Here is a 72,089-nt window from a genome sequence, read left to right as displayed (position 1 = left end):
GCTGCGGCGTTCTGGATGAGTTGTAGGGGTTTGATGGCACAGGCAGGGAGCCCAGCCAACAGCGAGTTGCAGTAATCCAGACGGGAGATGACAAGTGCCTGGATTAGGACCTGCGCCGCTTCCTGTGTGAGGCAGGGTCGTACTCTGCGAATGTTGTAGAGCATGAACCTACAGGATCGGGTCACCGCCTTGATGTTAGTGGAGAACGACAGGGTGTTGTCCAGGATCACGCCAAGGTTCTTAGCACTCTGGGAGGAGGACACAAGGGAGTTGTCAACCGTGATGGCGAGATCATGGAACGGGCAGTCCTTCCCCGGGAGGAAGAGCAGCTCTGTCTTGCCGAGGTTCAGCTTGAGGTGGTGATCCGTCATCCACACTGATATGTCTGCCAGACATGCAGAGATGCGATTCGCCACCTGGTTGTCAGAAGGGGGAAAGGAGAAGATTAATTGTGTGTCGTCTGCATAGCAATGATAGGAGAGACCGTGTGAGGATATGACAGAGCCAAGTGACTTGGTGTATAGCGAGAATAGGAGAGGGCCTAGAACAGAGCCCTGGGGGACACCAGTGGTGAGAGCACGGGGTGCGGAGACAGATTCTCGCCACGCCACCTGGTAGGAGCGACCTGTCAGGTAGGACGCAATCCAAGCGTGGGCCGCGCCGGAGATGCCCAGCTCGGAGAGGGTGGAGAGGAGGATCTGATGGTTCACAGTATCAAAGGCAGCAGATAGGTCTAGAAGGATGAGAGCAGAGGAGAGAGAGTTAGCTTTAGCAGTGCGGAGAGCCTCCGTGACACAGAGAAGAGCAGTCTCAGTTGAATGCCCAGTCTTGAAACCTGACTGATTAGGATCAAGAAGGTCGTTCTGAGAGAGATGGCAGGAGAGCTGGCCAAGGACGGCACGTTCAAGAGTTTTGGAGAGAAAAGAAAGAAGGGATACTGGTCTGTAGTTGTTGACATCGGAGGGATCGAGTGTAGGTTTTTTCAGAAGGGGTGCAACTCTCGCTCTCTTGAAGACGGAAGGGACGTAGCCAGCGGTCAAGGATGAGTTGATGAGCGAGGTGAGGTAGGGGAGAAGGTCTCCGGAAATGGTCTGGAGAAGAGAGGAGGGGATAGGGTCAAGTGGGCAGGTTGTTGGGCGGCCGGCCGTCACAAGACGCGAGATTTCATCTGGAGAGAGAGGGGAGAAAGAGGTCAAAGCACAGGGTAGGGCAGTGTGAGCAGGACCAGTGGTGTCGCTTGACTTAGCAAACGAGGATCGGATGTCGTCAACCTTCTTTTCAAAATGGTTGACGAAGTCATCCGCAGTGAGGGAGGAGGGGGGGGAGGGGGAGGAGGATTCAGGAGGGAGGAGAAGGTAGCAAAAAGCTTCCTAGGGTTAGAGGCAGATGCTTGGAATTTAGAGTGGTAGAAAGTGGCTTTAGCAGCAGATACAGAAGAGGAGAATGTAGAGAGGAGGGAGTGAAAGGATGCCAGGTCCGCAGGGAGGCGAGTTTTCCTCCATTTCCGCTCGGCTGCCCGGAGCCCTGTTCTGTGAGCTCGCAATGAGTCGTCGAGCCACGGAGCAGGAGGGGAGGACCGAGCCGGCCTGGAGGATAGGGGACAGAGAAAATCAAAGGATGCAGAGAGGGAGGAGAGGAGGGTTGAGGAGGCAAAATCAGGAGATAGGTTGGAGAAGGTTTGAGCAGAGGGAAGAGATGATAGGATGGAAGAGGAGAGAGTAGCAGGAGAGAGAGAGCGAAGGTTGGGACGGCGCAATACCATCCGAGTAGGGGCAGAGTGAGAGGTTTTGATGAGAGCGAGAGGGAAAAGGATACAAGGTAGTGGTCGGAGACTTGGAGAGGAGTTGCAATGAGATTAGTGGAAGAACAGCGTCTAGTAAAGATGAGGTCAAGCGTATTGCGAGTAGGGGGGGAAGGTGAGAGGGTGAGGTCAAAAGAGGAGAGGAGTGGAAAGAAGGAGGCAGAGAGGAATGAGTCGAAGGTAGACGTGGGGAGGTTAAAGTCACCCAGAACTGTGAGAGGTGAGCCATCCTCAGGGAAGGAACTTATCAAGGCGTCAAGCTCATTGATGAACTCTCCAAGGGAACCTGGAGGGCGATAAATGATGAGGATGTTAAGCTTGAAAGGGCTGGTAACTGTGACAGCATGGAATTCAAATGAGGAGATAGACAGATGGGTCAGGGGAGAAAGAGAGAATGTCCACTTGGGAGAGATGAGGATTCCAGTGCCACCACCCCGCTGGCTCGATGCTCTAGGGGTATGCGAGAACACGTGGTCAGACGAGGAGAGAGCAGTAGGAGTAGCAGTGTTATCTGTGGTGATCCATGTTTCCGTCAGCGCCAGGAAGTCTAGGGACTGGAGGGTAGCATAGGCTGAGATGAACTCAGCCTTGTTGGCCGCAGACCGGCAGTTCCAGAGGCTGCCGGAGACCTGGAACTCCACGTGGGTCGTGCGCGCTGGGACCACCAGGTTAGAGTGGCAGCGGCCACGCGGTGTGGAGCGTTTGTATGGCCTGTGCAGAGGGGAGAGAACAGGGATAGACAGACACATAGTTGACAAGCTACAGAAGACGCTACGCTAATGCAAAGGAGATTGGAATGACAAGTGGACTACACGTCTCGAATGTTCAGAAAGTTAAGCTTACTTTGCAAAAAATCTTATTGACTAAAATGACGAAAATGATACAGTACTGCTGGCTGGTGGAGTAGGCTAGCTAGCAGTGGCTGCGTTGTTGACTTTGTTTGACCGTGTAGCTGGCTAGGTGTAGCTGGCTAGGTGACCTCGATAGTTTCAGTACTACACCTTGTCATGATACAAAACCAACTTTGTAGCTAACATAACACTAATCAAGACGTTCCTTTGTAATGTATTTAGTTTCTACAGTGTTACTAGTTGGCTGGGTTTGGAAAAAATGGCGTCGCGGGGGACGGCAATAGCTGGCTAGCTAACCTCGGTAATTACTAAACTACACAATTATCAAGCTATGACAAAGACAACTATGTAGCTAGCTAGCCAACACTGCACTAGTCAAATCGTACCGTTGTAAAGTATTGGTATCTACAGCGCTGCTAGTCGGTAACGGTTGGCTAGCTGTTGGCTAGCTAGCTAGCAGTGGGTTAATGATGACTAGGTGTGTTGACTACGTCTGGCGTCGCGGCTGGCTAGTTACTAATAATTACTCTGAACTACACAATTATCTTAGATGCAAAGACAGCAAAGACAACTATGTAGCTGGCTCACTAACACTACACTAATCAAGTCGTTCCGTTGTAAAGTATTAGTGTCTAGAGCGCTGCTAGTCGGTAACGGTTGGCTAGCTAGCTAGCAGTGGGTTAATGAAGACTAGGTGTGTTGACTAAGTCTGGCGTCGCGGCTGGCTAGTTACTAATAATTACTCTAAACTACACAATTATCTTAGATGCAGAGACAACTATGTAGCTGGCTCACTAACACTACGCTAGTCAAGTCGTTCCGTTGTAATGTAATAGATTCTACAGTGCTGCTAGTCGGTGGAAGTTGGCTGGTTGGCTAGCTAGCAGTGTTGACTAGCTAGCTAGCAGTGATGACTACGTTAGGAGGACGAAGATAGCTTACTTCGATAATTACTCTAAGCTACACGATTATCTTTGATACAAAGACGGCTATGTAGCTAGCTAAGAAAATAATTGCTCGGATCAAACAAATCAAACTGTTGTAATGTAGTGAAGTGTAATATTACCTGTGGAGTGAAGCGTAGTGCGACTGCTCGCTCCATATAATATGAAAAAAAAATATATATCCACAGGGAAAAGCACAGGCAGGATTTGTAAGTTTATATGCTTAGTATTTTTAAAAATGTACTGGCACTAAATTAATGAAAATACTAAGCATAAAACTTTCATATCTTGCATGTGCTTTTCCCTGTGGATATATATTTACACTGACTCTTTTCAGAATTAGCACTGCAAACATCTAGGAACACTTTATTATAATCTATTATAATCTTGGCTGAAATACTTTTGTTTGAATCTATCATACTTGGAAATGTAACTTTTAAGGAAGAGTGCTTATGGAGTGGACACAACTACTACTACTGGTGCTACAACTACTACTACTGGTGCTACTACTACTACTACTGGTGCTACTACTACTACTACTACTGGTGCTACTACTACTACTACTACTACTACTACTACTACTACTACTACTACTACTGGTGCTACTACTACTACTACTGGTGCTACTACTACTACTACTACTACTGGTGCTACTACTACTACTACTGGTGCTACTACTACTACTACTGGTACTACTACTACTACTACTGGTGCTACTGCTACTACTACTGGTGCTGCTACTACTACTACTACTGGTACTACTACTACTACTACTACTACTACTACTACTACTGCTGTTGCTACTACTACTACTACTACTACTACTACTACTACTACTACTACTACTACTACTACTGGTACTGCTACTGGTACTGCTACTACTGGTGCTACTACTGGTGCTACTGCTACTACTGCTGCTACTGCTACTACTGCTGCTACTGCTGCTACTACTACTGGTGCTACTGCTACTACTGGTACTACTACTACTACTACTACTGCTGCTACTACTACTGGTACTACTACTACTACTGGTACTACTACAACTACTACTACTGGTACTACTACTACTACTACTGCTGGTACTACTGGTACTACTGGTACTGCTACTACTACTACTGCTGGTACTGCTGCTACTACTGCTACTACTACTACTACTACTGCTGCTACTACTACTACTACGACTACTACTGTTGATCTGGTGCTATGTATTCGGCTGTTAAGAGGATTGCTCTTTTGGCAGTCAGCCATCTGGTGAACAGACTGGGGGCTCCCTGTGGTGAGATGCTTCCTGCACTCATTCACACCTGGCGTCAGTGCTTCATTTGAGCCGGATCCTGCCGGAACAGGATCCGGCACCTCTCTGTTGTTCTCTTTCGTTCAAGGAGCCCATTTGCCAGGATCAGATAGCCTACCTCTTGTGGCATGAACAATTATTTTCACTGTTTGCAATGTAAAAATCATAATAAAAGCAATCAGAGTAGTTACATTTTGGCTTCCTCTGTAATTGTCATGCCCCATTTAAAAAGAAAAAATAAGAAAAACGAAACGTGAAAATGTGCCTAATTATTGTAAGAACTGATTCATGTTGGGCTGGCCCGGGTTTATGGCAATATTATAACCTATATAGACCATGTCTGTGGTGCGAGAGAAGCACGCCTGTATCTCTCAAATAACTAAAATGAGATTCTGTTTCTATGATCTATCTGCGCTCTGATAGACATGAGCCGGCAACTCTCATATCTTCAGCATTGCACATCATTTATTTCCTAATAGAATAATAGCTGCTGGAAGTGTGCTGAAGGTGTTGCAGCACTTTGCAGTCTGTTAAGAAAGAAATTAAGTAATTCCCAATACTACATCAAGAGTACACCTATAATTTAGCCACAGAGGATCCATAGCTAATTTGAAATTAATTGCCTAGGCATGCCTACTGTCGGTAAAGCGTGTCGGTAAAGCGTGTCAGATCTGTCAGTGAATAGCATGCAGCCAAAACAGATCTTTCGCAATATTTCAAATACAATCGTTGGAAAACAGTTGGAAAGCAAATGAATCCGCCTGAAAGTAAAATACTAATCTGTTTATGTTACCAAGTTATTAACTTCCAAATAGGCCTATTGAGTGAACAGCATAGTTTTACAAAGTAAAGCAAGAGAGAGATGAGCTTTTGGCTGCTGAGTGAGCTGCACATCATTGGGTGAGTCAGTGAAACTGGGAAGATGTTTTGGACTAATTTACTCCTCGTATTGTAGCCTACAGTGATGTGTTTCTACGCACACCTAGGCTATTGATGGATTCAAGATAAGGTCGTTTTTATTGATCAGTTTGTCAGTGTCAAAGTAGCCTGTCATTTCGATTAATTTGTGAGGTATTCAAGATTCTGTCTTCAGTCATGTAGAATTGCATGAAATATATTTATAAAAGCCCACATTTTTCCAGGACTCCAGGCTACAAAAAATGTACTCCATGTGTGCAACTTCTGCAAGCGGCTCCACACCGTTGCTCATTTTTTGTTCCAGCACGTCCCATATTACAAATGAAGCACTGCCTGGCGTGTATTCAATAGTGCACACTGTAGCAAAATGTTTCGCAGTATAAATATGTTTTTATTGGATAAATTCAGGTTCCTCCCCATTTTGTCATGTTAGCTTCCGTTTGGGTACTAGTGACTAGACCCATCCACTAAACTGGTTCATCACCTACGGTGGTAGGGTTACGTCATCCCTCTAAAAAAAAACTAAAAAAACATGGAGAAAAGACAAAGGACCCAATTCAATGAGTTGTACACTCATGTCAAACCCTATTGTCAAGTCCAGGGTTCATCAACTAGATTCAGCCACTGGCCAATTTTCTTTTCATGAGTGGATGGTCGGGTGGGCTGCGAATTCACCAGATGAAGCCCAAACCGATATTCTTGGCTAAAACATAATTATTTCAAACCTTGCTTACATTTGTATGCGATCACGTCTCTCTATTATGCGGGGAATACTTGGGAACAGATTTCAGGGGTGTCAAACAAATTTTGGCCCGGGTGCCGCATTCGGTCTTCAATGAGGTCCAGACGGCCAGATTGAAAATTGGTTGTATTTCCTCGCAGTCAAAATGTGCAATAAGTAGTCAGTCCTCTATCTATGTTGTTGTTGTTATTATTATTAATAATTTTAACCTCCCTGACTCTCTAGCCTTTTATTTAGAAGATTATTAGAAGCTGGACACAGTCAAGAAACGGAATGATTCTAGGTCTATTATCATTTAACCACAGTTTAGATTAGACTTTAGTCATTTTAAAGTATATTGTGCTTGACGCCTCTCCAGGAATGTATTTATGTGATTATTATTTATTTTCTACTCAAACCACCTGCATCCCGGATGTTTGACACGCGTCATTGATAAATTGTGTGGATCACAAATGTAAATTGATGATTAGCTAATGAAAATCATGTTTATTTCCAGATGCTTAATGTGTGAAACCACTTTTGTACGCTGACCCATGACTTTGTCTCCTTCCTGTGTGTTTCAGGGGTGTACGGTGCGGACCCGGACCAGGGCGGGGGCTTTCTCGACATCCTGAAGGGAGGAACCGAACGCTTTCTGACCAACATCAAAGACACCTCCTCTAAAGTCATCCAGTCTGTTGCCAGGTGAGAGACAATTGGCTCAGAAACACCTGCAATACTTTAGAACTGAGAATACATTATACTGAGAAATATCACAATACATTATACTGAGAAATATCACAATACATTATACTGAGAAATATCACAATACATTATACTGAGAAATATCACTACATTATACTGAGAAGCATCACAATACATTATACTGAGAAGCATCACAATACATTATACTGAGAAACATCACAATACATTATGCATTTGGAAATTATTCAGACACCTTGAGTTTTGCCACAATTTGATACGTTGCAGCCTTACTGTAAAATGGATTAAATTGTTTTATTTCCTCATTAATCTACAAACAATATCCCATAATGACAAAGCAAAACAAAACAAAAATTCAGTAATGTTTGCTAATTAAAAAAAATAATATATATATATATATATATATATACACATCTCTATCTATATTACATTTACACAAGTATTCAGACCCTTTACTCAGGTACTTTGTTGAAGCACCTTTGGCAGCGATTTACAGCATTGATTCTTCTTGGGTATGACGCTACAAGCTTCTCACACCTGTATTTGTGGAGTTTGTCCCATTCTTCTCTGCAAATCCTCTAAAGCTCTTTCAGGTTGGATGGGGAGCGTCGATGCATTGCTATTTTCAAGTCTTTCCAGAGATGTTCGACCGGGCTCTGGCTGGGCCACTCAAGGACATTCAGACACTTGTTGCAAAGCCACTCCTCCGTTGTCTTGACTGTGTGCTTGGGGTCGTTGTCCTGTTGGAAGGTGAACCTTCGCCCCCAGTCTTTGCCTCGATCCTGACTAGTCTCCCAGTCCCTGCCGCTGAAAAACATCCCCACAGCATAATGCTGCCACCACCATGCTTCACCGTAGGGATGGTGCCAGGTTTCCTCCAGATGTGGCGCTTGGCATTCAGGCAAAAGAGTTCAATCTTGGTTTCATCAGACCAGAGAATCTTGTTTCTCATGGTCTGAGAGTCTTTAGGTGCCTTTTGGCAAACTCCAAGCGGGCTGTCATGTGCCTTTTACTGAGGAGTGGCTTCTGTCTAGCCACTCTACCATAAAGGCCTGATTGGTGGAGTGCTGCAGAGATGGTTCTCCTGTCTCCACAGAGGAACTCTGGAGCTCTGTCAGTGACCATTGGGTTCTTGGTCACCTCCCTGACCAAGGCCATTCTCCCTCGATTGCTCAGTTTGGCCGGGCGGCCAGCTCCAGGAAGGGTCTTGTTGATTCCAAACTTCTTCCATTTAAGGATGATGGAGGTCACTGTGTTCTTGGGGACCTTCAATCCTGCAGAAATTTCTTGGTACCCGTCCCCAGATGTGCCTCGACAAAATCCTGTCTTGGAGCTCTACGGACAATTCCTTTGACCTCATGGCTTGGTTTTTGCTCTGACATGCACTGTGGGATCTTATATAGACAGGTGTGTGCCTTTCCAAATCATGTCCAATCAATTAAATTTACCACAGACTCTAATCAACTTGTAAAAACATCTCAAGGATGATCAATGGAAACAGGATGCACCTGAGCTCAATTTTGAGTCTCATAGAAAAGGGTCTGAATTCTTACAGTACCAGTCAAACATTTGGACACACCTACTCATTCCAGGTTTTTTTCTTTATTTTACTATGTTCTACATTATATAATAATAAGAAGAAGAAGACAACACTATTAAATAACACATGGGGAATCATGTAATAACCAAAAAAGTGTTAAAAAAATCTAAATATATTTTTTATTTTAGATTCTTCAAAGTATCCACCCTTTGCCTTGATGTCAGTTTTGCACACTCTTGGCATTCTCTCAACCAGCTTCATGAGGTAGTCACCTGGAATACATTTCAATTAACACGTGTGCCTTGTTAAAAGTAAATTTGTTACATTTCTCTCATTAATGTTTCCATTAGCCGGTAATAGCCAGCTTTTGGCCGATAATTTTTTTTAATTAAAATTGAAATGGCACTGGCCAATTGTCCAGAAGAAGAAAAAATCCCATTGTGAAATAATGCTTTTTAGCCTCTAAATACCAGTCGATGGAAATACATTTTGACTGGTCATGCTTATCAGTCTATAGGTTAATTCGCATAATTTTGTGAAATTACAGTTGCGCCTGTGTACAGTATTCCTTATGTATCTTATTTATCATAAAGATATAAAGCTTTTGAGTGGAAAATCTATCAGACAGCGCGAGAGCTGCTGCTACAGCATCTCAAACAGTAAATGCATAGGCAATGGAAGGCAGGGTTAATCAGCGTCATACCACTTTGCAATGAGCTGGAGGCAGTGTCCATTTTGAAAACGTATAGCTACTTTTTTATTTATTTATTTTTGCACCTTTTTTAACCAGGTAGGCAAGGTACTTAATTGTATGAAACCTGAATGTTTTACTACATGAGGCATGTCTTACCTTGCTTCAAAGTAGCCTAGCCAAAATCAGACCACAGCTGTGGAGGCAATTCTTTTATATCAACTTTTTTTTCTTCTCATTGTCTGGTAGCCAAAGACACAATCCTAGGTCATATTAGCAACCCATGCTAGCTGTTGCATTTTAAGATCTCCCCTCATTTCGGTCACATGAAACCTCTCACCAGTTAATTGTATTATTGAACAAACATTTGCGTGTAGCCTACTACCTTGTGGGCATTGCTCGGCTTATATTGTGAAGAAATAATAGTTTATCAACATTTTAAGCGAACTGTTCTGATCTGTTGCATCAGACTCATTTGCTTTTTAAAGTTGGGGGGGGGACAGTGATTCAGCTGTTTGTTACTCGTCTTGTTGTCTGAGGAAAAGTAAATGTGGAGCGTTATTCTAACATCTTCAAAGTGCACATTGTAATTAGGTGAGAAGGGGACTGCACATTGTAATTAGGTGAGAAGGGGACTGCACATTGTAATTAGGTGAGAAGGGGACTGCACATTGTAATTAGGTGAGAAGGGGACTGCACATTGTAATTAGGTGAGAAGGGGACTGCACATTGTAATTAGGTGAGAAGGGGACTGCACATTGTAATTAGGTGAGAAGGACTGCACATTGTAATTAGGTGAGAAGGGGGACTGCACATTGTAATTAGGTGAGAAGGGGACTGCACATTGTAATTAGGTGAGAAGGGGACTGCACATTGTAATTAGGTGAGAAGGGGACTGCACATTGTAATTAGGTGAGAAGGGGACTGCACATTGTAATTAGGTGAGAAGGGGACTGCACATTGTAATTAGGTGAGAAGGGGACTGCACATTGTAATTAGGTGAGAAGGGGGACTGCACATTGTAATTAGGTGAGAAGGGGACTGCACATTGTAATTAGGTGAGAAGGGGACTGCACATTGTAATTAGGTGAGAAGGGGACTGCACATTGTAATTAGGTGAGAAGGGGACTGCACATTGTAATTAGGTGAGAAGGGGGACTGCACATTGCAATTAGGTGAGAAGGGGACTGCACATTGTAATTAGGTGAGAAGGGGACTGCACATTGTAATTAGGTGAGAAGGACTGCACATTGTAATTAGGTGAGAAGGACTGCACATTGTAATTAGGTGAGAAGGACTGCACATTGTAATTAGGTGAGAAGGACTGCACATTGTAATTAGGTGAGAAGGACTGCACATTGTAATTAGGTGAGAAGGACTGCACATTGTAATTAGGTGAGAAGGACTGCAGGGGGACTGCACGTTGTCGACTTGCATGTTCTGTTAATATGAATTACCATAATGAAAATGTGATTTCTGTCATTCTGAGCACCGTGGGTGGACACCCTAATCAGGTTACGCACCCAATGCATATGGGTCTGTTAAATTTCTCAAATATCTGGTAAATTAAAATGCTGCCGGTCAAATGTCCGGCGTCACATTTCCGAAACTGAAAACCTGACACACACACACACACACACACACACACACACACACACACACATACACACATACACACACACACACACACACACACACACACACACACACACACACACACACACTGCTCAGAAAGACTGTCTCCCTTTCTGCATTATTGCAAATATCTCTGCCCATGCAAGCTCCACACACCCACACACACCATTCTCTCTAGGATCTGATAACTCACTCCACCCTTGTCCACTCATCCTGTTTTGATTCATTGGTTTGCCCATTTTAGTTCTGTTTTGTGTTTTTCTGATTTTGTTTTATGAACTCTGCCTCTACCACAACTCATGGTCCTATAAAGTCCTTCCTGTAGCCCCAGGTAAATATGGGATACTACACGCCCTCTTTGTACCCGCCTCATTTCCTGTGTGTTGTGTGCGTGTGGCCGTAGTCTGCAAAATGATTCACACTGCTGTGTCCATAATCCCATGTTATCAGCACAAAGTGAATATGGGGTTTGAGTTGAAACATGGTTTGAATTCTAATCCTCCACCGCCTACTAAAAACCAACATCTCACCAACGTTCATTTTCCTAACTCGCCTACATCTGTGGCTGTTCTTTTTAATCCCATAGATCCAACTAGTTTTCTTCAGTTTAGACTGTAGTGGTGGAAAAACTACAGTATTTAAATCTAGTTTTTTTTTTTAAGTCTCTATCATTGACAATGTGCGATGATAGTGAGATAAAATGTGTCATTGCTGTGAAATGCTTCTACACACAACTGAATATAGTTGGTGGGTGTCCCAATAGTCTCTCCTCTTTCTTGAAGTGTGCACTTGTTCACAGGTAAATGACTGATGTATGCAAACTCCCTATGCCAATCCAACACTTTAAATTTATGGGAAGTAGTCATCGAGTGCACACTACAGGAGGAAGGAGGAGATATTGGGATACAACCAGAATGCCCTTTTGAAATTTGGCAACTAGATTGTCAATTCTTTTGTTCCTGGCCTTTGTTCAGTATTGTCCGGGAAACAAGTGTCCTCTTCGTTTGTAACAACAGATCTGAATTGTACCCATTGTTTGTTTCTTCTCACAGTTATACAAAGGGAGACCTGGATATCTCCTACATCACCTCTAGAATAGCAGGTATGTACCCTCATTCTAGCCTTGTCCTAGATCAGTTTTGTGTTGTCTTGTTTGGTATGACAAGGAGTTGACATGATGGTCCAAACAGATCTGGGACCACGCTACTCATTGGACACTTATGGATTTTTTTTGTTGTCTTTGACCACCTTCTAAACTGTGTTGCTTTGTGGCTTGTCCTTGAATATGACAAAATAAAAATATGACATAAAAAATAATGCTGAAATGGTTCTATGTCTCTGAGCAGAATTGAAGCTCATCCATCTGTAGAGTGTTTTCAAAAAGGCTAAGTGAAATAATGTGATGGTTTACTCGGTTCTCGTGTGTGTGTGTGTGTGTGTGTGTGTGTGTGTGTGTGTGTGTGTGTGCTCAGTCATGTCCTTCCCGGCGGAGGGAGTGGAGTCTGCCATTAAGAACAACATGGAGGATGTGCGTCTCTTCCTGGATGGCCGTCATGCAGGACACTACGCCGTCTACAACCTGACCAAGCGCTCTTACAGACCCACCCGCTTCCACAACAGGGTAAGGCAGCCCACCACCAGACAGAATATGACCAATATTTACTATTAGGTAAAGAAAGGAGGGTTTTGAGGAACAATTCTACTGGTGCGCTGGTTTGTGCGTCCATGATTATTTGAGCGAATTTTGCAATCTGTGTCAAAGTTAAAGTTCAGTATTAGGTATAGTCATTAGGCAGACACCTATTTGAAAATAGACTTCCTAAAAGCTCTTCCTGACCTGCCGTAGGTGTCGGAGTGTGGCTGGCAGGCCCGGCGGGCACCCAACCTGAGGAGCCTCTACAGCCTCTGTAAGAACATGCACCTGTGGCTGAAACAGGACCAGAGGAACATCGCCGTAGTCCACTGCCTGGTGAGCACAGCCACCCCTACACTCACTCACACTGCACTGGGGGACACAAAGTACTCACCATAAGTTGGTGGCATTATATATCTTTTTAATCACCTTTTCCTTCCATAATTGGTAGTCTGTCTGAAATGCAGACCAACCTGAGAACTTGTACTCTTAGTCCCCCATGTTGACCCATGATCCCCCTTGTCTTGTGCGCTTGTAGGACGGCCGGGCGGCCTCGGCTGTGGCGGTGTGCTCCTTCCTGTGTTTCTGCCGCCTCTTCACCACGGCCGAGGCGGCCGTATACATGTTCAGTATGAAGCGCTGTCCCCCGGGGATCTCCCCTTCCCACAAGAGGTAGGTGCCCCTGGTCAAGTCATCCAGCCTTAAGTAAAGTTTCTCCTGGGTACAGATCTAGGATCAGATTTCTCTCCCCAATCCTAACCTTATCCGGCAGGTAGGTATCCTAGTGTTTGACGTGGACGTCGATTTAAGGGAGCCCCCCGCACCTCTCTGATTCAGAGGGGATGAGGTTAAATGAGGAAGACACATTTCAGTTGACTGCATTCAGTTGTTCAACTGACCCGGTGTCCCCCTTTCCCTTCCCCAACTGACCAGGTGTCCCCCTTTCCCTTCCCCAACTGACCCGGTGTCCCCCTTTCCCTTCCCTTCCCCAACTGACCAGGTATCCCCCTTTCCCTTCCCTTATCCAACTGACCCGGTGTCCCCCTTTCCCTTCCCTTATCCAACTGACCAGGTGTCCCCCTTTCCCTTCCCTTATCCAACTGACCAGGTGTCCCCCTTTCCCTTCCCTTATCCAACTGACCAGGTGTCCCCCTTTCCCTTCCCTTATCCAACTGACCCGGTGTCCCCCTTTCCCTTCCCTTATCCACTGACCCGGTGTCCCCCTTTCCCTTCCCCAACTGACCCGGTGTCCCCCTTTCCCTTCCCTTATCCAACTGACCCGGTATCCCCCTTTCCCTTCCCTTATCCAACTGACCCGGTGTCCCCCTTTCCCTTCCCTTATCCAACTGACCCGGTGTCCCCCTTTCCCTTCCCTTATCCAACTGACCCGGTGTCCCCCTTTCCCTTCCCTTATCCAACTGACCCGGTGTCCCCCTTTCCCTTCCCTTATCCAACTGACCCGGTGTCCCCCTTTCCCTTCCCTTATCCAACTGACCCGGTGTCCCCCTTTCCCTTCCCTTATCCAACTGACCCGGTGTCCCCCTTTCCCTTCCCTTATCCAACTGACCCGGTGTCCCCCTTTCCCTTCCTTATCCAACTGACCCGGTGTCCCCCTTTCCCTTCCCTTATCCAACTGACCCGGTGTCCCCCTTTCCCTTATCCAACTGACCCGGTGTCCCCCTTTCCCTTCCCTTATCCAACTGACCCGGTGTCCCCCTTTCCCTTCCCTTATCCAACTGACCCGGTGTCCCCCTTTCCCTTCCCTTATCCAACTGACCAGGTATCCCCCTTTCCCTTCCCTTCCCCAACTGACCAGGTATCCCCCTTTCCCTTCCCTTATCCAACTGACCAGGTGTCCCCCTTTCCCTTCCCTTATCCAACTGACCAGGTGTCCCCCTTTCCCTTCCCTTATCCAACTGACCAGGTATCCCCCTTTCCCTTCCCTTATCCAACTGACCAGGTGTCCCCCTTTCCCTTCCCTTATCCAACTGACCAGGTATCCCCCTTTCCCTTCCCTTATCCAACTGACCAGGTGTCCCCCTTTCCCTTCCCTTATCTAACTGACCAGGTGTCCCCCTTTCCCTTCCCTTATCCAACTGACCAGGTATCCCCCTTTCCCTTCCCTTCCCCAACTGACCAGGTGTCCCCCTTTCCCTTCCCTTATCCAACTGACCCGGTGTCCCCCTTTCCCTTCCCTTATCCATTAGTGAGGAAACTTCACCCTACACCTCTGCTAGCGTTCATGTCTGGCTTCCATGTTCAGAGGCTCCTGTAGTGACTGTAGTGGACAGGGTTGGGGGTCTCCTGTAGTGGACAGGGTTGGGGGTCTCCTGTAGTGGACAGGGTTGGGGGTCTCCTGTAGTGGACAGGACAGGTTTGGGGGTCTCCTATAGGTTGAAAGATCAAATCCCCGAGCTGACATGGTAAAAATCTGTCGTTCTGCCCTTGAACAAGGCAGTTAACCCACTGTTCCTAGGCTGTCATTGAAAATATGTTTTACTTTTTCTTAACTTCTTAAAGCATTGTTGTTTAAGGGCTTGTAAGTAAGCATTTCACTGTAAGGTGTTGTATTTGGCGCATGTGACAAATTAGAATTTTGATTTGATGAATTCAGACTATTTTAAGGAAGTGCTTCTGGCTATGTTGCTATGGTGGCTCAAGAGAGACAAACAACAGTAATATTACCGCTTTCTTGTTTTCGAAGCAAAGCTCTTTAGGCGGTATGAGAGACAAATCAAATGTTATTAGTCACATGCTCCGAATATAACAGGTGTAGGTAGACCTTAGTGAAATGCTGAATATAACAGGTGTAGACCTTAGTGAAATGCTGAATATAACAGGTGTAGACCTTAGTGAAATGCTTCCTTACAAGCCCTTAACCAACAATGCAGTTTAAAAAATAAGAATAAGAAATAAAAGGAACAAGTCATTAAAGAGCAGCAATAAAATAACAATAGCGAGACTAAATACAGGGGGTACCGATGCGGGGGCACCAGTTAGTCGAGGTAATTGAGGTAATATATACATGTAGGTAGAGTTATTAAAGTGACTATGCATTGATAATAACAGAGAGTAGCAGCGGCGTAAACACAGACTTTCACTTTGCCTAGCCCAGTTCTGCTAGGAGAAAACTGAACCTAGGTATGCGGATGCTTTACAGAATATTGTCTCCTGCCCTTCTGACTCAAACAAGGCTGCTTCTTATTTTATTTACTATGAACTTGAGTCGGGCAGAGATTCTGTGACGCCCAGTTCAGGGTTCAAATGTGTTGAGATGTTCAGTGCAGACGAGTGCACGCTTTTGATTGGTCGTCGGGCTGGTGAAGGATTGTTTGATTGGCTCCTGTTGACACGCTGGTGCTGACTGTTGATTGGCCCTCGCTGCAGGTACATGGAGTACATGTGTGACATGATGGCTGACGAGCCCATCACCCCACACAGCAGACCCATCCTCATCCGCTCCATCACCATGACGCCCGTGCCTCTCTTCAACAAGCAGAAGAGTGGCTGCCGGCCCTTCTGCGAGGTGTACGTGGGAGAGGAGCGCGTGGCCACCACCTCCGGGGAGTACGACAAGATGAAGTAGGTCACATGATGCAGGACTTAATTTGATTGGTTCCAAATGACACCCTATTCCCTATTTGGTGCACTACTTTTGACCAGGGTCGGTAGTGTGTTATAGACATCTCTCTCTCTCTCTCTCTCGCCCCTTCTCTCGCCCCTTCTCTCTCTCTCGCCCCTTCTCTCTGCAGGGACTTTAAGCTGGAGGACGGACGGGCTGAGATCCCCTTAAACGTGACGGTGCAGGGGGATGTGCTGGTGGTCATCTACCATGCCCGCTCAACCCTGGGGGGCCGCCTTCAGGCCAAGGTAGGGGCCACAGCAGTCAGGGACGGACCCAGAGTTAGTTTACATTCAGTCAAGTTTGTTCGTGCAATTCGGTTAAATTCAGTGACAGTCCTAAAGACATGCATCCATACATCATAGTTAAATGAATGCCCTAATCAGACTTTTTGTAATGTATTGAAACGAGCTTATCCAATGAGGCCTGTTGTACTTCAGTTGCTCAAGAGATAAACGTTGCGTTCCAGGCCGACTACATTGCGGATGTTGCATTGTATCGAACAATGGTGTGCCACATCCTGGACTGCGCCATCCAAGCATCAGGTTGCTTTATCATACGATGCTGTTAGCTGATATGTTAAACACCTATCCAGGTGTTGTGAGATCTGGCACGCGTCTGCCGTGTAGTCAGCCTGGAACCCGACCAAAGGGGTGTTTCTCTGCTACTATGAAGTCACGTGGGTGTCTTGCTGTGTGTATGTTGACTAGATGGCTTCCATGAAGATGTTCCAGGTTCAGTTTCACACGGGGTTTGTGCCCCAGAACGCCACCACGGTCAAGTTTGCAAAGTAGGTACCACCATCCATACAATCTAAGCCACTACCCTCAGTCCAGGTACCACCATCCATACAATCTAAGCCACTACCCTCAGTCCAGGTACCACCATCCATACAATCTAAGCCACTACCCTCAGTCCAGGCAGGTGCATGTATGTGTGTGATGATAGCCCAGGACACTTTTAAATCAATTGACTTGACTTCTAATTGACTTGACCTCTAATTGACTTATCTACAAACACTGCCTGAGTTCTCTGCCCTTCTCCAGAAGTGTGCACTCATTCACTCCCCCTCATGCACTTGAATGCATTGCATTGGTGCAAGCATGACTGGAGGGAGTTTCCACCATGTTGCTCACACCTGTCCATCTGTTTTAAATTGATGAGGGGGGGAAAGTGTACGGGTTGGAGGTGAACGCAGCTAACTACCTCTAACCTGAGCAAGCTGCCGCATTTGTTACATTGACTAGATAACTGTCCGTCGTCGTCGGTCTTCCTCCAACAGGTATGACCTGGACGCCACTGACATCCAGGAGAAATACCCGGACCTCTTCCAGGTCCACCTGGATATGGAGGTGGATCCCTGCGACAGGCCGAGCAACAAGACTCCACCCTGGGACAACTTTGCCACTAAGGGCCTCAACCCCAAGATCCTTTTCTCCAGCCGGGACGAGCAGCAGGAGATCCTCACCAAGTTTGGTGGGTTTCACGGCTGTCTTGTCAGTCCAAAACAATCTGTGTAGCCCTCTGTTGAATTTTGAAGTCTCGATGTGGCCCTCGAGGTACCTATAAATCATGTTCTGTCCCACTCCTTCCCTCCCTCTCCCATAGGCAAACCAGAGCTTCCCCGGCAACCGGGCTCTTTCTCCGGTTCTTTCTACGACACCGCGTCGCCTCCGTTGGAACAGACACCTGATAGCTCCACCATGGAAGCAGAATCTCACCAGAGCACCGATACCAATGCCAACAACTTCTTCCAGACTCTGGATTGGGATGGTATGTTTCCTGTCGACGGCACACTTTCTAGTGCATTAACAATTGCTAAAAATAGTTATTTTGATTCTCTTTGCAAGGGCCAACTGCATGTTAGCTGGTTGATTGTATTGAATAATGATAATTATTTGTGCCCACCTGGTCTCCCATGTCTAAATCAGTCCTTGATATGAGGAGAATGACAATCAGCAGTGGAAGGTTCCGGGTCCAGATTATAATACTCCTGCCCTAAGCCTTTTTTGACGAGTCTCTGTCACGTAGATGGGAGTGGACATGGAGCGGACGCTTCGGACAGCCTGGGAGGCACCATTGACGACCAGGACGAGCTCAGTGACGCCTCCGTGGACGAGGAGTCTTTCTCCGGCCTGGCTGGCGAACCCCTCTCCAGGGAGCCTAGCGAGTCCCTGTTCAACGCTGAGTTCCAGGCTGCCGCCACACCCCAGGAGTCCCCGGGGCCCAGTGACACGGCTGACCTGCTGGGCCTCACCTCCGACCTCAGCTCCACCGCCCCCCCACAACCCGCCACGGCAGCAGGCGGCATGAAGGCTTCGTCTAGTAACAGTGACCTTCTCAACGACCTGTTTGCCCCCACGCCCAGCAGCAACGCTCGGCAGGGCAGCTCCAACAACCTGATTGGGGACGGAGGTGCCCAGGAGGACCTCTTCTTCAGTAACCCCGCTGCACCACAAGACTCGGCCACCCCCAAACGTAAGCGTCTTAACGATGTGTCCCCTTTCTGGTGTCAGTAGAAGTGGTAGCATATTACTCTTTCCATCGTTTTCATGCAGCCGATCCCCTCTGACACACATTTCTGGCTATTTTTGTCCCACAGCAATGAATGACCTGTTTGACCTGTTCGGGATGGGATCTTCGTCCAGTCAGTCCGGACCCGACCTGTTTGGGGACCTGCTGAGCTCCGACACCAACACTAACCCCCCGCCCACCTCCAACTCCAGCCTTTTCAACCTCAGTAAGACACCAGTAATATGTATAAGAAAATAACTACAACTCCCATGTCCACTTCCATTCATTTAACGTTGTCTCTCGACAGACAAGCTGACCAACAATCCCCCTAAGATGACTTCGTCCGCCAGCCAACCAGACCTGCTTGGAGGGTGGGACAGCTGGGCATCGAGTGGGAGCATGGCCGCCGCCTCCTCCCATAAGCCAGCCTTCCCAGGTAGGTCGTAGGTCCTGGGGCTGTTAGTCTAGGATTTAACACCGTAACAACTGTAGCAGATATGCACTGAGTTTTTTTCCTCTTGGATTTCCAGCTCCCGGAGTGTCTTCCTTCTCCAAAGCAAAGTCTCAGAGCTTCGACCCGTTTGCAGACTTGGGAAAACTGGGTCCTACACTGCCAGGTAAAACAGACCCCAGTGACTCCTGGTACCATGTTACACTTAGACAGTGGGCTTTACTATCCATGGTCTGTAAATCAGTTATCATCATGTATATAAATCTTTTATTTCCAGGTTCCTCCAGTGGCAGTTTCTCAGGCCCAGGCTTCAACCCTAAGAGTGGGGCCTCCTCAAAGAATGCTGGGCAGCCGTGGCAGCAGTCTGGCCGGCCCGCCGCTGGCCAAAGCAAGCCCTGGATGGCCCCCAGTGCTGCCGCCCCCAAAGCCCAGCCACCCAAGCCTGCTCCCCAGCCAGCCAAACCCAACTACAACCTTAACTTCAGTGTGATCGGGGGCCGAGAGGAGAGAGGCGTCAGGGGCCCAGGATTTGGTGAGACAACCAATCACGTCACTATCTGAGCATGTCTTCCCTGTAGCTCAGTTGGTAGAGCATGGTGTTTGCAACACCAGGGTTGTGGGTTCGATTCCCACGGGGGGGCCAGCACAGAAACAAAAAATGTATGAAATTGTATGAAATGTATGCATTCACTACTGTAAGTCACTCTGGATAAGAGTGTCTGCTAAATGACTAAAATGTAAATGTAAATGTCTAATTAGTGACCCGGTCTCCCTCTTTCTTTCCCCGTCTAATTGAGGGTCTTTGCACTGTGACTATATGTTCCAGGTCCAAAACCCAAAGTCAAAGAGGATGACTTTGAAGACCTGCTCTCCACTCAGGGTTTTGCCTCCAAACTATCTGACAAGAGTGGACCCAGGACCATCGCAGAGATGAGGAAACAGGAGCTCTCAAAGAACATGGACCCCCTCAAACTGCAGGTAGCACCAGCATGCCCCCTCCCAAATATACAGAAGGGCCTCCTTCTTGGACACAGATTACCTTGGCCAAGACTGAGATTCTCCATTTCTAATGCTTTTCAGTCCAAGGGTGTATTCACTAGGAAGTAAACGGAAGCAAACAAGACGTGGAGGGACCTACCTACATTTGTCCAATAATATTTGATTGATTTAATTGAACAAGTTTTCCATTTCACAGTGCTTTGCTACAGAGTGCACTAATGAATACACCCCAGGAGTAGGCTCAGTCCTCGTCCGGGAAACTGTCCCTTGGTGTATGTATCTCTACACTGGGAGATGGTTAATTCTATGTGTGTATATTTCTAGTCGAGTTTTAAATCTTTGAACCTGTTCTGAGGGATTCTGGTTTGTTATCCTTGTTCCAACCAAGATCCTGGATTGGATTGAGGGGAAGGAGCGGAACATTCGGTCCCTCCTCTCTACGCTTCATACAGTCCTGTGGGAGGGCGAGACGCGCTGGAAGCCCGTAAACATTGCAGACCTAGTCACTCCAGACCAGGTGAAGAGGTACTACAGGAAAGCTGCGCTGGTGGTGCACCCTGATAAGGTAACATCAATGTGATTTTACACACAATTAAATAGGTCTATCGGTTAGTCACAACTGCCTCAACTCACCCTGTGGTGAATGCATGCTCTTTGTGTACGGCTGAAGACTGATTGCTGTAGATGAATGTCTGGGATTAAAGTTTAGTATTGTGGGCTTGAAAGCAATGTCAAGTTCTTGATCTGTGAACGTTAACCGCACTTGAAACTCGTTCCTTGCAGGCCGCCGGAAAGCCCTACGAAGATTACGCTACACTGATCTTCATGGAGCTCAACGACGCCTGGTCCGAGTTTGAGAACCAAGGCAGCAAAGCCCTCTTCTAAGACTCACTGGATGGGGCCCATATTGGGTCCTTGAGGGTTGCCCCCCCCCACCTTAGAGAGGTCTGCCAACCCTCCTGCCGTTGAGAAAAAGGCACCTTACTTTATTTCTCGTCTGCAGTTCAACATCATTGCCCATTTAAAAGACACTGCCACCACATGCAAAGGGTGGCATGGGTGGAAGACCAGTGGTTCAGAAGCTTGGAAGATCGGAGGGATGGATATGACGACAGAGACAATCACTGAGAAGACCAGATGATCACCAACCAGGCTCCATCCATTCGGAAATGTGGGGACTGTATGGCCACTGGACCCCTTAGACTTTGTTGCTGTGGACACGGCTCTATTCCTTTACACTCCTTGGACAGACCTTTTCTGCATCGTTCTCTCTTTCCGAGAGACCAAGAATTCATGCTGTTGTTGCTTCTTGACAGAACCATTGTCCCACTAACAGACTCCTCCTTCCTCCACAAGCCCTCTACCGTAAGCGCCTTGCTCTGCGGATGGCAAAAAAATTACGCTTGCTCATAACTCCACCCCTCCCCCCCGGCAACATAGGAGACAAATAGAGAATATAGGGATTTCATCTGGTTGCTTTTTGCCATGTGGAATTGTGCAATATGTTTGGTCTTTTTTGTTTTCTCTGTCAATGATAGTCCTCACTTAAGTATAAATATTTTGTCAATGATGTGGTTCTTTAGGTAGATAGTGAGAGGCCGAAACACACACAGAGGTGTGCTTGTGTTGCTTAAGGACGGTAGCTCACCACCTCGCTCTCTCTACCAGTAGATCATCATGCCTTTCTTTTCCAATGGTCTTGTGTTAATTCCACTTATTACACAAAAGGTTTACAGGGAGTTTTCATTGCAACCCTCCATTTTGTGTTCCATAGCTGTTGTTTTTCTCTTTACTTTAAAATGACCTCCTGATAGCCTCCTGAAGCTTTTTGTGTAATATATTTTTTTTTTTACATTTTACCTCATGGACCAATTTAAAACACCTATTTTCTTATTGTTGTGGGGTATCATAAGTATCCATGACATTTAATTGCAGAACTTAATAAATAAAAATAATATATGAATTGAATGTCTTGAATGCGATGGAGGGAATGGGCATTTATAGGTGGTCTCATGACAGTTGTTTTGCCGAGCTGAAATCATTCCGAAGCGTCTTAACGTGAATGTGTTTTTATATGGTCTTTGTTGGGTATATGTAGCTTCTGTTTTAGTCTTGCTTCCTTCTGTGTAACTTTTGTTTTTATTTGACAGTGGGATCCTCCCTTTTTCCCCTCCCTATTTCTACGTTTGAGTTATTTAGCTCTTATCCAGAGCAATTTACATGAGCACTTAGGGTTAGGGTTGCCTGGGTTAGGGTTGCTCTAGGGCACATCGACAGTCTCTGGGATTCAAACCAGCAACTTTCCAGTTACTGGCCTGACCAGTTTTTTTCCTCTCACTTATTCGTCTCTGGGATTCAAACTAGCAACTTTCCAGTTACTGGCCCAACTCTCTTAACGGGCTAGGCTACCTGCCACCCATCCCATGACCGGGATCATTGATTCTGTTCATTCCCCACCTAGTGAAACCTTATTTTGGGATTCCAGTAACACTATGGCTGTGTTTACAGTCAATCCAATTCAGATATTTTGTCCAATTATTTGCAAATGGGCAGATCTGATTGGTCGAAAGACCAATTAGTGGATAAAGATCAGAATTAGGCTGCCTGTGTAAATGCAGCCTATAAGGGGATACTTGATTGTAAGGCTACCATTTTGAATAGACCTAATTTTGACAGTATCATGTTAGTACACTATAAGGAGAAAGAAATCCTACTCAACCAAATTAAAATATGAATGTAGATTTCAGTAGAGAAATAAAAAGGTTTTGATCAGAGGCATGAAAAGACTGAAGTGGATGGTATTGATGGTGTCTCGATATGAGGAGATGGATGAGAAAGGGTTCGTGTTATGTGAAGAGCTGGCCATTGATATTAACTGAGTTTTCAAAGATCAAGGTATTTCAAAGTGACAATATTATAATGTGGTTTCTGAAAATTGCGGTGAAAGAAATGTGGTTTTGATTACCATGGAGTATTCTTGAGACAAGTTGTGAAAATAATTGTTACAAAATCAATGGCCATTTTACTAATGGTTGTAAAGCCTTTAAATGGTTTTGCTTATCATGTTTGTCCTTTATTGCAGACTAAGAGAGATATTGATTATACATTCAGATAGTGCTGTGAGCCTTTTATAGAAAAATACATCATCTGATCATCCCCATTTGTTGCTAACCACTGAGCTTCTCTACTATTATTAAAGTCACATGTTGGTATTACAGAATGATTGACATTGAATATACTGTATAGTATTCAAGTAAATGGTGCACTGATTTTGAGAGAATGTTGACTCCCGTAATGTGTGCATCAGTGAAAAGCTTCAGTAGAAATGTTTACCCATGAGTAAAAGAAATAAGTAAAAAAAATCTCAATTTTTTTTGTGATTACAAGCATCAGCTGCTGAATGCAACTGACCAGTGTGATCGATGAACCATCAAACTTCCCAATTTGTTAACATATCCAGGTAATAAACACAACCCACATGTTAGGCCGTACATTTAATTCCACATGGACTCTGGACCACCACCATTCTAAAACGGAGGTTCCTTCCTGCTGACAGTTACATTTCCAATATTTTTTCTTCCCTTGTTTCTGGAATGACATTTATGACCATTAAAACACAATCATGAAAAAGTGTCGTCTTGCATTATTCTCTGTGATTTCCCAGGAAAATCAGGTATTGTCCTATCATCTGGTGAATTATAACTGACAGTAAAGTAATCATTTCGTTCATACCAATGGGATAGTTTGAGATTTTGGCTATGAAGCCATTTTTTATCTACTTCCCCAGAGTCGGATGAACCAGAAACCGCTACAGTTAGCATTGCCTCGTGAAACTACCTCTAACTTCCTTCATACTGCACAAAGAAACATAAAAATGCTAACCACGAAGGTATTCTGTTGCAGCTAGTGATGTTTTACATAAAAAATATATTTTAGTTTTTTTTCCTAGAAAATAAAAATGTGCAGATCCCCAGCAGTACCCGAGTTTGAAAACCTATGGCCTACGGCACACACACTTGTCATTTATCAATGGGCCCATTCCTTGCAGAAACAATGAAATCTAATTGAATGTATAGTATCCATTATTATCATGTTAGTTATAGCTTTGATAATACTAGGCCTTGGCAACTGATTATGTCGTCTCAGATAATCAATGATAACCATCGAAGATGCGTAGTGGGTTTGCCCACAGCTGCTACAACTCTAACATAGCCTACTTCCTAAAACAGTCTAATATTAACCTAGCTAGCTAGTACACCATTAACAAAAATGTGTATAATATCGCCATTTAGTTAGCTGTAAATAGAAGGCTCTGGCCAATCAATACCTATCTAACTAATAGCTTGCTTCCTTACACGTTTTCTGGGCTACATAGGCTATACATCTACCCATACAAAGTGCAACAGCTGAAAAACCTCTCGAGTCACTTTTTTATTTATAATTTCCGTGGTTATATTCCGATCCTAAAAAGAAAATAAGTGATACTTTAGATGAAGAGGTTCTGCAGACAAACCCTTTGTTTGGTTTGCCATGGTTTTTCAAAATAAAAGACCGCGCGGCACACTTTTACAATATTTTACTCTAGCTACTTGGGAAAGCTATTAGCTAGTTATATCCTTTAGCGCTACTTTCCTTTCCCATATCACGGTCTTAATCTGTATGTGCTATTTCACAATAGGCAGTAGCTTTCTCTTTTCAAATGAGTAATGAAATGCACATCCAGTGAGATGAATCTGCGGAATTGACGTCTTGCGGGACATGTTTCCAGACGATCTTCTGGAAAGGTGGAACACTTCCTTTGTTGCTGCCGCTGCTTTTTTTGTGTCTGTTTCTTATTTCGCATCACGACAGCAGCGTTACCGTCCCGGTTTTATGGTTTTGCCTTAAAAATAAAACACTGCCGTAAAACGCTGTGCATATGACATAAAATCAATAATGTTTGTAGCTTTGCAAAGTACATCATTTAAAAACGATGTTACAAAATTATAACTACATCTGAAAAAAAAGAGAATGACTGCCTTATTTTTTTAATTTAGTATTTATTTAACTAGGCAAGTCAGTTAAGAAACAAATTCGTATTTACAATGACGGCCTGGCAAAAGGCCTCCTGCGGGAAATGGGATGATCTTTCTTTTTTTAATTACATTTATATAAGATAAATAATATTATAAGGTGGAGCACATTGAGAAATAGCTGGAGCTTAAAGGAAAATTCAACCCAAAATGATTTATGTGATGATTTCTCTATTTAATAATATTCTACAGACCCTACTGATCTACCACTAGAAAAATCGTGTTTTATGTAATGAATTGTAATGAAGTAATTTGCTTTGGAATATGTTTTAAAAACCCAAATGTAATGCGAATGTCACTTAAATATGAAGAATTGTTCATGTTTAGATACATACATCATTGTTCAGGACACTTTTCCACAATTACGTGGGAGACTTTTATTTAGAAAACGTCCGTGACCCGGAAGTACTTTTTTTGGTGTTGCCGACGAGACGCTGAACTGCTTGGAGATTGGGGAGATGTGCCAGAGGGTAGCAAGAGAAATGGAGTTTAATTAAAGTAACGGGCGGACACTTTGACACAAAAGGAAGGGGTACTTCAGATACAAGGATATCTAACTAAACGCAAGAGACGTGGAGAAATCACGATTAGCTCAAAATATTTTAATTCAAAGACAACGCACTTGAAATGAAGCTATTGAAACCAAGTTGGGTCAGTCACAATGGTAAGCATTTGAATCGCGGTTGTGCTGGAATGAATAATAATAGTTGACTGAATCTTGACCCAAGATAAGTTGCGCTTCTGTTGTTGTTTTTTTTTTGGGGGGGGGGGGGGGGTAGCTAGCTAGCTAGTTAGCTGACGTTACTCATTCCTTTGTAAACTATAGCTACAAAGGGCAAGGCACAACGCTCTCCTGAATGAGCCATGCGCTAAGGCGCTAATGTTAGCTAGTTAGCTATCTGTTTTTATTTGTTATTAAGTTTTAGCCTGTAAGCATATTCCACAAAGCAGTAAGTAGATAGCAGTTGTTGCAAAACACCCAAATGCAGGCTGCCAGTATTCATTATAGACCGTGTCTACAGCTGGGTTGTATTTATTACTCGGATTCTGTTGCAAAACGTTTTGCAACAGAAACCGTTTATTCCAGACACTTATCAACGTGCAACAGAATCTGCGTAATGAATACACCCCCTGGTGTTTTGAATCAGGCATTTTAGCTATCTACAGCATTTTGATGACATGCATGTTAATACAATTGAAATCACGTCTGCTTCTCAGGGAAACCAATATTTTCTGTTGACATCCATCCTGATGGAACAAAGTTTGCCACGGGTGGCCAGGGTAAGGTCCTTCATTACTAAGCCTTATAACGGTATAACTGTTAGGGTTACATTTAAACAATACACCTCACTAAACAGTACAAGCGTAAACTACTGTTTGACCATTTTCTCAAGCATACAATAATAATCAATACACTATGCACCTTTGTTTTACACTTTAATAAGGAGATCAGTTCAATGGTACTGAGTTGTTTGTGTGCCATGTGTTGCAGGAGAGGACTCTGGGAAGGTTGTCATATGGAACATGGCTCCAGTGCTCCGAGAGGAGGACGAGAAGAACGTGAACATCCCCAAGATGCTCTGCCAGATGGACAATCACTTAGGTGCTTCTTCTCTCACTGATGTTTGGTGTCTGCTGCTCAGATCTGACTGACAATAGAGAGACGAACCATATGTCGGCATGTTTTTAATCTGACAAAAAATTTGATTTCTTTGTTTTAGCCTGTGTGAACTGTGTCCGCTGGTCAAACACCGGGCTTTACCTGGCCTCCGGAGGAGATGACAAGCTGGTCATGGTGTGGAAGAGAGCTGCGTATGTAACACACACCCACCTAATCACATGCTGTGTTTGGTTGATATTTTCCTGTAATATTGTGCCATTGCAACTCACCATGTAAGTCACACGCATCAAACTCATTCCCCTAGAGAGCCGGGTGTCTGCGGGTTTTCGCTCCTCCCTTGTACTTGCTTAACGAATTAAGGTCACTTATTAGTAAGGAAAGGAAAAACCAAAAATCAGCCGTCACTAGGCCCTCCATGGAATGAGTTTGACACCCCTGATGTAAGTGATCTTTGATTTTCTGTGTTCACTTGAACAGCTTCATTGGACCGAGTACTGTATTTGGGTCGAGCAGTAAATTGGCCAATGTGGAGCAGTGGCGCTGTGTCACCATACTGAGAAACCACACAGGGGGTAAGTGTTCTGCTCTATGGAAAGATGGACAGCTCACATAATGCGCTACATTACATTGACAGTCGTTTGCCTTTGGGCACATCCCGTCTGTGTTTTCAGATGTCATGGATGTGGCGTGGTCCCCTCACGACGTGTGGTTAGCCTCCTGCAGTGTGGACAACACCATTGTGATCTGGAACGCTCGCAAATTCCCAGGTGCGAGCCAAATGAGAACCATTGTTTTTTTGTTGTTGTATTTGTGAGTTATTTCTCACACAACCTTGTTCATCTTCCCTCCAGAGATAGTGGCGTCGCTGAAGGGCCACACAGGCCTGGTGAAGGGGCTGACGTGGGACCCTGTAGGGAAGTACATCGCCTCCCAGGCCGACGACCACAGCCTGAAGGTGTGGAGGACCATGGACTGGCAGCAGGAGACCAACATCACCAAGCCCTTCAACGAGGTGAGCTCCACTCTGCCAAGCTGACAACCCTCCACACAACACAGTTGGGGTGTATTCATCAGTGCCAACTGTAGCAAATCACTTTGCAATGGTAAATGTTTTGCAACAAAAAAATGAGATGTGCCCACAGGCGCACGACTGTCAACATAACGGTCGCCGTCAATATTGGCTGATCCCTGGCCGTGACCCCACTTTCCGAGGTTGTCTCAGGGGGAGTGGGATATGCAAAAAACAAATGTCAAATCCACACATGTATAATACACACTTGTACATGTGTGAAATAGGACAAATGTAAGCACCCACCTTTGCTTCTATTTAGTTCCTACCCCAGCTCTCACTCCCTTCTCAGGATTGATGTTTGTCATTTCTGTTGCCCCAACTCATTGACCACTAACTCCCTGTTCTCTGCTCCTCTCTGTGTTGTTGACCAGTGTGGGGGGACCACCCACGTACTGCGCCTCAGCTGGTCTCCCGACGGACAGTACCTGGTGTCAGCCCACGCTATGAACAACTCCGGGCCCACCGCTCAGATCATTGAGAGGGACGGCTGGAAGACCAACATGGACTTTGTGGGCCACCGCAAGGCTGTCACTGTTGTGGTGAGGGCCAGTGATCAATCAATTAAATGTATTTTATAACGTCCTTTTTACATTAGCACTTGTCACAAAGTGCTTTACAGATATCCAGCTTAAAACCACAAACAGCAAGCAATGCAGAGCACAGTGGCTAGGAAAAAACTCCCTGGAAGGCAGGAACTTACAGAGGAACCAGGCTCAGAGGAGTGGCCAGAGGCAGAAACCTAGAGAGGAACCAGGCTCAGAGGAGTGGCCAGAGGCAGGAACCTAGAGAGGAACCAGGCTCAGAGGAGTGGCCAGAGGCAGAAACCTAGAGGAACCAGGCTCAGAGGAGTGGCCAGAGGCAGGAACCTAGAGAGGAACCAGGCTCAGAGGAGTGGCCAGAGGCAGAAACCTAGAGGAACCAGGCTCAGAGGAGTGGCCAGAGGCAGAAACCCAGAGAGGAACCAGACTCAGAGGAGTGGCCAGAGGCAGAAACCCAGAGAGGAACCAGGCTCAGAGGAGTGGCCAGAGGCAGAAACCCAGAGATGAACCAGGCTCAGAGGAGTGGCCAGAGGCAGAAACCCAGAGAGGAACCAGGCTCAGAGGAGTGGCCAGAGGCAGAAACCCAGAGAGGAACCAGGCTCAGAGGAGTGGCCAGAGGCAGAAACCCAGAGGAACCAGGCTCAGAGGAGTGGCCAGAGGCAGAAACCCAGAGAGGAACCAGGCTCAGAGGAGTGGCCAGAGGCAGAAACCTAGATAGGAACCAGGCTCAGAGGCAGAAACCCAGAGAGGAACCAGGCTCAGAGGAGTGGCCAGAGGCAGAAACCTAGAGAGGAACCAGGCTCAGAGGAGTGGCCAGAGGCAGAAACCTAGAGAGGAACCAGGCTCAGAGGAGTGGCCAGAGGCAGAAACCCAGAGAGGAACCAGGCTCAGAGGAGTGGCCAGAGGCAGAAACCCAGAGAGGAACCAGGCTCAGAGGAGTGGCCAGAGGCAGAAACCCAGAGAGGAACCAGGCTCAGAGGAGTGGCCAGAGGCAGAAACCCAGAGAGGAACCAGGCTCAGAGGAGTGGCCAGAGGCAGAAACCTAGAGAGGAACCAGGCTCAGAGGAGTGGCCAGAGGCAGAAACCTAGAGAGGAACCAGGCTCAGAGGAGTGGCCAGAGGCAGAAACCCAGAGAGGAACCAGGCTCAGGAGTGGCCAGTCCTCTTCTGTGGACTCTGAATAATGTTAATGGATTATTTATTTTGGACTCCACCTGGAATCCCTTACAACATATTATTGATTTTGTATTTTTGTACATTGCCCTGAGAACTTACATGTTAGGCTTTCTGGTAAACACTCTTATTCTTGTAATGGTGATAGTGGATATTGACTAGGAATCTGAGTAATACTGCTTTATGTGCAAAAACTTTCCAAAGCGTGTTGTCACAGCAACATGCTATTATTAAACAAGTTTGGAGGAAAGATCCTTCCACAAGCTTGCAGACGCTGACATAAGCTTAGAGAGGGCACAATTGGGATGGCATTTCAGCTCTAGAATCACTCTCATCCGTCAGGCTCCCAATCACCTCTCTCTCTCTCTCTCTCTCTCTCTCTCTCTCTCTCTCTCTCTCTCTCTCTCTCTCTCTCTCTCTCTCTCTCTCTCTCTCTCTCTCTCTCTCTCTCTCTCTCTCTCTCTCTCTCTCTCTCTCTCTCTCTCTCTCTCTCTCTCTCTCTCTCTCTGTCTCTCTGTCTCTCTCTCTCTCTCTCTCTGTCTCTCTCTCTCTCTCTCTCTCTGTCTCTCTGTCTCTCTCTCTCTCTCTGTCTCTCTCTCTCTGTCTCTCTCTCTCTCTCTCTCAGAAATTCAACCCCAAAATCTTCAAAAAGAAACAGAGGAATGGGAGTTCTCCCAAGCCCAGCTGTCCCTACTGCTGCTGTGCTGTGGGAAGCAAAGACCGCTCCCTCTCCGTTTGGGTAAGAACCGTCGTTCTATGTCATAGACATTACAACCAGTATATAGTGATAGCTTTGATGTCATCCACGTATTCCTACGTAAAACTCCCGATGGCGCCTGAAGTATTTGAATTTGAAGTGCAAGGATCATGGTCGACGTAGTCATTTTCATCAACCGGGAGACTCCTCGTAGCCTACTGGCCCGTGATTGGTCTGTGTCAGTATGTGGTCCTGTGTGATGACAAATGTAGTAGTCAGAATAGATCGCTATTTAATTAAATATCTGGATTCCTAGCGAACTTTAAAATAATTCACGTGGGGATCGAACTTGATCATAATCAGTTCCTTTTAGAGCCCAAAACAGGGGCCCTACATTTATTTGGTTTGGCCCTTCTTGCGATCATAATTTACATAGGCTGTCTAGAGCAAACCAGGGCTTTTGGCAGCGCTAGGTTGCTACGCTAGTGACTTCACGCTCTAGACTGGACACTGGGGGGCCTGGTCTGTGTACAGGATCTGTCAGATGTTTATCCTTCATACCTCATTCAAACGGACATATCCACTAGCAAAAAAATGTTTTTTGTTCTATTGATTGTTTTAATTGCATTTAATCTATTCACACATTTTAGACCGATAGTGAGACCCACCCTCCATCAATGTGTCTTGACAGCAGTATGTGTACATGTGGAGGTCTCTGTAAAATCCCCAACAACATATTTGACAGATCTATAATGAACTGTACCAACTCTGTTTTGTCTTTGGGCGTACCTCTCCATTTTCAGCTGACGTCTCTGAAGCGCCCTCTAGTGGTCATCCACGACCTGTTTGATAAATCCATCATGGACATCTCATGGTGAGAGCACCTCCTCCCCCCCCCCACAACCCTCACAGAATTAATCTACTTTGACATATAATACATGTTTTTAGAGACTGATAGTCTGTTTCTTAGCCGGCGTGCCAGTCTGTTTCTTAGCCTGGGTTTGATGATATTAGTTTTCTCCAAAGTCTAGGGAGAAACGGGTGGGAACGCTGTTAGTTACAGTGTGTGGTGGCGTTTTGCTTCCTGTTCCACTTAGGACCCTGAATGGGCTGGGTATCTTGGTGTGCTCCATGGACGGTACAGTGGCATACCTCAACTTCTCTCAGGACGAGCTCGGGGACCCCCTCAACGAGGACGAGAAGGTCAGCCAATTGCTAATGTCCTTTGACGTGACCCAACCAGTGTTGGGGTCAATACCACAACTTCAATTCTCTCTTTCTGTACATTCTCTGTAAATATAAAGTTTCCCCCAAAAGCTTTACAGCGAAGGTGGCAATTATATTTCTCACAACAGCCCAGAACACTTGTAGAACAGCAAAGTGCTTAGTTTAGCAAATTTCAGTTCACATATACTTTTTCTCCCCCTGCTGTGGCACTGGGCCGTCACGTTAGCTTTCAAGAAACTCCCCCCAGATCTAGAAGATATTTGTCTAGTGGACTATGAGATGATCTTCTAGCTAGCTAACACTCCTCCATCTAGAACGCCATCCACCAGAACATCTATGGTAAGAGCCTGGCCATCACCACCGAGGCCCAACTTTCCACCACCATCATCGAGAACCCGGAGATGCTCAAGTACCAGCAGGAGAGGCAGCGTGCAGAACAGGCCAACCACAGGATGACCCACGAGGCCCAGGCCCACAAACTCACCAGCGTGGTCAACGGAGAGTCCCTGGAGGACATCCGCAAGGTAGGATGGGCCAGCTAGTTTCCCCTATGTAAAGATCTAGGATCAGCTCCCACAATCCTAACTATGAGTGCAAAACTGACCCAAGATCAGCATCTAGGGCAGGGGTGACATCCGCAAGGTAGGACAGGCTGGTATGAGGGTTTGGGTCAATTCGAGAAAATTCAAATAGACTGAAAATACAATTCTCTTCAATGCTTTTAACGAGGAACATTTGGAATTGGAATTTGGTTTACTTTTGGAATTGACTGGAATTTAAATGGAATTGACCCCAACCCTGATAAGTACGGATCTAGGATCAGCTTACCCTCCCCAATCCTAACCTTACCCATTAGTGGGGAATCTGCTAAATGGACCCTAGATCAGCGTATCGGGGCAACCTCACCCTACTCTGCACGGCAACAATGCACCTCAGAGCAGGACCAGTACAGCACTACAGTTTGATTAACACTATATAAAGGCTGAACCAAGCTGTAAAGGACTGGCCTGGTTATGCATCTTACGTAGTTGCTGGAACGGAACATGAATGTGAGAAGAAAATATCCAAGCCAGAACAGTATGGTTCCGGTCAGTCCAGTATTTCTGTCATATCCCTACATTTTGAATCCATTGGCTTCATTGAGGGGATGTAAAGAAATGATAGGCATGTAGGAAATCAATAAACATATTGATGTAAACCATAACACCAATGCATAACATTGACCCACAGCTCCCTGTATGGTTCTGTTTAGGGTTAGAAAGTTCCGGAAACATTCCCAAAACCGGTTTTAAAGAAATCCTAGTTGCAAGATTCCTGGAATTATGAGGAAATCTGAGATGTCCTCCAATCGAAATTTCTGAAAAACTAGGACATTTTGCAACCCTTGTTCTGTCTTTATTTTGCTTTGCCACCTTTGTCCATGTAGTGTCTCGACAGACTTCCCTGAAAGGCAGATATCAGGGCCCGTATTCGTTAGAAATATTCCAGTAATTTGACATATTAGTTTCCTTACTTTGAAAGCTGTCTATGGACAAGGATTAGGAACATGTGCGGATACATTTCCCATGTAAGTCAATCTCCCTCTTAGCATGTATCAAATTTCATGCTGAACTGTCCCTTCAAACATCTCCGACGTTTATATTATCGGTCCTTATAGTCGTATTCATTGTGATCTAAAAGTATAAACTGATCCTAAATCAGCACTCCTGCTTTTAGGCACTTGATACACTCGGCACAAGATCTAGGATCACTTTTGTCCTTTTTTGATTTTAATGATACTAGATCAGCACTTCTGATTTGTAAATACGGGCCCAGATCAGATATAACTGAAGGAATAAAACGTGTGAAAAAAAAATGTAGAGGGGGAAAAAAGACTGTAAAATACAGCTCTCATTTGTTAGAAAGACAAATGGACATAAGAGTTGAAGTCAGTTGAGATGAGTTGGTATTATGTTGTCATGTATTCTGTGGCCTTGCACATGGTCTTGAATGATCTCTTTCCGTGGATATTTATTTTGTTCTCCTAGAACCTGTTGAAGAAACAGGTTGAGACGAGGACCGCGGACGGCAGGAGGAGGATTACTCCTCTCTGCATCGCCCAGCTCGACACAGGGTAACTCATACACCTTTCCATTTATTCTATTCCAGAGATTACAATGAGCCCTTCCTCCATCAAACAAAGCAGCTATACTGTAGAACTCATTTTAAAAAGGCAGCTTCATTCTATTTTGGTTTTAATAAGTTTATTTGGGGATTCATTTTTTTTCTCCAATGTTAAAAATATGCATATACATTTTGTTAAGCCAAATGACATACAATTTCATACATTTGTTACGTTCCCCAGCTAGAAAAGCAAATAATGTCGCTCGAACAGTCACTGACAATCAACAAAACAGGTGGGGTTTTAGGAGGGGTTCTGAAAGACACTCATGGGGGTGTCCACAGAAAGTTGACTAGCAACAACAACTGGGACCTAAAAGGCACCCACTAAATTTGCCCAAGAAGAGGCAAACAAAAGAAAAACCCACATAAAGACAGGAAGCAAACCTCTAAAAGGTGGCGCAAAACAAAATCAGACTAAGGAATGTTTTTCTAGAAATCAACTAGGGAGAGCCAACTAAAGGTGTTAACCCTCCACATCATCAAGACAATTGAAGAACTGGACCAGCCACACTTAAATAGCACCTTGGCCAGCACAGGTGAAACGCCTTCCCTCTAACGGGATGGAAACCAGTACAATTGTAACCCATACTGACTATTGAGGTGACACCAATCGTCGTGCCTTACGCTCTAATGAGCTATACGTGCTAAAGTCCAACCTCAAAACATAAATGAAAAAAACAAAGCCTGTAACACCTTCCCCCTTAACACAACAAAAATATCCTATATTTTTGTTGGACAAGCTTGCTCAGTAAGCTCTCAACATAGACTTCAAATTTCTGATGAAATCTCTCAAGAGCACCTTGATACTCTGGGTGGTAGGCACTAGAGGGGCAATGGGTTAAACCCAAGTGTTGTAGCATTTGCTGGAAGACCTTTGACATGAAATTTGATCCTTCATGAAATTTGATCCTTGATCTCTGTCAAAGTAACCCACACAAACTTCATCAAACTCCTCTGGACATATCTCAGCAAAAAGAGGGGAGAGGGAAACATCTTTACTATTCTGCAATCAGCTGCTGCTTCCTAGACATCAAAGTGTCAACTGTAGGGAACCCTCTCTTCCTTTAGCAGTCCTACGCTCTCGCTCACCTTTTGGGGTTTTCAAAGGAAAGGTCAATTCAGGAGGTTTAGCGAAATCAGGATCACCTATAAATGTCTGGGACAGATTAAATATAGTGGGATTGCTGACGTCCTCCTCAACACTAGACTTGCACCCAGTGACATTTTTAGACATAGCACGTGTAACGGAACACGCTGGGATTATTCTAGGGTACTTTTCTCATCAGGTTCCTCTAGTCTGGGTTACTTTCAAACGACAGGATTTAGCACGACCTTTGAGCCTTTCCCACAAGAACACTTTGGAGGAGCAGTGACCAAATACCCTGCGGCCATTTTAGGGATGTGGCAATCCACTCAAACACAGTCAAATATACATCCACCTCCTTTTCGTTGAAAGCGGTACAAGTCGGTTGTTCCGCCCTAGATCAAACTCCGTTGAGGGTGTAGGATGGCCTGAATGGATTGGGAGTACTTCCAGATCGATCTCTTTCAATCAAATGGCATGCGCACTTTCTTCTTGTTCTAGTCTGGCTGTGCGTTCTTAGTGTTTGGCTGCACGCTCATCTTGTCTTTCCTTGTCCTCCAACTCTAATTTCTGTTGTTACCATGTTGCCTTTAGTTCTATCGCTCTCAATTGTACGTCTATGGGGTGTACGCTACCAAGCGTAAAAATAAGGAAATACATTTTCACCGTCCTACCTCAATGGGGTGTATTCTACCACCCGTAAGACCCTTTTCATCATCCTCCCCCTCCGGGAGGATTTCCTCCTCCTCTAAAGCAGTATAGACTTTTTGACTACTGCTTTTGAGTCTGCATGTGCAACTCTGATGTCATAATGCTTTGCGATGACGAGCAGATTCGCCTTCTTCGTACATTTAGATAGCATCTCCCATGTAGGGTTTTCCGCAAACAGACTTAGTCTGTGGCTTTATTTTTATAAACCTGTGTTTATGCAACTTTCTAATTTATTCCGCCAATCTTATAACCCCCTCAGGGTGGATTCAGGTGACACAAACTCTACCACAAAAGTGTATTTTAAACACTAAAATATCTGGACCCCACAGAGCTTCAGAGTAGGTGACTACCATACTCATGACAAACAGGATCCCGGACAAGCCACCATTTAGTTATGTCCCCACAAGACAAACTCAAAATGTTGCTCACAACAAATGGAACTAACAAAGAAAATCACTGATTAACAAAACAAAGGGGTTCTGAAAGGTACCCATGTGGGTGCAAACTGAAAATTGGCAAAGCATGGAGGCCCACTAGGTTTGCCTCAGAATTAAAAAAATAAATACAACAATTTTTAGGATAGGGAGTAAAAATAATATGGCGCAAAACAAACAGGGGAAACCATAACAAATCAGGCTTCTTTCAAACTTATAAGGTTGAGCTCAAAAATCACACCTCAGCTGACGTGACGTGTAGCTCTCCCAACATGTCTCACACTCAACTGGAGCGCTGGCCCAGCCAGTCTTAAATATCACCTAGGCTAACACGGGTGAAACACCTTCCGACTAACAAGATGGACAAGCCATTACAGGTGTAACGGTTACTAACGAGGTGACACCAATCGATGCTCCCTACTTGCTAACACGCTACCTCGAAATAGATAAACTAAACCTGTTACGCATTTTTACAAATAATTGTCAATATATTACATTACCACAGGGATATTCTTATTTCTGTTAGTTTGAGCTCTCACTGTTTCTGTTTGAATCTTCAGGGATTTCTCCCCAGCCCTCTTCAACAGCGTACCCATCCTCCCTGGGTCGGCCAGCCAGCTCACCTCCCAGCTTTCCTCAGACTCCAACACGGCCACCTCCAATTTGGACCCCCTATCCACCCCACTGGGGGGCAAGGCCCCAGATGACGCCAAAGACAGGTCAGTTGTCTGTCTAGTCTTCTCTGCCATCCTCTGCTCTCTATCTCTCCTGCTCTGCTTCCACCCCCCTTACCAGCCTGTTAATTTAGTATTTTGCTCTCCCTCTCTTTCCATTCTTGACAGTGTTTCCGGTGCCATGGCTCAGGCCTCGTCTCTTAACACCACAGCCATGAAGTCCAACCTGCTCCTAACCACCTCCACCAAGATGGAGCCAATGAAAGCCCTTGACTCCAGGTTCACAGAGAGGTCAAAGGTCATGCCCGGGGTCACCATCTCCATGGCGGGACTCACCCCGCTAGACAGGTAAGGGAACAGAACCATCAAGCTTATCCAATAGTCTTTATGATCAGTCAACAGTTGCTGATTTGAGGCATGCAATGCTGGAACGCTATTGGTCGATTCCACATCTGAGATTCTTGTTATCTGAACATGGAAAAAAATAAGTCAGTTTAGGACGTACACATATTCCTATGAACACAAAACAACAGGTTGAATGCTAGCCTTGTTTTTAACGGAGCAATCCACCTTTGATTGACACTTCTTCTTAGAATAGATGTTAAGTGATGACCAGTTTTTAAATATATATATATATATTTTTCACTGAACTAGATTTTTCTGTTTTTGATGTTTCCTTGTTCACTGGGACTTGGAGGTTGTTTCTCTTAGAAATATAATTACTAGAAAGGGCATCTTCATTCAAGTCAATGAGGCCATAATGGGTGGACCAGTGAACAGGAAGTACAGCTGGAAATGTCCCCATTAAACAGGAAGTAGTGCAGGAAGTGTCCCTGTTAACCTGGAAATAGGGTAGGAAGTACATCATTCAAATTGGGCTCAACACACAACTCAACCCCCCTTACAGAAAAGTTTATGAAAATTCAATATTACCAAGCATGGTTTCGCCTATGATCATATATGGGGAAACACTACTAAGGCGATTGGGCATGGGTTAATGGAACAAATGGTGAGTCTATTTCTGTGGTTGTTGTCCTCCTGTTGTAGAGTGAAAGACAGCAGCACTTTAAAGGAGCTCAAGGATGAGACGAGCAGCGACAGCGAGGACAAGATGGCTGTGGTGAAGTCCCCCTCCTTCACCAAGAGGAAGGCCCTAGACGTGGAAGGAGGGGACAACCAGTTGGAGAAGAGGAAGGCCCTAGACGTGGAAGGAGGGGACAACCAGTTGGAGAAGAGGAAGGCCCTAGACGTGGAAGGAGGGGACAACCAGGTAGAGAAGAGGAAAAAGGGACGGCCCAGGAAAATGGACGCGAAAATGATGATGCCCGTGTCCCACCAACCCTTCCAGCAGGTAAGACCAGTGCCAGTTGATTTCACGTAATCTCATGACTTTACACATTTTTTCTGATAGAAGACATGATAATATTCAAGATATCCTTGTCTTTGAATGTAATGGTCTTGATTGGATATGGGATCAACAAACTGATTGGCTGCGTACGAAATGACACCTATATTCCTATAGTCAAGGAATATTCAACCGGGGGTCCCCTATGGGTCCGCTGTGGTACGGCAGGGGTCAACAGTGAAGAGGCGACTTAGGGATGCTGGCTTTCTAGGCGAAAGTTGCAAAGAAAAAGCCATATCTCAGACTGGCCAATAAAAATAAAAGATTAAGATGGGCAAAAGAACACAGACACTGGACAGAGGAACTCTGCCTAGAAGGCCAGCATCCCGGAGTCGCCTCTTCACTGTTGACGTTGAGACTGGTGTTTTGCAGGTACTATTTAAAGAAGGTACCAGTTGAGGACTTGTGAGGCGTCTATTTCTCAAACTAGACACTCTAATGTAATTGTCCTCTTGCTCAGTTGTGCACCTGGACCTCCCACTCTTTCTATTCTGGTTTGAGCCAGTTTGAGCTGTTTTATGAAGGGAGTACACAGCGTTGTACGAGATCTTCAGTTTCTTGGCAATTTCTCGCATGGAATAGCCTTTTCTCAGAACAAGAATAGACTGACGAGTTTCAGAAGAAAGTTATTTGTTTCTGGACATTTTGAGCCTGTAATCGAACCCGCAAATGCTGATGATCCAGATACTCAACTAGTCTAAAGAAGGCCAGTTTTATTGCTTCTTTAATCAGAACAACAGTTTTCAGCTGTGCTAACATAATTGCAAAAGGGTTTTCTAATGAACAATTAGCCTTTTAAAGTGATAAACTTGGGATTAGCTAACACAACGTGCCATTGGAACACAGGAGTGATGGTTGCTCATAATGGGCCTCTGTACGCCTATGTAGATATTCCATAAAAAATCTGCCGTTTCCAGTTACGATTAGTCATTTACAACATTAAAAATGTCACTGTATTTCTGATCAATTTGATGTTATTTGAATCAACAAAAACAAGAACATTTCTAAGTGACCCCAAACTTTTGAACGGTAGTGTATGTGTACATACATACATACATACATACATACATACATACATACATACATACATACATACATACATACATACATACATACATACATACATACATACATACATACATGTACCAGATTAGCCAGTTCTTGCTGTGAGATGTTACTCCACTTTTCCACCAAGGCACCGGCAAGTTCCCGGACGTTTCGGTGGGCAATGGCCCTAGCTCTCACCCTTCGATCCAATAGGTTGCAGATGTGCTCAATGGGATTGAGATCCGGGCTCTTTGCTGGCCATGGCAGAACACTGCCATTCCTGTCTTGTAGGAAATCACACACAGAACGAGCAGTATAGCTGGTGGCATTTTCATGCTGGAGGGTCATGTCAGGATGAGCCTGCAGGAAGGGTACCACATGAGGAAGGAGGATGTCTTCCCTGTAACGCACAGCGTTGAGATTTCCTTCAATGACAACAAGCTCAGTCCGATGATGCTGTGACACACCGCCCCAGACCATGACGGACCCTCCACCTCCAAATCGATCCCGCCTCAGAGTACAGGCCTCGGTGTAACACTCATTCCTTCGACGATAAACACGAATCCGACCATCACCCCTGGTGAGACAAAACCGCGACTCGTCAGTGAAGAGTACTTTTTGCAAGTCCTGTCTGGTCCAGCGACGGTGGGTTTGTGCCCATAGGTGACGTTGTTGCCTGTGATGTCTGGTGAGGACCTGCCTTACAACAGGCCTACAGGCCCTCGGCCCAGCCTCTCTCAGCCTAGTGCGGACAGTCTGAGCACTGATGGAGGGATTGTGCGTTCCTGGTGTAACTCGGGCAGTTGTTGTTGCCATCCTGTACCTGACCCGCAGGTGTGATGTTCAGATGTACTGATCCTGTGCAGGTGTTGTTACACGTGGTCTGCCACTGCGAGGACGATCAGTTGTCCATCCTGTAACGCTGTCTTAGGCGTCTCACGGTACGAACATTGCAATTTATTGCCCTGGCCACATCTGCAGTCCTCATGCCTCCTTGCAGCATGCGTAAGGCACGTTCACGCAGATGAGCATGGACCCTGGGCATATTTCTTTTGGTCTTTTTCAGTCAGTAGAAAGGCCTCTTTAGTGTCCTAAGTTTTCATAACTGTGACCTTAATTGCCTACTGTCTGTAAGCTGTTAGTGTCTTAATGACCATTCCACAGGTGCATGTTCATTAATTGTTTATGGTTCATTGAACAAGCATGGGAAACAGTGTTTAAACCCTTTACAATGAAGATCTACAGCACCAGTCGAAAGTTCGGACACACCTACTCATTCAAGGGTTTTTCTACATTGTAGAATAGTAGTGAAGACATCAAAAAAGTTTGAAACAAATCCAAATATATTTTAGACGCTTCAAAGTATCCACCCTTTGCCTTGATGACAGCTTTTGGCGTTTTCTTAACCAGCTTCATGAGGAATGCTTTTCCAACACTCTTAGAGTTCCCACATATGCTGAGCACTTGTTGCCTGCTTTTTCTTCGCTCTGGGGTCCAACTCATCCCAAACCATCTCAATTGGGTTGAGGTCGGGTGATTGTGGAGGCCAGGTCATCTGATGCAGCACTCCATTACTCTCCTTCTTGGTCAACTAGCCCTTACACAGCCTGGAGGTGTGTTGGGCCATTGTCCTGTTGAAAAACAAATGATAGTCCCACTAAGCGCAAACCAGATTGGGATGGTGCAGAATGCTGTGGTAGCCATGCTGGTTAAGTGTTCCTTCAATTCTAAATAAATCAGAATGTCACTAGCAAAGAAACCCCATACCATCACACCTCCTCCATGCTTCCCGGTGGGAACCACACATGCGGAGATCATCCGTTCACCTACTCTGCGTCTCACAAAGCCACAGCGGTTGGAACCAACATTTTACAATTTGTACTCATCAGACCAAAGGATAGATTTCCACCTGTCTAATGTCCATTGCTCGTGTTACTTGGTCCAAGCAAGTCTCTTCTTCTTATTGGTGTCCTTTAGTAGTGGTTTCTTTGCAGCAATTCGACCATGAATGGTGCCGACAGATGTGGCAGCTCTGCTTCTAGCTCCTAAGCAACTTTGCAGTATTTGTTTTTTTTTTATGTGTTATTTCTTCCTTTTTATTAGCCCAGAATGTTTTTTTGTGTTATTACATACAGCCGGAAATAACTTTTTGGATATCAGAGCGGCGGTAACTTACCAGCATTAAGACCAGGAATACGACTTTCCCGAATTGGATCCTTTGTTCGTACCTCCAAGGACAATTGAACTTACCCAAGACGCTGCTGGAGAAGAGGTTTTCGGGAGTGGACTTCTAGTCCGACTCAGGAGACGTGCACAACATCCACCCCTTCCGAGTATATTACTTATTAATGTTCAGTCTCTGGACAATAAAGTAGACGAGCTCAGGGAGAGGATCTCCTTCCAGAGAGACATCAGGGACTGTAACATATTCTGTATTACAGAATCATGGCTCTCTCTCTAAATATACTGTCCCCGTCCATACAGCCAGCTGGGTTCTCAGTCCATCGTGCAGACAGGCATAAAGAACTCTCCAGGAAGAAGAAAGGCGGTGGTGTATGTTTCATGATTAACTACTCATAATGTGATTGTGAAAACATACAGAAACTCAAGTCCTTTTGTTCACCCGACCTAGAATACCTCACAATCAAATGCCGACGTATTACGTCCCAAGTGAATTCTCTTCGATTATATTCACAGCCGTTTATATTCCCACTCAAGCCGATACAACGTTGGCCCTCAAGGAGCTACACTGGACTTTGTGTAAACTGGAAACCGCATATCCTAAAGCTGCATTTATTGTAGCTGGGGATTTTATCAAAGCAAATTTGAGGGAAACGCTACCGAACCACCCAGTTTATAATAGGCTATAAGTTGTGATGAAGTTCGTAATGAGGTGAAAGTGCACGGTGATGAGCTTGATTCTCCTTTCCAATAAATATTGAGGGTCTTAAGTTAAATGCTATGACGTTCGGTGCTTAGCTGCCAATGAACAAATAAAAATGATTTTGCTCTTATCCATTTCATCATACACTGAACAAAAATATAAAATGTAAAGTGTTGCTCCCATGTTTCATTAGCTGAAATAAAAGTTCCATATGCACAAAAAGCTTATTTCTCAAATTTTGTTCACAAATTTGCTTACAATCCATCATCCTGACACGTGTGGCATATCAAGAAGCATGGGGACAATAAAAGGCCACAATGTCCACCGAAGCTGTTGCCAGATAAGTGAATGTTCATTTCTCTACCATAAGCCACCTCCAATGTCGTTTTAGAGAATTTGGCAGTACGTCCAACTGGCCTCAACCGCAGACCACGTGTATGGCATTGTGTGGGAGCGCGGTTAGCTGTGGTCAACGTTGTGAACAGAGTGCCCCATGGTGGTGGGCTGATGGTATGGGCATAAGCTACGGACTACGAACACAATTGCATTTTATCATTGGCAATTTGAATGCACAAAAATACCATGACGAGATCCTGAGGCCCGCTGTGAGGCTCAGTCATCTGAAATCCTTAGATTAGGGCCTCATTAATCCATTTGAATTGACTGATTTCCTCATATGAACTGTAACTCTGTAAAATCATTGAAATTGTTGCATGTTGCGTTTTTATATTTTTGTTCAGTATAATAACTGAACCTGTCCACTTCATCAGCCAGCTATGGTCTTGAGAGCATGAGCCAAAACACATTCAATTTGTGTATTTTTTTGTTGTTGTTGGTACATAAGAACTTAAGCTCAAAAGTGTTTTTTTTTATGTGCATTACGTCATCAGGCACTGCCTTGTATACACAAGTCAGTTTGATGGAAACCTCTGGTGGGAAAATGTGCCTTTTTTTAATGCAAATTTGAAGGAAACCTAGCTATTGAAGTGAAAGTTCCCACTCAGAACTTCTGATAACTCCGATAGCATGTGAACTCCCCATTTGATAACTCTGATAGCGTGTGAACTCCCCATTTGATAACTCCGATAGCGTGTGAACTCCCCATTTGATAACTCCGATAGCGTGTGAACTCCCCATTTGATAACTCCGATAGCGTGTGAACTCCCCATTTGATAACTCCGATAGCGTGTGAACTCCCCATTTGATAACTCCGATAGCGTGTGAACTCCCCATTTGATAACTCCGATAGCGTGTGAACTCCCCATTTGATAACTCCGATAGCGTGTGAACTCCCCATTTGATAACTCTGATAGCGTGTGAACTCCCCATTTGATAACTCTGATAGCGTGTGAACTCCCCATTTGATAACTCCGATAGCGTGTGAACTCCCCATTTGATAACTCCGATAGCGTGTGAACTCCCCATTTGATAACTCCGATAGCGTGTGAACTCCCCATTTGATAACTCTGATAGCGTGTGAACTCCCCATTTGCACTCATTGGTGCTAATTACGCTTCCATAGTATCTAACAGGCTTTGAAAAGACATTGTTTAGTACCGCTAGCTGCTGGTACGCTTTCTTGACTTGGACATACATTTTTGCCAACCTTTTGTTTAAACAGCTGCTATTAGTTAATGTGTTTGGAGTCACCTTTCTATCTTATAGGCTATGTTAGAGTTTACTCTTCCTCTTCCAATTATAATGTGGGGACTTTTGACCAGGGACATTTATGCATTTTTTAATTTTCTTTCTCCAACCGCACACTTGCAGGCTACCCCTTCATCAGAGAAGGAGCCTTGTTGCGTCGCTGCTGTCCCCTTGGCTGTCCTCAAACTGCCCACTCCCACACCGCAGAAAGCATTTACTCTTCAGGTATATTATTATATCACTCTTCAGTTGTGGCTAAACAACCCACATGGTCATAGGCAGAGTCATGATAAGTACAATGGATGCTAGTCGGATGTGCTCTCTTTCCGCCATATTGTGTATGTTTGTAGGTCAGTATGGAGCCCCCGGTGTACCTGGAGGTGGAGAACGAGGTCTCTGCGGTGTCCGGAGCCAAACTCAGCCAGCTCCGCTGTTCCAGGGAGGGCAGGGAGTGGGACACGTTGCTGCCCAGCCGAGTCATCACTGCAGCGGGCAGCAGGTAAGCAGTAGGGGGGAGAGAGGTTCCACATGTCTAGTCCAGTAGTGTTAATGGTAGTTATCTGTTGTCTTAATACTTTACACTTGTAGGAATTGGCCTAATATGGATTGAGCTAAATTGAAATGTTTCTTCCAGAAGAAATATGAAAAGCATAAACATAACCATGGTAGCAATTGAAAGGGAACAGTTTGAAGATTGAGAAAAGCATTAGACCAAAGTTGAGGAATTAACAGTTCACCTGACACGACTGAATCCAAACATTACACTGCTGATTTTATGTGTATTTTACATTTACTGTACTTTTCGCCGCATTTGTTTATTATAAAATCCGAAAATAATCTGGATACATTCAGTATCATGATAATAATATTGGGGTAGGTGCAACTCAAGACAAAAAATGACCAGTGTTTGAGTGAGAGGACTAACTGGTCTCTCCAAGTGGCCACACACCTCTCCAAAGTGTGCACAGGTCCTAAGTCATTTCAATGCACTTTTATGACTCAAGGAACAGTCTTCAACTATAAAGTGAGGGGGAAAAAAGTATTTGATCCCCTGCTGATTTTGTACGTTTGCCCACTGACAAAGAAATTATCCGTCTATAATTTTAATGGTATGTTTATTTGAACAGTGAGAGACAGAATGACAACAAAAAAATCCAGAAAAACGCATGTCAAAAATGTTATAAATTGATTTGCATTTTAATGAGGGAAATAAGTATTTGACCCCCTCTCAATCAGAAAGATTTCTGGCTCCCAGGTGTCTTTTATACAGGTAACGAGCTGAGATTAGGAGCACACTCTTAAAGGGAGTGCTCCTAATCTCAGTTTGTTACCTGTAAAAAAGACACCTGTGCACAGAAGATATCAATCAGATTCCAAACTCTCAACCATGGCCAAGACCAAAGAGCTCTCCAAGGATGTCAGGGACAAGATTGTAGACCTACACAAGGCTGGAATGGGCTACAAGACTATCGCCAAGCAGCTTGGTGAGAAGGTGACAACAGTTGGTGCAATTATTTGCAAATGGAAGAAACACAAAAGAACTGTCAATCTCCCTCGGCCTGGGGCTCCATGCAAGATCTCACCTCGTGGAGTTGCAATGATCATGAGAACGGTGAGGAATCAGCCCAGAACTACACAGGAGTATCTTGTCAATGATCTCAAGGCAGCTGGGACCATAGTCATCAAGAAAACAATTGGTAACACACTACGCCATGAAGGACTGAAATCCTGCAGCACCCGCAAGGTCCCCCTGCTCAAGAAAGCACATATACATGCCCGTCTGAAGTTTGCCAATGAACATCCGATTGATTCAGAGGACAACTGGGTGAAAGTGTTGTGGTCAGATGAGACCAAAATGTAGCTCTTTGGCATCAACTCAACTCGCCGTGTTTGGAGGAGGAGGAATGCTGCCTATGACCCCAAGAACATCATCCCCACCGTCAAACATGGAGGTGGAAACATTATGCTTTGGGGGTGTTTTTCTGCTAAAGGGACAGGACAACTTCACCGCATCAAAGGGACGATGGACGGGGCCATGTACCGTCAAATCTTGGGTGAGAACCTCCTTCCCTCAGCCAGAGCATTGAAAATGGGTCGTGGATGGGTATTCCAGCATGACAATGACCCAAAACACACGGCCAAGGCAACAAAGGAGTGGCTCAAAAAGAAGCACATTAAGGTCCTGGAGTGTTCTAGCCATTCTCCAGACCTTAATCCCATAGAAAATCTGTGGAGGGAGCTGAAGGTTCGAGTTGCCAAACGTCAGCCTCGAAACCTTAATAACTTGGAGAAGATCTGCAAAGAGGAGTGGGACAAAATCCCTCCTGAGATGTGTGCAAACCTGGTGGCCAACTACAAGAAACGTCTGACCTCTGTGATTGCCAACAAGGGTTTTGCCGCCAAGTACTAAGTCATGTTTTGTATTTATAACATTTTAGACATGGGTTTTTCTGGATTTTTTTGTTGTTATTCTGTCTCTCACTGTTCAAATAAACCTACCATTAAAATTATAGACTGATAATTTCTTTGTCAGTGGGCAAATGTACAAAATCAGCAGGGGATCAAATACTTTTCCCCCTCACTGTAAGCTGTTTTTTTTTTAACTCTCCTACCTGTGTCATTGCGGAACTAAGAGCACTCTTGTATTTGTTTTGTTTGGAACACAACTCTGCGTCCCCCTCCATCACATTACTGTTGTTTACGCAATCCAGAAACGGACCATTTTATAAATCGCAATCTGGTTCAGGTGGGCGTCATTTGAAAACTTGTTCTATTGCCAACATGACTAGCTATAAAGTTATAAAATATGATCTTTGTGTTTGGCATTCACAATGCAAACAGATCATAATTTTGGTGCACATAGAAAATCATCATGAGTGTATTCAGGCACATGTTCCTTAGCGATTTTTCTTCACAATGGACAAACAAGCTGATTCTATTCAGAATAACCCAGGGTATGACGCCATGTCATCTTTTAATTATACATCAAGCATGGTGATCATAAACGGTGACACTGTATACATGAGTTTTATGATATGGAAATGTGAAGGGCACATTTGGACTCCGGGTGTTTGGCTGCTTGGATCACATCAGTGGTATTTATTCACAGGTGTTTGGCTGCTTGGATCACATCAGTGGTATTTATTCACAGGTGTTTGGCTTGCTTGGATCACATCAGTGGTATTTATTCACAGGTGTTTGGCTGCTTGGATCACATCAGTGGTATTTATTCACAGGTGTTTGGCTTGCTTGGATCACATCAGTGGTATTTATTCACAGGTGTTTGGCTGCTTGGATCACATCAGTGGTATTTATTCACAGGTGTTTGGCTGCTTGGATCACATCAGTGGTATTTATTCACAGGTGTTTGGCTGCTTGGATCACATCAGTGGTATTTATTCACAGGTGTTTGGCTTGGATCACATCAGTGGTATTTATTCACAGGTGTTTGGCTGCTTGGATCACATCAGTGGTATTTATTCACAGGTGTTTGGCTGCTTGGATCACATCAGTGGTATTTATTCACAGGTGTTTGGCTTGGATCACATCAGTGGTATTTATTCACAGGTGTTTGGCTTGCTTGGATCACATCAGTGGTATTTATTCACAGGTGTTTGGCTTGCTTGGATCACATCAGTGGTATTTATTCACAGGTGTTTGGCTGCTTGGATCACATCAGTGGTATTTATTCACAGGTGTTTGGCTGCTTGGATCACATCAGTGGTATTTATTCACAGGTGTTTGGCTGCTTGGATCACATCAGTGGTATTTATTCACAGGTGTTTGGCTGCTTGGATCACATCAGTGGTATTTATTCACAGGTGTTTTGGCTGCTTGGATCACATCAGTGGTATTTATTCACAGGTGTTTGGCTGCTTGGATCACATCAGTGGTATTTATTCACAGGTGTTTGGCTGCTTGGATCACATCAGTGGTATTTATTCACAGGTGTTTGGCTGCTTGGATCACATCAGTGGTATTTATTCACAGGTGTTTGGCTGCTTGGATCACATCAGTGGTATTTATTCACAGGTGTTTGGCTTGGATCACATCAGTGGTATTTATTCACAGGTGTTTGGCTTGGATCACATCAGTGGTATTTATTCACAGGTGTTTGGCTGCTTGGATCACATCAGTGGTATTTATTCACAGGTGTTTGGCTGCTTGGATCACATCAGTGGTATTTATTCACAGGTGTTTGGCTTGGATCACATCAGTGGTATTTATTCACAGGTGTTTGGCTGCTTGGATCACATCAGTGGTATTTATTCACAGGTGTTTGGCTGCTTGGATCACATCAGTGGTATTTATTCACAGGTGTTTGGCTGCTTGGATCACATCAGTGGTATTTATTCACAGGTGTTTGGCTGCTTGGATCACATCAGTGGTATTTATTCACAGGTGTTTGGCTTGGATCACATCAGTGGTATTTATTCTCATCCTCAATGTCTCATCTTTGAAAATGCATAGAGTCCTCTTTAATTTACAGCATTTTCCTCGGACAACAAAAAAGCTAAAGTTGCCAAATTAGTGGGAGGGATGGTGACCACTTCTTGTAGCGTGAGGTGCTCAAGTTCAGAACATCTGTCAGTCAAAACCCCATACAGAGCTGTGAAGCACAGAGCCTGAGCTATGATGTCATGTATAGCATGTTACTGTACAGCCACTGAGCTCTGACATCATGCATAGCATGTTACTGTACAGCCACTGAGCTCTGATGTCATGTATACCATGTTACTGTACAGCCACTACGTTTTGATTTCGGAGCTTATTAGTGCCCAAATGTGTCATTTTCAACCTGTATACTGGTATGAGTGTAAAGGGTTAAAGCTGGAATCCGTAGCATTGAAATGGCTATATCCGTTTGCGGTATTACTACAACAAAGACGTTACTTCAAACTAATATTTTTGGGGGACGTCATTGCACTCGTGATTGAACAGCAGATTGTATAGCTCCTCTTCTCTGTTTAACCCCCTTGAGTCGATGTCCGTGCCCCGGAAATCTATACTGCACAAAAATAAACGCAACATGCAATCATTTCAACAAATTTACTGAGTTGCAGTTCATATAAGGAAATCAGTCAATTGAAATAAATAAATTATGCTCTAATCTATGGATTTCACATGACTGCAGCCATGGGTGGGCATAGGCCCACCCACTGGGGAGCCAGGCCAGCCACAAAATAGCTTTATTACAGACAGCAATACTCCTCAGTTTCATCAGTTGTCTGGGTGGCTGGTCTCAGACGATCCTGTAGGTGAAGAAGCCTGTTGTAGAGGTCCTGGGCTGGCGTGGTTACACGTAGTCTGTGGTTGTGAGGTCGGTTGGATGTACTGCCAAATTCTCTAAAACGACATTGGAGGCAGCTTATGGTAGAGAAATGAAAATGTAATTCTCTAGCAACAGCTCTGGTGGACATTCCTACAGTCAGCATGCCAACTGCATGCTCCCTCAACTTGAGACATCTGTGGCATTGTGTTATGTGACAACTGGCCTTTTATTTTCCCCAGCACAAGGTGCTGCTGTGTAATGATCATGCTGTTTAATCAGCTTCTTGATATGCCACACCTGTTCAGTATAATTAGCATAATAAAAACATCCCCATAACAGTCTGTCAATTTAAGCTAGAGAGATGTCCACCGCATCTGCCGATGTTGCCCTTCCTCATCCGCCGATGTTGCCCTTCCGCATCCGCCGATGTTGCCCTTCCGCATCCGCCGATGTTGCCCTTCCGCATCTGCGGTGAAACGTGACAGAGCTAGAGGCGGTGTATGTCAGACCATGAGACATCTTCTCACAAAGGCATCCAAACGGTTTGGCCTAAACTATTACGACCCCTCTATGGAAAGATGAGACTTTCACGGTCAATGGTGTTCCCCCCCACAAAAGTCGTATGACTCGTCTGAAGTTGGTACAACCAATCTGCCAACTTCTGTCTGTAGCGTCCCAACAGTTTGGTCTTCCTCTGTGGAAAGCGGAGACTGTCACAAACACATGTTTTGCTCTAGTTGAAAAAATGAATGGAAGTATATATGGAGACTGTTTAGCCCCAAATAAGGGGTTAAATACCTGTAAAAATATACAATATATGTTTTCTTTCTTATATCTCTCAGATATAGGACCTACACTTCAGAACAAACTTCCTTTATATTTTTGGGGGGGACTATCTATTGTTCCATGTAGTGAATCTGTTATTCAATGTGTTTGTATGGGCTAATATCAGTAAGGCCAAAGAAACTAAATAAACATTTTCTTCAAATCATTTTTTGTTTGTTATTGTTATCCTTCAAGGGGTCTTAAAATTCTAAATCAAATAGCAACATGATCCTTGGTATGAACTTCTTTAAAAAAATCCATATAGCTTAGTAGAAACAAATGTTTCCTGATCTTTCTTATCTCAGATATAGGAGAGGCACTTGAGAACAGACTTCCTTTAGACAGGACTTCGACTGTAATGGGTTAATAAAGTAAACCATAACAATATGCCTGGGGCTGCCAGTGGTGCTGCTTCCACTAATGCGGATCTCAGGTTTAACGTCTTTGGAGTTGACTGTGCTGTTTTTATAGGGGGCAAGGATTTATCTTCCATTCCAACTGTCGTAATGAACAAATGTTAAAACTTTATTTACACAGTAGTAAATAAGTTGTCTCTCTCTCGTCCTTTCCTCCCCCAGTGATGTTGTGGCAGTGGCGTGCGCAGACCGCATGTTGTCTGTGTTTTCGGCGTGTGGCCGCCGCCTACTACCCGCCATCCTGCTGCCCGCGCCCATGTCCGCCCTGCACTGCTCAGGCTTCTACGTCATGGCCTTGACCGCCTGCGCCACCCTGTCTGTCTGGTGAGAGAGAGCCCCGTGACACACACACACACACACACACACACACACCCCCGTATTGACGTGACAAAACCTATTGAGATGCACCATCTAGGCTGCTGCTCTGATGGGAAGTTTCCCCTAGGTACAGACCTAGGATCAGCTTCCACTATCCTAATTTTAACCATTAGTGGGGAAATGCAAAACTGGTCCAATTTCAGCCTACACCTAGTGTGCACCAGAGGGTGTGAGTCGAGCGAGGAGCGGAGCAGAATATTGCTGGAGTGTGGAGTGGATTTAAAAAAATAGAGCGACGGCAATTTCGCTCTGGTACCAACTCAGCCACGAGCTCTGGCCAGCATTTTTCATTTCCTTCATCACTGTTCTTTTAATTAGACCTATTTAATTAGACCTATTTATTTAGCCTACCCCACCACTAATGCGCAGAGATGTTGATATGAGTCAAACAAGAAATAGGTCACTGCCTGCGTAATTGATGACAAGACAACCAAAGAGCCCATGCAGCATCATCAGAGACGTTCTGGTTTCTATATAGGCTGTTTAAAAATGAACTGTGAAGATGTGAACACAACAGAGCCACAGTTATAATTAAAGCATCTGGTCATCTATGGATTAGAGAAAAGCTGTTTGTTTTAACGCAGTGGCCACATAGCCTATCACCTAGGTGAGCGATGAGTGTGGGATTTCCGACTGCTTAACACAGCTCACGTAGTCTGGAGTGCACTAGAGACGGTGATCACTCCTGACTCGCCACACCTTGTATTTTAGACTAGAGACAACCCCTAGTCCCTTGACACTTTTCATTTGATAGGTGTAAACATGTGACATTTTTTGTAATTTAGCAGGCACTCTTATCCACAGCGACTTACTGGAGCAATTATGGTAAAGTACATCGCTCAAGGGCACATCGACACAGTTGTCACCTAGTCTGCTCAGGGATTCAAACCAGCTACCTTTCGGTTACTGGCTCAACGCTCTTAACTGCTAGGCTATCTACCGCACCGGTATGGTGATATCTGACTTGCTCTCTGATAGGCTAGGAAGAATGACACATTGCTTACACCTATCAAATCCTGTCAGATCTCAAGTGTCTAGGGGTTCAGGGGCTAGGGCTTGTTTGTTTCTGGACAGGGCCGTACGTCGTTGTAAATAAGAATTTGTTCTTAACTGACTTGCCTAGTTAAATAAATAAAACATTGAGATGTGTTCTGTCTTCTCCACCTTGTTCTTCTCTACAGGGATGTCCAAAAACAGAGTGCTGTAGTGAAGAATGAATCTTTGCAGACCATTCTATCAGGTGAGTGGAGTTCTACTTCAAACCTTTCAGACCGTCAGTACGGTTGAAAGTATGGATTATATCCCACGCGCTGAGCGCAGCTCGAGTAATAACAACAAAGTCCTGCCGGTGACGTGACGGCGTGGGAGGAGGTGCCCGCGGTTCATATCCAACCGTACGTCAGAACACTATCTCTTATTACTTCTCACAAAGTTAGCATAGCATATCACGCAAATGGACTGCTCCGCTGCTCCCGTTTTTCACTTTGCATCTTCCCAGGTCCCAGTATGGTCAGCTAAACTCTGTGTGAGTTGTGTGTACTGTCAGTCTGTGATCAACAGCCTGAGACCTGTGTGTCAGAGTGTGAAATTCGCCCTCCAAGGCTGTGTGACAGCTCTCCCCTACCTTTTATCTGAGGATATCGGGCTTCCTTGTCTTGTGTTGATTTAGCCCACCAGCTAGTGTGTGTGTTGGCCACCGTACTCCGGTGCTAATCTTGTCAAGATATCCTCCACTGCTGTGCTCCTTATCAAGGCCACCGGGCACTAACGTTAGTCATCCTTCAACTACAGTCGTGGCCAAAAGTTTGGAGAATGACACATTAATTTCTACAAAGTTTGCTGCTTCAGTGTCTTTAGATATTTTTGTCAGATGTTACTATGGAATACTGAAGTATAATTACAAGCATTTCATAAGTGTCAAAGGCTTTTATTGACAATTACATGAAGTTGATGCAAAGAGTCAATATTTGCAGTGTTGACCCTTTTTCAAGACCTCTGCAATCCACCCTGGCATGCTGTCAATTAACTTCTGGGCCACATCCTGACTGATGGCAGCCCATTCTTGCATAATCATAATCAACATAATCATAAATAATAATAATAATAATAATAATAATTGGAGTTTGTCAGAATTTGTGGGTTTTTGTTTGTCCACCCGCCTCTTGAGGACTGACCACAAGTTCTCAATGGGATTAAGTTCTGGAGAGTTTCCTGGCTATGGACCCAGAATATCAATGTTTTGTTCCCCAAGCCACTTAGTTATCACTTTTGCCTTATGGCAAGGTGCTCCATCATGCTGGAAAAGGCATTGTTCATCACCAAACTGTTCCTGGATGGTTGGGAGAAGTTGCTCTCGGAGGATGTGTTGGTACCATTCTTTATTCATGGCTGTGTTCTTAGGCAAAATTGTGAGTGAGCCCACTCCCTTGGCTGAAAAGCAACCCCACACATGAATGGTCTCAGGATGCTTTACTGTTGGCATGACACAGGACTGATGGTAGCGCTCACCTTGTCTTCTCCGGACAAGCTTTTTTTCGAATGCCTCAAAACAATCGGAAAGGGGATTCATCAGAGAAAATGACTTTACACCAGTCCTCAGCAGTCCAATCCTTGTACCTTTTACAGAATATCAGTCTGTCCCTGATGTTTTTCCTGGAGAGAAGTGGCTTCTTTGCTGCCCTTCTTGACACCAGGCCATCCTCCAAAAGTCTTCGCCTCACTGTGCGTGCAGATGCACTCACACTTGCCTGCTGCCATTCCTGAGCAAGCTCTGTACTGGTGGTGACCCGATCCCGCAGCTGAATCAACTTTAGGAGACGGTCCTGGCGCTTGCTGGACTTTCTTGGGCGCCCTGAAGCCGCCTTCACAACAATTGAACCGCTCTCCTTGAAGCTCTTGATGAGCCGATAAATAGTTGATTTAGGTGCAATCTTACTGGCTAGCAATATCCTTGCCTGTGAAGCCCTTTTTGTGCAAAGCAATGATGACGGCATGTGTTTCCTTGCAGGTAACCATGTTTGACAAAGGAAGAACAATGATTCCAAGCACCACCTTCCTTTTGAAGCTTCCAGTCTGTTATTCAAACTCAATCAGCATGACAGAGTGATCTCCAGCCTTGTCCTAGTCAACACTCACACTTGTGTTAACAAGAGAATCACTGACATGATGTCAGCTGGTCCTTTTGTGGCAAAGCTAAAATGCAGTGGAAATGTTTTTGGGGGATTCAGTTCAGTTGCATGGCAAAGAGGGACTTTGCAATTAATTGCAATTCATCTGATCACTCTTCATAACATTCTGGACTATATGCAAATTGCCATCATACAAACTGAGGCAGCAGACTTTGTGAAAATTAATATTTGTGTCATTCTCAACTTTTGGCCACGACTGTATATAAAACTTGAATGGGTCACTTTCCTAGATAACCACATCTAGGAAGTTTCTTAGCCTAGCCAGCTATATGACATGCGATTCAGTTTGCCTCCCCTCTCCCCTGGCATCCCTCTCCCCTGGCATCCCTCTCCCCTGGTATCACACGCTAGTTGCACACGCCTGGTATCACAAGCTAGCTTGCCAGTTTATTAAACTAGCTGCCACTGTGTGTTGTCAGCTTGCCTTACCAAACGACTGCCATTCGTACGTATTTCGCATAAATAAGCATTTAAATATGTTACAGCTCCTATTCCAGCCATGTTTACATCTCCCGCCAGATTATTGTAGCTCTCTACCCTTACTGTGTATTGTGGTAGCTGTTGTATACAGTCTTCGGTTACTATTATAATAGTTCATTTGATGAATCAGTGTATTGCATAAGAAATATTTATATTTTATGATTTATTTTTTTCACGTTCTTAACTCCGAGAACACCGCATCACCATTATGCTAGGTGTGCATGGCTGCTCCTCTTGTGGAGCTGAACTACAGGTAAAAGATGGTCATGACCCGTTGGCCACCTGCCTGACCCCTGCGTTAACTGCGCCATCCTGCCTGTGAAGGTGAGGGAAGCGAAGAGGGCCTGGTTTTCACAAATAATTTACAAGTGTTGTTTGCCAGGACCCGCCCAGGGCCACCAAAAACGATGGTTCAAAAATAAGAGCCTCACACGGAAGGCAGATTCCTTCTCTTCTAAGATAGAGCAACTAAAAACACTTTTGCGCTCCTTCAAGACCCCGAGTCGGGCCCCCTCTAGCACACTGCCGTACGGGGGACGCAACAGAGGACTGCAACAGACGGGGGACGCAACAGAGATTGCTGAGATGATGATCTGCTGTCCACTCAGGCATCCAACCAGCACTGTAGTGACCAGGATGATGACACACCCAACATGGTGAGGGAGGTGCCACAAAATATAATATATAATTATGACAACAAAATGTCATAATTCAACTTTCTCAAACATACAACTGTTTTACACCATTTTTAAAGATACACTTCTCCTTGATGTAACCACATTGTCCGATTTCAAAAAGGCTTTACAGCGAAAGCGAAACATTAGATTATGTTTGGAGAGTACATAGACAAAAATAATCACACAGCCATTTTCCAAGCAAGGACCTGTGTCAATAAAACCCAAAACACAGCTAAATGAAGCACTAACCTTTGACGATCTTCATCAGATGACACTCCTAGGACATTATGTTACACAATACATGCATGTTTTGTTCGATAAAGTTCATATTTATATCCGAAATCAGTATTTTACATTGGCACGTGATGTTCAGAAAATGTATTCCCACCAAAACGTCCGGTGAATGTGCACATCAATTTACAAAAATACTCATCATAAACGTTGACAAAATATATAACAATTATTTAAAGAATTATAGATAGACTACTCCTGGATGCAACCACTTTGTCAGATTTTAAAATAGCTTTACGGAGAAAGCACATTTTTCAATATTCTGAGTACATAGCTCAGCCATCACAGAGAGCTATACAGACACCCGCCAAGTTCGGGGCAACCTAAACTCAGAATTAGTTTTAGAAATTTTCTCATACCTTTGCTGATCACTCCCAGGACTGCTACTTCCACAAGAAATGTTGTTTTTGTTCGAAATAATCCATATTTATGTACAAATACCTCCGTTTTGTTCGTGCGTACAGATCCAAAGGCATAACGCGCGAGCGCGGAACCAGAGACGAAAAGTCCAAATGTTCCATTACCGTACTTAGAAGCATGTCAAACACTGTTTAAACCTCTTACATCTAGACGTTCCGCTAGCGGAACGTGTCACCAATATCCAATGGTAGCGCCCGGCGCGAAATACGAAAAACCTTTAAAAATGCTATAATTTCAATTTCTCAAACATATGACTATTTTACACCATTTGAAAGACAAGACTCTCGTTAATCTAACCACATTGTCCGATTTCAAAAAGGCTTTACAGCGAAAGCAAAACATTAGATTATGTTAGGAGAGTACCCAGCCAGAAATACATCACACAGCCATTTTTCAAGCAAGCATATATGTCACATAAACCAAAATCCAAAATCAAGTTCACAGCTTTTTACATTAGCATGTGCTGTTCAGAACTAGCAAACCCACCGAAAACTTCCGGTGAATTTACTAAATTACTCTTGATAAACGTTTACAAAATACATAACAATTATTTAAAGAATTATAGATACAGAACTCCTTTATGCAATCGCGGTGTCAGATTTTAAAATAGCTTTTCAGCAAAAGCACATTTTGCAATATTTTGAGTAGATAGCTCGCCATCACGGGCTAGCTAATTTGACACCCACCAAGTTTGGCGTTCACTAAACTCAGAATTACTATAAGAAAAATTGGATTACCTTTACTGTTCTTCGTCAGAATGCACTCCCAGGACTTCTACTTCAACAACAAATGTTGTTCTGGTTCAAAATAATCCATAGTTATGTGCAAATATCCTCCGTTTTGTTCGTGCGTTCAGGTCTCTATCCGAACGGTGACACGCGGGCGCGTATCATGACAAAAAATGTCAAAATATTCCATTACCGTACTTCGAAGCATGTCAAACGCTGTTTAAAATCAATTTTTATGCTATTTTTCTCGTAAAATAGCGATAATATTCCAACCGGACGATGTTTTTGTTCAAACGGGTGAAGAAAAACATGGAATCCTGTCGTGCGCGTGCATCTCCAGGCTCTGAGCCACTAGGCTGACCATTCACAAACAGAGCTGCTGAACCTTGCCCAGAGACTGCAGAGATCCCAATCCACTTTCTGGCGCCTTCAGAGAGCCTATGGAAGCCTTAGAAATTGTCACGTTACAGCAGAGATACTGTATTTTCGATAGAGATAACCTAGAAGGACAAGAAATGGTCAGACAGGGCACTTCCTGTATGGAATCTTCTCAGGTTTTGGCCTGCCATATGAGTTCTGTTATACACAGACACCATTCAAACAGTTTTAGAAACTTTCGAGTGTTTTCTATCCAAATCTACTAATAATATGCATATTCTAGTTTCTGGGCCAGAGTAGTAACCTGTTTAAATTGGGTACGTTTTTCATCGGGCCGTGAAAATACTGCCCCCTAGCCCAGACAGGTTAAGAAGGCCCAAGCGGCGACACCGTTCAGTCTGCCACCTTCACCGTCTTTTCTTACGGAGCTTCAGAGATGCTGGTCCGACCCGCGGGCCCTTGCCCACCACGGCAAGGACAGTAGGACGCTATCTGCCATTCGCAACGCAAAACAACATGGGCTGGACCATATGCCTCAGGTGGATGAATGCATAGCAGAGCTAATGCTCTCTCCAGATGAAGGCCTGAAATATGTGACCTCTGCCCCAGACCTCAGTGCTCATGCTAGCACAGAACAGGATGCTCCAGCTGGAGCGCGCAGACCCGGACTTCTGCAACCTGAATGACGCATCTCTTCAACCGTTTGCGTTCATGAACAGAGAGCTAGGCAGACTGCTCTTTGGCCCTCGGCTGAGCGGGCCATAATACATAGAAAACAGACCCATGGGTGTTGATGACCCTCTCACAAGGGTACAGGTTGCACTTCTGACACCGGCCCCAACCATTCTCAGGGATCAGAATGACTTCATTCACAGAAACCCTGAAAGATTGCACCCTCAACCTGGAGATTGCACCCTCAACCTGGAGAAGGGTGCGATCACGAGTAAAAGCATCAGAACAGCAAGATGGCTTTTACTCAACCTATTTTCTGTTTCCGAAGAAAGACGGAGGCTTCTGTCCAGTTCTGGATTTAAAACGGTTCAATGTTTTTTCCTAAAAGTTATCCTCTTTCACATGTTGCGGACGGTCAACGTTCTCCAGATTGTAGTCAGAGAGGAATGATTCACGTCCCTGGACTTAAAGGATGCTTACGTTCACGTTCCTGTGTTACTGGAACACAGGTGTTTTCTGAGTTTCGCCTTCCAGGGCCAGGCTTACTGGTTTGCGTTATTACCCTTCGGTCTCTCCCTGGCACCTGGAGTCCTCACAAGATGCGTGAGCGCAGCCCTGAGCTCCTTCCATCTACAACGGATCGAGATCCTTCCTTACCTCGACGACTGGCTCATCTGCGCCTCTTCTCTCGCGAGTGTGCGAAGGAAAGATCACATCAATGTGCTAGAACTTCAGACAGTTTACCTAGCCCTGAATCACTTCCTGTCCTGATGATCAGACAATACATGGACAGTGTTCCACATCAACCATCAATGGGGAACGAGATCTGTATGGTCCCTACAGGTGGCCCAACAACTCTTGATATGGGCCTTACCACGTCTGGCCTCACTATGAGCCATTCATCTCCCACATCAATCAAGCCATTGAATTGGTGGCCTACTGCCCCCATCCTTTCCAGAATGCAGAGGAAGAGTGAGCTAATCTCCTGTGTCCAGTCCTTTCCCTCAAATGCTATATGCAAGCCTCGGAGCACTACAGGAAGTCAGATCAGCTGTTTCTGTGCTTCAGTGGGAAGTCAAAAGGCCTTGCATTGTACAAGCAGAGGCTTTCACACTGCCTTGTGGATGTCATCACTCAGGCCTACAAGGGAGTAGGGCTCCCTGTCCCAGAAGGTGTGATATGCCACTCGACCAGAAGTGTCACCACATTCTGGGCTGGGCTGAGAGGCGTCCCCCTGAAATGAGATATACACAGCTGCTTGGGTTGTCGCCCTGCGCGTTCTCAAGATTTTACAAGGTCAACGTCGAATACCTGCCACACCATGGGCTCTACCATTCTTCCGGTGGCACTGGTGCATTAATCAGAGGTTAGTGCTACTCCTCGTGACCTTGTTGGTATAAGTCGTCCATACCTTCAACTGTACTGACGGTCTGAAAGGTACATTCGTAACTTCTGTTCTACTTTATAACTATGCTTCTACGAATACCTGGAAGACTGTCAGAACTATCCTGTCACTCAATCTTTTGGGGCGAGAAGATTTTCTGAGACAGTGCGTGGTCTACTTTTAAATATGAACCGCAGGGGGGCACCTCCTCCCACGCTGTCATGTCACCTGCTTGGCTTTGTTATTAATACTCAACCTGTGCAGAGCGCGTGGGATATAATCTATACTTTCAACCGTACTGATGGTCTGAAATGTTTTAAAAGTTTAGTTTCTCTTTCCTGTATTCATCCTCTCTCCTGTTTCTCTTTCCTGTATTCATCCTCTCTCCTGTTTCTCTTCCCTGTATTCATCCTCTCTCCTCTCCTGTTTCTCTTCCCTGTATTCATCCTCTCCTGTTTCTTTGATTTGATTTGATTTGATTTCTCTTTCCTGTATTCATCCTCTCCTGTTTCTCTTCCCTGTATTCATCCTCTCCTGTTTCTCTTTTCTGTATTCATCCTCTCTCCTGTTTCTCTTTCCTGTATTCATCCTCTCTCCTCTCCTGTTTCTCTTTCCTGTATTCATCCTCTCCTGTTTCTCTTTCCTGTATTCATCCTCTCCTGTTTCTCTTTCCTGTATTCATCCTCTCTCCTGTTTCTCTTTCCTGTATTCATCCTCTCTCCTGTTTCTCTTTCCTGTATTCATCCTCTCTCCTGTTTCTCTTCCCTGTATTCATCCTCTCCTGTTTCTCTTCCCTGTATTCATCCTCTCTCCTCTCCTGTTTCTCTTTCCTGTATTCATCCTCTCCTGTTTCTCTTTCCTGTATTCATCCTCTCTCCTGTTTCTCTTCCCTGTATTCATCCTCTCCTGTTTCTCTTTCCTGTATTCATCCTCTCTCCTCTCCTGTTTCTCTTTCCTGTATTCATCCTCTCTCCTCTCCTGTTTCTCTTTCCTGTATTCATCCTCTCCTGTTTCTCTTTTCTGTATTCATCCTCTCTCCTGTTTCTCTTTTCTGTATTCATCCTCTCTCCTGTTTCTCTTTTCTGTATTCATCCTCTCTCCTGTTTCTCTTTTCTGTATTCATCCTCTCTCCTCTCCTGTTTCTCTTTCCTGTATTCATCCTCTCTCCTGTTTCTCTTTTCTGTATTCATCCTCTCCCGTTTCTCTTTCCTGTATTCATCCTCTCCTGTTTCTCTTTCCTGTATTCATCCTCTCTCCTGTTTCTCTTCCCTGTATTCATCCTCTCCTGTTTCTCTTCCCTGTATTCATCCTCTCTCCTCTCCTGTTTCTCTTTCCTGTATTCATCCTCTCCTGTTTCTCTTTCCTGTATTCATCCTCTCTCCTGTTTCTCTTTCCTGTATTCATCCTCTCTCCTGTTTCTCTTTCCTGTATTCATCCTCTCTCCTCTCCTGTTTCTCTTTCCTGTATTCATCCTCTCTCCTCTCCTGATTCTCTTTCCTGTATTCATCCTCTCTCCTCTCCTGTTTCTCTTTCCTGTATTCATCCTCTCCTGTTTCTCTTTCCTGTATTCATCCTCTCTCCTGTTTCTCTTTCCTGTATTCATCCTCTCTCCTCTCCTGTTTCTCTTCCCTGTATTCATCCTCTCTCCTGTTTCTCTTTCCTGTATTCATCCTCTCTCCTCTCCTGTTTCTCTTTCCTGTATTCATCCTCTCTCCTCTCCTGATTCTCTTTCCTGTATTCATCCTCTCTCCTGTTTCTCTTTCCTGTATTCATCCTCTCTCCTCTCCTGTTTCTCTTTCCTGTATTCATCCTCTCTCCTCTCCTGTTTCTCTTTCCTGTATTCATCCTCTCTCCTCTCCTGTTTCTCTTTTCTGTATTCATCCTCTCTCCTGTTTCTCTTTCCTGTATTCATCCTCTCTCCTCTCCTGTTTCTCTTCCCTGTATTCATCCTCTCTCCTGTTTCTCTTTCCTGTATTCATCCTCTCTCCTCTCCTGTTTCTCTTCCCTGTATTCATCCTCTCTCCTGTTTCTCTTTCCTGTATTCATCCTCTCTCCTGTTTCTCTTCCCTGTATTCATCCTCTCTCCTCTCCTGTTTCTCTTCCCTGTATTCATCCTCTCTCCTGTTTCTCTTTCCTGTATTCATCCTCTCTCCTGTTTCTCTTTTCTGTATTCATCCTCTCTCCTGTTTCTCTTTCCTGTATTCATCCTCTCTCCTGTTTCTCTTCCCTGTATTCATCCTCTCTCCTGTTTCTCTTTCCTGTATTCATCCTCTCTCCTGTTTCTCTTTCCTGTATTCATCCTCTCTCCTGTTTCTCTTTCCTGTATTCATCCTCTCTCCTGTTTCTCTTTCCTGTATTCATCCTCTCTCCTGTTTCTCTTTCCTGTATTCATCCTCTCTCCTGTTTCTCTTTCCTGTATTCATCCTCTCTCCTCTCCTGTTTCTCTTCCCTGTATTCATCCTCTCTCCTGTTTCTCTTTCCTGTATTCATCCTCTCTCCTGTTTCTCTTTCCTGTATTCATCCTCTCTCCTGTTTCTCTTTCCTGTATTCATCCTCTCTCCTCTCCTGTTTCTCTTTCCTGTATTCATCCTCTCTCCTCTCCTGTTTCTCTTTTCTGTATTCATCCTCTCTCCTGTTTCTCTTTCCTGTATTCATCCTCTCTCCTCTCCTGTTTCTCTTTCCTGTATTCATCCTCTCTCCTGTTTCTCTTTCCTGTATTCATCCTCTCTCCTGTTTCTCTTTCCTGTATTCATCCTCTCTCCTCTCCTGTTTCTCTTTCCTGTATTCATCCTCTCTCCTGTTTCTCTTTCCTGTATTCATCCTCGCTCCTGTTTCTCTTCCCTGTATTCATCCTCTCTCCTGTTTCTCTTTTCTGTATTCATCCTCTCTCCTGTTTCTCTTTTCTGTATTCATCCTCTCTCCTGTTTCTCTTTTCTGTATTCATCCTCTCTCCTGTTTCTCTTTTCTGTATTCATCCTCTCTCCTGTTTCTCTTTTCTGTATTCATCCTCTCTCCTCTCCTGTTTCTCTTTCCTGTATTCATCCTCTCTCCTGTTTCTCTTTTCTGTATTCATCCTCTCCTGTTTCTCTTTCCTGTATTCATCCTCTCCTGTTTCTCTTTCCTGTATTCATCCTCTCTCCTGTTTCTCTTTCCTGTATTCATCCTCTCTCCTGTTTCTCTTTCCTGTATTCATCCTCTCTCCTGTTTCTCTTTCCTGTATTCATCCTCTCCTGTTTCTCTTTCCTGTATTCATCCTCTCTCCTCTCCTGTTTCTCTTTCCTGTATTCATCCTCTCCTGTTTCTCTTTCCTGTATTCATCCTCCTGTTTCTCTTTCCTGTATTCATCCTCTCTCCTCTTCTGTTTCTCTTTCCTGTATTCATCCTCTCTCCTGTTTCTCTTTCCTGTATTCATCCTCTCCTGTTTCTCTTCCCTGTATTCATCCTCTCTCGTGTTTCTCTTTTCTGTATTCATCCTCTCTCCTGTTTCTCTTTCCTGTATTCATCCTCTCTCCTCTCCTGTTTCTCTTTCCTGTATTCAACCTCTCTCCTGTTTCTCTTTCCTGTATTCATCCTCTCCTGTTTCTCTTTCCTGTATTCAACCTCTCTCCTGTTTCTCTTTCCTGTATTCATCCTCTCCTGTTTCTCTTTCCTGTATTCATCCTCTCTCCTCTCCTGTTTTTCCTCCTTCTATTCATCCTCTCTTCGTCTCCTCTCCTAGGCACACAATGCACCGTGTCCCAGTCTTTACTGACACAGCAGGGGGTCCCAGTCATTGGCCTCTCCAATGGGAAGTCTTACTGCTTCAACTCCTCCCTGGAGACATGGTAAGACACACACACACACACACACACACACACACACACACACACACACACACACACACACTTACCTTAGAGAAATCATGAAAGTCACACATTCTATATACACCACCCCCCCCCCCCCAAATTAACAAATGAATTGATTGAACCAATGTTTCGGCACGGTGTTGACCGGTGAAGGCGGCACAAATGTCTGGCCAATCAATCCATGCCATCATTAGAAGTATATACTGTAGAGTGTTTATTAGTTAGCACCTTATCAACTGTTCTACTCACTGTTGTAACAGGACACTTTAACAGGTCAAAATAATGGAAAATCACCATGAAATCAGCTCAGAGTGATTGGAATGTAGGAAATGTGTTCCTCAGTAAGTCGAGTAAATAGACACATCTGCAATCAACAGTTGAAATGATTATATTTTAGTCAAATGTCATCTGTTTTGGTTTCTTGTGATCAATTTGCAGTCTCCAAATGATTTATAGTTATGTTCCGGCCCCCCCAACTATCCGCTCAAGAAAAAATTGTCCCGAGTTTGAATGTAGCCAGGGACTCCTTCTATGTACAGTCAACAAGCAGACAAGTAGTGTTGAATTATTAAACCTGCGTGATCGGGTGCGTATGCCATCCACAGACATCAAGGTGTGTAAACAAAAACACTCATGTCCGCTAATGCTCTCGTGTGTGTGTGTGTGTGTGTGTGTGTGTGTGGTGTGTCAGGAACCTAATAGCGGATAAACAAGACTCCCTGGTGCAGTGTGCTGACTTCAAGAACTGCATCTCCTCCCAGGATGCACTTGTGTCACAGGGACCCCTGGCTCTCACACAGGGACACAACCTCAAGTGAGTCTGACTGTTAACGATGGTCTAGGATCAACTTATCATAACCTTATCCATTAGTGGGGAAAATGCTAAACTGACCTACGATCAGAGTGTAGGGAAACGTCATCCTACACAGACTGTTACACACTCACCACATTTACTCATTATTAGACCAGGGCTGAAGGTCTCTGGTTTAAGAGCTGAACAGTTCAGATGTAGATGTCATGTTAATGGTGAACAGCAGGGTCGTGTTCAGAAACAAGACTAAAACAGGGGAGGTACTATCCGAACTCGTCCAATAAGAAAAGGCTCGTTTTTCCTTTTCTGTCTCAAAACGTTTTCAAACATTTTCACATGGTGTGTCATATTGATAATAATGTCTATCTGTAGACTGCAGTTACTGCAGGAACGGTATCACACAAAACGATCATTAGCATTGCCTCGCTGCATGATGCGCCCACTCTGCCGTGGAGGCTGCATGATGCGCCCACTCTGCCGTGGAGGCTGCATGATGCGCCCACTCTGCCGTGGAGGCTGCATGCTGCGAACCCACTCTGCCGTGGAGACTGCATGCTGCGAACCCACTCTGCCGTGGAGGCTGCATGCTGCGAACCCACTCTGCCGTGGAGGCTGCATGCTGCGAACCCACTCTGCCGTGGAGGCTGCATGCTGCGAACCCACTCTGCCGTGGAGGCTGCATGCTGCGAACCCACTCTGCCGTGGAGGCTGCATGCTGCGAACCCACTCTGCCGTGGAGGCTGCATGCTGCGAACCCACTCTGCCGTGGAGGCTGCATGCTGCGAACCCACTCTGCCGTGGAGGCTGCATGCTGCGAACCCACTCTGCCGTGGAGGCTGCATGCTGCGAACCCACTCTGCCGTGGAGGCTGCATGCTGCGAACCCACTCTGCCGTGGAGGCTGCATGCTGCGAACCCACTCTGCCGTGGAGGCTGCATGCTGCGAACCCACTCTGCCGTGGAGGCTGCATGCTGCGAACCCACTCTGCCGTGGAGGCTGCATGCTGCGAACCCACTCTGCCGTGGAGGCTGCATGCTGCGAACCCACTCTGCCGTGGAGGCTGCATGCTGCGAACCCACTCTGCCGTGGAGGCTGCATGCTGCGAACCCACTCTGCCGTGGAGGCTGCATGCTGCGAACCCACTCTGCCGTGGAGGCTGCATGCTGCGAACCCACTCTGCCGTGGAGGCTGCATGCTGCGCGCCCACTCTGCCGTGGAGGCTGCATGCTGCGCGCCCACTCTGCCGTGGAGGCTGCATGCAGGGCCCACTCTGCCGTGGAGGCTGCATGCTGCGCCCGTGGAGGCTGCTTCCTTGTAACGGTATGTGAGGTGAGATGTGGGAAGATGTCTTCGGCTTCCAGACATTTAAACAGATATTAAATACCGGCCACTCTAGATAAAAAGTGCTGTTTATTTCAATGGGCAGGCGAGAAGTAACCTGTAATATTGATCAGCATGTCAGTTAGCTAGCGTTACTGTATGGAGGTGTTTCCCACTGGGCAGCTGTGTCACGTTGTCTCCAGCGGTATTTAACATGGCCAGATGTTTTCCTCCAAGGTTTAGCGGTGTTCATGACAAATATTATGTTGGTCACTATTTGGAAGTCACGGGATACAGTCTCCTCAGTGGAGAGAGCATGCACGGCAAGTTTGGTGTTTCACAATGCAGCTACACTGTTACCTTGGACCCCCGTCTGCCGAGCACTGCTATCCAGCAGTTCTGTTAACGTTCCAACGAGGGAAGTAGCTAGTTAGTGTGGTCAAGGTGACTGTTAATGCACAGACACAGTCGTTGCTTGGTTTTAGTGATTTTCCACCGTAAATGTACAAGTAGACTGTGGCATAAACTTTCTATCCAAAAATGATGAAACTATGTTAATCCAGAAAACTTTGCTAACCTTTTCCCTATTTTTCCGATGTTGTTTAATGTGGTTGTTTTCCTCTCCCAGTGCGGGTCGCCTGGCCTCCAGACTGTCGTCCACCCCCCACCACCTGCAGCATGGCATGACCCTGGTTTTCCTGGAGAACCAGCTGGCGTCGGCCCTCACCCTGCGCTCCAGCACAGAGTACCACTACTGGCTGCTCATCTATGCACGCTTCCTGGTCACTGAGGGTGAGCCAGACTGTGTCCCACATGACAACCTATGCCCTTCTATTTTTGAGCAGGGCCCATAGAGGAAGTGGATGGAATGCAAGTGAATGGGGCATGTGTGACAAAAGGAACTGAAATCAACTCCCTATTTGGTAATGTGATTTGGCAGTTCATTTTTTAACCTGCACACGTGTTCCATCCACTTCCATTGATTGTTAGCTTGTGGTGGCCAAAGTAAGTTAAAGATCGTAGTAGCTGTAAAAGGAACCATTGATTATAGTTTCTCATGGCCCATAGACTCATTTCAGGATGAGGAACCATCTAAGTTGTAATATCCTCAACTTTCCTTTTACTTTACATTGTTTTCTTGCTCTCTAACCTTTGTGTGTTCTGTCCGGCAGGCTCTGATTATCGGCTACGGGAGCTCTGTAAAGACTTACTGGGACCAGTGCACAAGTCTGCCAGCAGTGCCTGGGAGCCTACAACCCTGGTAGGTGCCTACAAGGCAGCACGCGGTACCTACAAGGCAGCACGGCTACGGCCGAATGAATCTTGTCCCCAGGCTCAATTGCTACAGCATTTAGCCTGCGTTTACACAAGCTGCCCAATTTACCAATCAGGTCAGCTCTTTTACCAATAATTGAACAAAATAACAGAATTGGGCTTCCTGTGAAAACACAAGCATAGATCCTGGAAATACTTAGCAACAGAATTGGACTTAAAACGGGTGTGGCTAAAAGGCAAGGGACCGCCTCCTTCAGCTGTTTTTAAATCTTCCTGCGAGTACTCTGAAATTATTTAATGAGAGTACTCGAACAGTGAAATCATTTCAAATACCCATCCCTAATCCCAAATGAAATAGCAATGATGATTGAGAGAACAGTGATTATGGGATTGGGTCAATCCCAGAGAGGGTCCCAAACAGCATTGGTTACAGGAACACTACTCGTGATGGGAGGTCGCGACTCAATTAGAATAGGAGTTCCAGTAATGTGGCCCAATCCAAACACAGTGAAATTATCATGTGGTGTGTCTTGTCCTTTGACCTCTGTCTGTCTGTCCCCAGGGCCTGCGGAAAAGGGACCTGTTGAGAGAGCTGCTGCCTGTCATAGGACAGAACTTGCGTTTCCAGAGGCTCTTCACAGAGTACCAGGACCAGCTGGAGCTGCTCGGCAACAAATAGCACTTCTCAAGTAACTCACTTTCTAACCCACTATCCTATCCTGCCCAGCTCCACCCTGGCTGCTGACAGACATTCCCTCCCCCAGCTCTGGCTCTTTCCAGGCCTCCCTCCGCTCTGCTCCGTCTAACCCAGCCTGAAGGAAGCACTCTGTCCCTGGGTGGACAACCACTGGCACCCGGGTTGTAGAATGCTGAAAACAGCACTGAATAATGACTGATTATGCATTGTCACCAAGTATCCATTAATAATTGATCGATTAATTATGTTGATAACGACAATGATAATTATGTTGAACTGTTATGGCGAAGGAAATCCCGAGCCCTGCTAGAACTGTCAGAAGGATTCTCTTTCTGGGAAGACGGAGAAAAGCGTATACCTGGTTTTGGATGGGTCACTAGAAGCACAACAGTCCTCCTGAACCTCCACTGACTCCCTCACCGGACCACTGCTATGTGTGGCTGCTGCCAACCAAGCCTGGCTATGGGTCGTACCAGCCCTGTCCTGTCCTCTCCTGCCCTGGGGTGCAACTATACAGGGTCATCTGGGGTCACATGCTTAAGGGTCAATGTAATGAAAAAAACTAAAGCTACAGTAGGATAGAGGAGCTATGTTCTACCATGAATCACCCTCTTCTGAGCTTAACCCCTCCTATCTTTACAGAATGTGTACAGACTCTTTTCTGTTAGTCATTTTTAAATGTTTGTACAAGGCAACTTCTTTTCCATTTTCTAAAAAAAAAAAAAAAAAAGGAGAGAAAAATAATACAAACTGGCAACACTTGTGTTTTGAAATGAAATAAAACAATCAACAAATGCTGTTTTGGTTAATCTTCTTGTCCACGGTTGTTTCTGTCTCTGGCTTGTCTGGAGCCTCGGGCCTGTCTGGAGCCTCGGGCCTGTCTGGAGCCTCGGGCCTGTCTGGAGCCTCGGGCCGGGCCTGTCTGGAGCCTCGGGCCGGGCCTGTCTGGAGCCTCGGGCCGGGCCTGTCTGGAGCCTCGGGCCGGGCCTGTCTGGAGAAATGAATGCTGATCTATTCAGGATGACATGGTTGTTTTTCTTTCAATAAGCTAGTTAGCATCCTCACTCTGTTCAGTGAGGGTGTGTGCCAATAAACTCTCCTAATGTGTGTACTTGATCACTTCCTTTCATGGATTAGAATGGAAATAAGTGATGTGGTGGAAACTCCCCCTGTGCCTTCACCAATCCAATGACTTTAGATCCCTGTGCCTTCACCAATCCAATGACTTTAGATCCCTGTGCCTTCACCAATCCAATGACTTTAGATCCCTGTGCCTTCACCAATCCAATGACTTTAGATTTGTGGGAGATGAAGAATGAGGGCAGGGAATATTATTGGGGGGGAAATGAGGACTTGGCCTTTGTTTCATAGTATACCACAGGGGGGTAGTAGAGACCCACAGTATACGGTTCAGAGTGTTGTAGTAGAGACCCACAGTACACGGTTCAGAGTGTTGTAGTAGAGACCCACAGTACACGGTTCAGAGTGTTGTAGTAGAGACCCACAGTATACGGTTCAGAGTGTTGTAGAGACCCACAGTATACGGTTCAGAGTGTTGTAGTAGAGACCCACAGTATACGGTTCAGAGTGTTGTAGTAGAGACCCACAGTACACGGTTCAGAGCGTTGTAGTGACCCACAGTACAGAGTGTTGTAGAGACCCACAGTACACAGTTCAGAGTGTTGTAGAGAGAAACAGTACACGGTTCAGAGCGTTGTAGTAGAGACCCACAGTACACGGTTCAGAGCGTTGTAGTAGAGACCCACAGTACACGGTTCAGAGCGTTGTAGTGACCCACAGTACACGGTTCAGAGTGTAGTAGAGACCCACAGTACACGGTTCAGAGCGTTGTTGTAGAGACCCACAGTATACGGTTCAGAGTGTAGTAGAGACCCACAGTATACGGTTCAGAGTGTAGTAGAGACCCACAGTATACGGTTCAGAGCGTTGTAGTAGAGACCCACAGTACACGGTTCAGAGTGTTGTAGTAGAGACCCACAGTACACGGTTCAGAGCGTTGTAGTAGAGACCCACAGTATACGGTTCAGAGCGTTATAGTAGAGACCCACAGTACACAGTTCAGAGTGTTGTAGTGACCCACAGTATACGGTTCAGAGTGTTGTAGTGACCCACAGTACACGGTTCAGAGCGTTGTAGTAGAGACCCACAGTATACGGTTCAGAGTGTTGTAGTAGAGACCCACAGTATACGGTTCAGAGCGTTGTAGTAGAGACCCACAGTACACGGTTCAGAGTGTAGTAGAGACCCACAGTATACGGTTCAGAGCGTTGTAGTAGAGACCCACAGTATACGGTTCAGAGTGTTGTAGTAGAGACCCACAGTACACGGTTCAGAGCGTTGTAGTAGAGACCCACAGTACACGGTTCAGAGCGTTGTAGTAGAGACCCACAGTATACGGTTCAGAGTGTTGTAGTAGTGACCCACAGTACACGGTTCAGAGCGTTGTAGTAGAGACCCACAGTATACGGTTCAGAGCGTTGTAGTAGAGACCCACAGTACACGGTTCAGAGTGTAGTAGAGACCCACAGTATACGGTTCAGAGCGTTGTAGTAGAGACCCACAGTATACGGTTCAGAGTGTTGTAGTAGAGACCCACAGTACACGGTTCAGAGCGTTGTAGTAGAGACCCACAGTATACGGTTCAGAGCGTTGTAGTAGAGACCCACAGTATACGGTTCAGAGTGTTGTAGAGACCCACAGTACACGGTTCAGAGTGTTGTAGTGACCCACAGTACACGGTTCAGAGCGTTATAGTAGAGACCCACAGTACACGGTTCAGAGTGTTGTAGTGACCCACAGTATACGGTTCAGAGTGTTGTAGTGACCCACAGTACACGGTTCAGAGTGTTGTAGTGACCCACAGTATACGGTTCAGAGCGTTGTAGTAGAGACCCACAGTATACGGTTCAGAGCGTTGTAGTAGAGACCCACAGTATACGGTTCAGAGCGTTGTAGTAGTGACCCACAGTACACGGTTCAGAGTGTTGTAGTAGAGACCCACAGTATACGGTTCAGAGCGTTGTAGTAGAGACCCACAGTATACGGTTCAGAGTGTTGTAGTGACCCACAGTACACGGTTCAGAGTGTTGTAGAGACCCACAGTACACGGTTCAGAGCGTTGTAGTAGAGACCCACAGTACACGGTTCAGAGCGTTGTAGTAGAGACCCACAGTACACGGTTCAGAGTGTAGTAGAGACCCACAGTACACGGTTCAGAGTGTAGTAGAGACCCACAGTACACGGTTCAGAGTGTTGTAGTAGAGACCCACAGTACACGGTTCAGAGTGTAGTAGAGACCCACAGTACACGGTTCAGAGTGTTGTAGTAGAGACCCACAGTACACGGTTCAGAGTGTTGTAGTAGAGACCCACAGTACACGGTTCAGAGTGTAGTAGAGACCCACAGTACACGGTTCAGAGTGTAGTAGAGACCCACAGTACACGGTTCAGAGTGTAGTAGAGACCCACAGTACACGGTTCAGAGTGTTGTAGTAGAGACCCACAGTACACGGTTCAGAGTGTAGTAGAGACCCACAGTACACGGTTCAGAGTGTAGTAGAGACCCACAGTACACGGTTCAGAGCGTTGTAGAGACCCACAGTACACGGTTCAGAGCGTTGCCAGGCACCACAAAGGGAAGGTCTCCATGACAAGGTCAGTCAGCACCTGTCCAATATGTTCAGTGTGTGGACAGCATGCTGTTTGTGACTGGCATTCTGTAAATAATTCATGCCATTCACTGAAACATGCCCAAAATAGCCGTCTGCAGAAATTAGCCAAATACTGCTTCCCCCGAGGAATATCAATGACACACAGTATGTGCTCCAAATGTGCTCCAAATGGCACCCTATTCCCTACATAGTGCACTACTTTTGACCAGAGCCCTATGGGGTAGTGCACTATATAAGGAAAAGGATCCCATTTGGGACACAGAAAGCAATCAAACAGCCGGAATAGAGAGAATGCTAATCTCTAATGCTGATTAAATGCAGGCAAAAGGGTTTCCCCTTCCTGCCACAGGGTTAGTGGTGATTGTAAAATGTTTTGCAATGGAAATCAGCATTTCTTATTGGGCCATTGCGGCCTGTTTGCTTAAGTTTGGTACCAAGTCAATACAGCCCTTTAGTATTTTATCCTTGTCTCGGTTGGTGACAGTGGCCCTTCCTTTAATGCCTTCCTCCGTCGTGGGATGGTCATATCAGGAACAGTTGGCTCAAAGTAAACAGTAAACGCGTTCCTTCGTTCCCAGTACCACAGGACTAACACCTGAGAATCATCCACCCAGTAGATTTAAGGCCCCCTGGACCTACACACTCACCTAGTCTACCTTCTGAATCCTATTCACTTGAATGATTGAATCAGAAGTTTTAGAAAGACAGCCTCAGGCATCCAGATGACGCCTCTTTCTCCCAATAACATTCCCCTCCACTGAGGACGCTTCAATGTTTTACCGTCTGAATAGTTCCCTCCACACAGTGGGTTTCACCTCATTATGTACCGAGGGTGTTTAGACAAGTTTGTCCCAAATAGCACCCTATTCCCTATGTAGTGCACTACTTTAGACCAAGGGGTTGAGGAAAAGTAGTGAATTGTAAAGGAAATAGGGTGCCATTTGGGATACAAGTCTCACTGAGATGTTCTTTCAGCACTGATGGGCTAACACAGGACCATTAACAACCCTGTCTGTCTATAGACACACATTTTAGAGCGAGCGGAGTGAATGGCAGTTTGAAAAGAGGCCGTAGAGAACTCTTCAAAGTACTGTAAGGACTGGAGAAAAGGGAACGGAGTGGTACCCTTGCTAGGGTGCCATGTGGGATGTCCCAAGGCTTTTTTGCAGAGCAGAACATTCACACACCTGAGATCTCTCCCGGAGCCACTTTCACACACTTTAAAAAAAAAAAAAAATGTACATGCTGAATTTTTTCCCAAGCTGAAGTTGTTGAAGTCCTTGATCGACTTATGTCAAGGGGGCAAGTTGTGGTGCATAGCCTACGGATGTGGAATCAAGAAGCAAAGGAGATGAAATCAGTAGAATTATGGCAGCTACACTGAGGGAGCAAATTGGCTTAGTTTTACTGACTGTGTGTTGTTCAAATATGTACAGTATCTTGGCATTTCTCACTATTGGAACAAGATACTTGCTGTACCCCACTGGCCTGCTGGTAGATCCAATAGAACTGTCTCCCTCCGTTTTAATATGCAGGGGCGGATACTGGAGGCTAT

At 45.1% G+C, this 72,089-nt stretch overlaps 2 protein-coding genes across 3 annotated transcripts in view; both read left to right on the top strand.

Annotated features, from left to right (window-relative positions):
• gak (cyclin G associated kinase) overlaps nt 1–23,967 on the top strand; it is a gene marked incomplete in the record, with an annotated part of 45,324 nt that extends 21,357 nt beyond the window's left edge. Inside the window, 19 exon segments of the mRNA XM_029718008.1 lie at nt 7,114–7,234; nt 11,432–11,449; nt 12,171–12,220; nt 12,591–12,739; nt 12,965–13,087; nt 13,290–13,423; nt 16,139–16,333; nt 16,504–16,621; nt 17,084–17,163; nt 17,656–17,849; nt 17,982–18,146; nt 18,405–18,851; nt 18,976–19,113; nt 19,195–19,323; nt 19,418–19,504; nt 19,616–19,870; nt 20,165–20,316; nt 20,726–20,902; nt 21,121–23,967. Of these exon segments, the coding sequence (XP_029573868.1) occupies nt 7,114–7,234; nt 11,432–11,449; nt 12,171–12,220; nt 12,591–12,739; nt 12,965–13,087; nt 13,290–13,423; nt 16,139–16,333; nt 16,504–16,621; nt 17,084–17,163; nt 17,656–17,849; nt 17,982–18,146; nt 18,405–18,851; nt 18,976–19,113; nt 19,195–19,323; nt 19,418–19,504; nt 19,616–19,870; nt 20,165–20,316; nt 20,726–20,902; nt 21,121–21,222 (2,834 nt within the window).
• A 1,839-nt stretch (nt 23,968–25,806) lies between these two features.
• On the top strand, nt 25,807–67,652 carry hira (histone cell cycle regulator a). Of its 2 annotated transcripts, XM_029718006.1 has the most exons (26): nt 25,807–26,073; nt 26,628–26,690; nt 26,902–27,012; nt 27,131–27,221; nt 27,508–27,602; nt 27,702–27,797; nt 27,882–28,042; nt 28,474–28,641; nt 30,439–30,552; nt 31,314–31,384; nt 31,608–31,713; nt 32,052–32,261; nt 33,765–33,850; nt 36,690–36,848; nt 36,972–37,151; nt 37,851–37,953; nt 37,999–38,154; nt 43,910–44,011; nt 44,137–44,285; nt 50,462–50,623; nt 51,859–51,917; nt 62,614–62,719; nt 63,432–63,554; nt 65,500–65,663; nt 66,044–66,132; nt 66,709–67,652. In XM_029718006.1, the coding sequence occupies exons 1-26, from the start codon at nt 26,037–26,039 to the stop codon at nt 66,823–66,825; spliced, it is 3,078 nt and encodes a 1,025-aa protein (XP_029573866.1). In that variant the 5' UTR covers nt 25,807–26,036; the 3' UTR covers nt 66,826–67,652. The 2 variants fall into 2 exon arrangements, with proteins under 2 accessions (XP_029573866.1, XP_029573865.1); XM_029718005.1 differs by having other exon boundaries at nt 37,851–38,154.
• The last annotated feature ends 4,437 nt before the right edge of the window (nt 67,653–72,089 follow it).

The sequence above is a fragment of the Salmo trutta genome, chromosome 27 (assembly GCF_901001165.1).
Source record: "Salmo trutta chromosome 27, fSalTru1.1, whole genome shotgun sequence".
Classification (NCBI taxonomy): domain Eukaryota; kingdom Metazoa; phylum Chordata; class Actinopteri; order Salmoniformes; family Salmonidae; genus Salmo; species Salmo trutta.
Note: the sequence above shows the minus strand (reverse complement) of the source record. Positions and strands in the feature narration are given on the sequence as shown.

Coding starts and splice junctions, on each gene's coding strand:
- hira (XM_029718005.1), top strand. CDS start 26,037: ATGAAGCTATTGAAACCAAGTTGGGTCAGTCACAATG. Junction 27,013..27,130: donor CCAGATGGACAATCACTTAG/GTGCTTCTTCTC, acceptor TCTTTGTTTTAG/CCTGTGTGAACTGTGTCCGC. Junction 30,553..31,313: donor ACCGCTCCCTCTCCGTTTGG/GTAAGAACCGTC, acceptor CTCCATTTTCAG/CTGACGTCTCTGAAGCGCCC.